Source organism: Aulostomus chinensis, chromosome 4 (genome assembly GCF_037954235.1).
Source record: "Aulostomus chinensis isolate RoL2024-O1b breed Wild chromosome 4, RoL_Achi_v1.0, whole genome shotgun sequence".
Taxonomy (NCBI): domain Eukaryota; kingdom Metazoa; phylum Chordata; class Actinopteri; order Syngnathiformes; family Aulostomidae; genus Aulostomus; species Aulostomus chinensis.
In genome coordinates, this window is record NC_141323.1 from 9,771,897 (window position 1) to 9,832,359 (window position 60,463).

The following is a 60,463-nucleotide window of genomic DNA, read 5'->3' on the forward strand; positions in this document are numbered from 1 at the left end:
TGGTTCACCCCCCCCCCCCCCCCCGGTCAGACGTGTTGTCTCTTCATGCACACCGCAGTAATCAGGCGTGTTCTCCTGCCATGAACACAATCACAAGAGTAGAACCTGCGCGACGTTCATCATCGACCGCAGCAGCATTCCGGCGCTGACAGCATCTCATACTTCTGATTGCAGCTCCGACAGCGAACTTCCTCTTTCATCTCGGACTAATCGAGGCCAGACAGTGGAAGCCATCAGCTGCTGAGCCACAGAGGAGCGCCCCACGCCGCCGTCCTGCATCCAGAGGGCCCTCATCCATTTTCTAGATGAGACTGGTGCTGTTTTCAGAAGCGCCGTAGACGATGGCTGCACTTCATGATTTGGCTCAATAAAGCAAGTAGCGTGCAAACAAAAGCAGCGCAAGAACCCAGAAATCCTGAGAAGCCGAGCCTCCAGTGCTCACCTGCGGCCCAAAGCCCCGGAACCGGCCCGAACTGCAGGTGGAGGTTTATGGAGCTCTGGAGGGAAAGAAAATACCTGAGGGCCCCCAGATGTGACTCCGCCCACACACTGGTCAATTCATCCCCTCGGACTAGAGCTTGTTCCCAAAATTGTGTTATTCCACATCAGATTGTGGGAACAAGTCTTCTCTGCTGAAGGAACTCTCTCCCTTATCTTGGGGCCACAAAATAAACTTCCTCTCTTTCTTCGGCTACTGCGGAACTCTGGAACGTGACCAGGTGAGAACCTTCCCACAGAGAAGATAAAGGGACACGAGTCCAAACGCAGAGAAATAAAGACAATCACACATCAAGGACAAGACAGCATTTATCTTTCTTTACAACAGACAGACAACAGAGGCGTTTACTTCATGGACTTTACACTCAGGAAACGTCCTGACAGCAGTGAGGAGGCTCCAACAAGACAAGCACATCCTGATCACATGACCGGCGGGGGAGCGCTGGCCAGGGGTTGATGGGACGCCTCGGTGACGGGATGAAACCAACATGTTTCGGGTCTGAAGCGGTTTTGTCTGTCAAAATTGTGGACCTTGAGGCGTGAAGAGGGTGTAAATACTCCTGATTGGTGGCCTCCCTCCTGGCGTGTGACACGTACTGTCAGCAAGTCCAGCCTCAGTGTGTGGCAGGCTGCCGCATGATTCAGGGGAATATTTCATCTGGACTCCTTCACATCTGGGACAAAAAAGCTTGTAAACATTCCTCAGGAATATACAGACTTGAGAATGTAAACTCGTTGGTTCTGCGCGAGCGGCCGTCAGTACCGGCGTGGGCGGACCTGGAGAACTCGTCTGCTGCAGTCAGAACGTGGCTGTTTCTTTTCTAGTCAGTCTTCATCACACAGGAATCACTGAGTTGCCTCTGGTTTGGCGTGATGGAGGCTCGTGGTCAGATGGTCTGGCCCTCAGAGACCCACTGGCAGGAGGACTTCAGAACCTTCCCTGATGCCACCAGGTGACGCTGCGACTCACCTGCCCCCATATTTAAAGGGCTCTGCCCCTCCAGCGCGTTTAGTGAAAGTCAGCCTGGTAATTTTATGTCATGCTGCTGACCGTCGAACGCCATCGGTCATGTGACCTCCCTGGTGGAGGGAAAAGTAAGAGTGAATTTGAGCGACTCAAGTGATCAGCTTCCTTTCTAGAGCTTAAACACCAAATGTTGCTGCACAGTCAAATTTTTCCACTCCGATTCGGACCAACAGAAACAAACTGAGGTGAGACGCCTCCTCACATGACATCACGCCGCTCCTCTGCAGATTAGCACTCATCCACGTTTCAGATAACCAGCTACTCAGACGTGTCTCAGGAAGCAGATGGGATGTTCTGGCAGCTTTTGGGCGTGAGGTTGAATGGCTCAGATAGCCGCGGGCCCTGCAGGCGGGACAGCAGTGTGGTCCGGCGGATGCTGCTGTCCGAATCCTGGTAACTGAACTTGTCCCTCAGGCCGCGGCAGCACGGCAGGCTGCCGACGAAGTCCGACAGCAGGTGCCCGCTGAAGATCATGTAGATCCAGGGGTTGCAGCAGCTGTTGAGGCTGGCCAGCAGGGCGGACAGTGTCACGGCGGTGTTCTCCGAGTCTGCAGGGAAACACAGATTTATGAGGCGTTAGTTGTCAACAACGAATCGCAGGTGTTTAGAGTTTCTGGGAGGGATTGGCGCCGTAGCGCTGAGTCACCGAGCTGCTGCTGAGAGATGTTCACTCTCGCCCCGGTTGGCGCCTGTAAAACTGGACCTTCATTCAGGGGTTATGACTGGACCTGCTGCTCCACGAATGCTTCAGGATCTCGTCAGCCATCTTTCAAGACTGAGCTACGGACCCAGGACCTGCTAATGGTCTCTGGAAGGGGGCGGAGCCATATGGAAACCCATGGGACACGCCCAGGAAATGACTTTTGTAGTCCAACAACAACTTAGCATTGCAGGAAAAATGTATTATTGTAGTTCAGCAGGAAGTTAGCATCTCCATGGTTCCTCCTCCTAAAGCCAGTGGGACTGTGACACTGGATTGTGGATGATTGCAACAAAACAGATTTGTGGTCAACAAACACGACTTTCATCATTTTCAAAATCAGTAGCTAGACTTTTTTTTCTTCTTTTTTACCTCTTTTGACCTTTTTGAGCTAAGAGGCAGCAGAACTCTGCGTTCCTGTAAGATGTAAGCGTCTGAAAGCAGCGCCGGGACCCCGGTGAGTCAGTGAAACCATGTCGGAATTCTTCAGGTGGGTGAGCAGGCGGCCTGGTGAGGCTCCCATTGTCGCCTCTGCATGAAAATCACACTACACTGACGGCAGGTCTGAGGTGTAATGAACCGCCGTCTGACGGGTCACGAGGTTGCCAACTGCAAACCTACTTTATCTGCCACGGTTGCACAATCTGAGCCGCCAGCAGACGCCGCGCGTTTATCACGACTCCGCTAAACTGGCGTCAGTCCACTTTCTTTAAAAACACTCCACAGCCATGTTTGTTCGTGTTTAATTCTAATTGAAAAAAAATCAAAATTTGCACTGCATTGAAAAGTGATGGCCGTCTTTGCACCGAGAGCTGAACAAAATGATGACAACAATCACAGGAACGAGTTGTTTCTCTGTTTGAGCTCCAGGTTTTATGTTCCCAAAGCATTTTGAAAGCGATGAGGTAAATGACATCATCTTGTAAAGTTACTGGAACATTCCTGGGAGGGGGCAGGGTTTCATTCAGGATGTTCTGGGACATTTAGAGGACATTTTAGAGGAGTAAGTCACTCCCTGGAGGTTCCCTGATAGAAACTTCCTGTTGTTAACTGAAAATTGTGTTGCAGGGAGGCTGTGCGTTCCCTCGATGTTCCTATGCACCATAGGAACATCGAGGGAACATCCACTACACTGTTCCTGAAACATTCCCGAAACATCCTGAATGTCTTCTAAAGAATACCCTCCTTTAAAGAACTTCCCAGAGAGGTCCTGAAGACCTCGAGAACAGTAATGATCCCCTAAACGTTCCGAGAACGTTCTACCACCAGATAACCTTTTAAAGGACTGCAGGAACGTGACAAGGTGACATCTTTTCAATGTTCTCAGAACATTCTGGGAATTTAAGAAATTGTAGCAGGGAAACTTTCTCCCGTTTCCATGTTTTAAAGGGAACCTGTTAATAGAACCATGGAGAACATTACATCCTGAAATATGTCATGTTGCAATGTGACCATTAAAGAACCCACATGTGGAACATTCTCCTAGAATCATTCCAGCAATTTCTGATCACCAAAAGAGGATATTTGAGGAACACCCTCCATGTTCTGGAAGGGTTCGGATGTTCTCCCCTCTGGAGAACCCTTAGAGAACCTTCTCAAGGCCTGCAGAAGGTGTCCTGATGGACTGTCTATAAATGTCTGGAATTAAATGAACTAAGGAGCCAGAAATCGGAGGTTCTGTTGAACCATTTCTACATTTACAATGTGTGACAGTGGAACTCCTCTGATAGCAGTGAGGACACTGTGTGTGTGTGTGTGTGTGTGTGTGTGTGTGTGTGTGTGTGTGTGTGAGAGAGAGAGAGAGAGAGAGAGAGAGAGAGAGAGAGAGAGAGAGAGAGAGAGAGAGAGGCTCTCAAGCCTGGTGGATGTCCAGAGTGGCTCACCGTCCCAGGAGAAGCTCTTGTCCCAAACTGACCACATCTGCACGGTGAAGAACGGGGCCCAGCACACCACGTACGCCAGCACGATCACGAACGTCATCTTCACCGTGCGTAATTTGGCGCGGGATATGGTGCTGACGCTGCTGACCGAGTTCCTCCCCAGGATGCCGTCCGTGTTCTTCCTCTGCGTCTTATATTTCAGGTTCCTCCAGATCGTGTGGCAGATGAAGCCGTAACAGAACACGAGCACGGCCACGGGCACGAGGAAGATGCCGGCCGTGATCCAGGTGATGTAGGCGCGCAGCCCCCACGGCTCCACGAAGTGTCCCCAGCAGTCGTAGACCCCCGAGCCGGGGTGCACCTCGCTGAGGGAGAAGATGAAGTACTGCGGGGTGCTGAGGACCAGGCTGCACGCCCACGTGGAGCCGATCATCATGTAGGCGCGCTGAGTGGGCTGCTGGAGCGTCTGCAGCGGGTGGCAGATGGCGATGTAGCGGTCCAGCGTCATCATCACCATCATGTAGGTGGAGGCGAACATGCCCAGAACCTGCAGGTGCTTCACGATACGGCACAGGAAGTCCGGGCCGTAGAAGCGGAAGGTGATCTCCCAGCAGAGCTGCGGCAGCACCTGGAAGAAGGCGACCACCAGGTCCGCCAGGCTCAGGTGCTTCATGAACAGGTGCATACGCGACGGTTTCCGCCGGGTCCGGTACATAGCCAGCAGCACGCTCAGGTTCCCCACCACGGCCGCAGCGAACGCCAGGCTCAGGACGGTGATCTCGATCTTGGCCACCTCCTCGTTGCGCCCGAACGGGTCGCTGTCGTTTCTCTCCCCGCTGGTGTTCCCGGCGGCGGCACCGACGTCCGGCTCGATGCTCCCGGTGCAGTTCGTGCCGGTGATGTTGCAGGAGGAGTACATGGTGTTCGGTTCTCCCGCGGGCGCGCGGAGGTGGCTGCCTTCCCCGTGCGTAACCGTCACCAGCGGGAACCGCGGCTGTCAGATCCCTCCCGGGTCCCTTAGCATAGACGGCGGGATTGCCCGGTGGCACGTGAGCAAGAGTGTCAACTTGTCAAGAAACAAACAAACAAACAAACGACAACAAATAAATAAAAAGAGGAACTGTCGCTCCACCTGTGGCGCACAACAACTGGGAGCTCCTCCGCTGCAGACCCAGCCTCCTTTATAGGCTCCTGCCCCCCTCCCCCCCCCCCCCACACACTCACACACACACACACTCACACACACACACACTCACACACACACACACTCACACACACTTATATCTTCGTGAGGACTTTCATTGACGTAATACATCCCTAGCCCCTCACCCTAAACATTACCAGCTTACCTGACTGCCTGATCCCTGACCCCTGACCCCAATTCTTACCAGAACCTGATTCTAACCTCGACCCAAAAAACAGGTTTTGACCTTTAAGCAGCCCTTTGAAGATGTGAGGAAGCAAAAATGTCCTCACTCGGTTGGTTAAATACATATGTGCAAGTACAAGAAAACACACACACGTACACACACACGTACACACACGTACACACACACACACACACACACACACACACACACACACACACACCTGTGTATCCCTGCAACCAGACAACAGCGAGAGAAAACTGGGTTTTATCTCTTGATAACAGGTCATGACCTCATCATGGAGGTGATATTGAGGTGCCACTGTTGTCGTGGTAACGAGGTGGTTGTTTAATCAACCCCAGCTGTTCTGACTGATTCATTTCATTGTTTGTTTGGTGCTTCATTTGCTCAAATCTCCCAAATAATTTGTTCACAATCAAAGAAAACAAGGAAAAACAGGAAAATTCCCATTTTGCCGCTTTTCTTCATTTTTTTCTTCTACTTTTTAAAATATGTACAGATTTATTTTTTCAAGTGTCAGTAATGTAGCTGATAAACAACTGCTGTTGTTAAGCTGGTTTACAGCTCCCTGCCTCTGTTCAGACCGTCTTGTTTTGTTCCTGGAACTTTGATTTTTCATGAAAACAGAGGAGGAGAAGGGAGGCAGGGAGCGCCGGTCGTTGGAGCTCAGCGAAGCCGCAGCGTGTTTGCACATGTTTGACATTTGCTGAGGTACTGGCACTCAGTTTTTATTGTAACCATGACAACAAATGTCATGTAGCCTTCGGGAAGCAACAGCTTCCCTGATGGCAAACGTCCTCAAGCGTGAGCGAGGGCCAAATCGCAACCACGTGTGACTTAGTAGAGTCTCAGAGTCTTCAGAGGTGCGCTGGCGTTGGCCCGGCACTGCTCAACTGCGAGCTCTTGAAGTGGCCCCGGTTCACGCCGCGGGACCTTCATCTCCAGGTTAAAGCTCCGGTACTTTCCTGACCTCGGCCTGGAGCTCCCACCTGAGCTCCCACCAGTCCTCGTCAAACCAGAGGACAGCCAGCGGTCAACCCTCCACCGCGTGTGATGCTGCTGCACAACAGCATCACGTGATGAGTGTTACTTCCTGTAGCCACCAGGTGGCGCTACAACTTAGATCCAGCGTGTAATGTCCCCAAGACTGTCATCAAAGATCCGACCGCGTGGATTCCAGTTACTACGGTTGTACGGAGGCCTGGAGTGGCCATAGAGGAATTTGAAAATGTATTTAATTTAAAAAAAAACAAAAAAACCTGTGGCCACGAGATACAATTTATTTTTCTTTTCTCCTTCCTTCCTTCCTTCCTTCTCTCCATGGCCTCTCCAGGGCTCCGCAGCTTCCTGTTCTTTGACCACACATCAAACATGGCTGCCTCGCCACGGTGACGTCGTTTCACCAAAACTCTCCTTACAGTGACCCATCAACAAGTTCTGAAGGTGGTTCTGCTACCACACTTCTGGCAGCCCAAAATTTTGGGGGTTGTCCTTTGGTCCAAGCTCCGCCTCCTTTGAAAAATTTGGTGGATGTCAGCCTCATTTTTTTATGTGATCCTGCTGACAGACTAACCAACGGCAGAGAAAACATTAGGCGGCGGTAATGAAATCAGCTGTAAGTGAATCAGCCGCAGACGAGCATCCTGGGAAACGTCTAATTAACATCTCATCAGCTTTGATGAGGGTTAATTTAAGCCTCCATCCATCCTGACAAGGACCGCCGCCCGCGACCACTCCTGTTGAGGGGGGGGACAAGTCCCCAGTCCCCATAATGCACCTGTGTGAGATCGAGGCCTCTGTGAAAGGTGTGTATGTGTGTGTGTGTGTGTGTGTGTGTGTGTGTGTCTTTTAGGGGTGTGGTGGGGGTTGTGAGTTCAAAAGTGTGCGGCCTCTTGGGAAGAAGCTGTGTTTGAGTGTGTTTGTTTTAGCTGGGCTGGTTCTCAGCCGCCTGATGGGGTTGGGGGTGAGCCGAGGGTGTCCAGGGTGTGAGTGGCCCCGGGACCCCCTGTGAAGGCAGCTGGAGCTGTCGTCCTTCAGGTGGGGGAGTGGACCCTCGCTCCTTCCCATTGTCAGGCTCGGTGGGGGTCTGTTGCGGTCCAGGGTCCTGATAAAGCGTGAGGTGTTACGGCTCCTGGTGAGGTCGTAGAATATCTGGAGACTTTCCTCTCCATCAATGCGCAGCTCTGTGTGACGCGCTCTTCCGTTGTCGCTGGCGACCGTGATTGTTGTCGTGGTCTCCCCCCTCTGTGCAGCCTCACTGCTGTTGGCTCCCGGCCCCATGATGGTCGCGTCCCATGTTGCAGAGCTCCCTTTGTGCTTTTCAACAAATGATGAAGGTGCTAACTGCCCACGGGACCTTGTGCTGTCCTCCCTGCTGCCATCTTGAACTCGCCACCTCACAAGGCCACAGCTTTATTTTAATGTTCAATCTATATGCAAGCAGCGCAAGGGAGGAGAGGATTTACGAGTCACAGAGGCTTCTCGTGTTGTTCATGTTGAGTAGGTGGGCAGACGCAGACCATTACATAATATGTTGTGTTTAAACCGCGGCTAATGGTGGCGGCTGTCAGAGGTTATGGATTTATTAGCCGGTGATTATGAAACCTGTCAGACCCGTGTTGTAGTGATACATAATGCAGGCGGATGCAGCTCGGATATCAGCACACGCAGGACTGGAGGCAGAGCACACGTTCACTACACGGCTTTACAAAATCAAATCAGAATATGTTTGTAGTCTAACAGGACCTGAGCGTGGCAGGGATGAGCAGCAACTTAGCAACTCCATGGGTTCTCAACTTTTGGTGCCCGATGGAAGTTTACCGACCCCTGCAGCTGATAAATGTGTTTACACATCAGCACCTTTGTGCTCTGAAACAGATTAGGAGGGCAGAGCTGAGCATCAGTTGCAGGTGAATCACTGGTATCGACCTGCAGAACTGAAGGACTCACAGAGGCAGGAAGACGGGAAATAAATCCAAGTACCCCCCCCCCTTCTTACTGTACTTTAATTAACTGCAAATTCTCCCCCTCTGTCTGCTGGGCCTCTCTATTATCTTTGCGTGCTGCTGTGGACAGTTTAGTAACGCAGTAATTCAGTACTACATCAACAAGAGTCCTCAGGCCCAAATTATTACCAGCAAAAGGCTCCGAGGAGCCAGAGAGGAAATACAGTAGCAGCAGGAGTGGGAACGGACAAGAATGGCGATGGACGTTCTGGCTCCACAGCAGAAATCCAAGAAACCAAAACAGAAATGCTGCAGTTTTACTTCAAGTAGAGGAGTAACAGTATCAGACCTGATCCAAGTATCAGGACCACTGAGCAGGACCCTGTGAAGGTCAAGGCCCCACCAGACCGGTGCCATTGACTGTTTTTAGAGAGTAACTCAAGAGCCTCAAATCAATGTCATTTTTCTCAGCTGTTGTCCTACAGGCCAGTCTTTGATCAGAATGAAATATTCTAAAAGCAGAGGCTTCCCTTTTCTCACAGTCGGAGCACAAAATATTCTGGGTTCCTGAAAGCTTAGTGAGCATGTGCAAAGTGCTGCTCGCCAGCGAGGAGAGCGCTCACGGCAGCTGAATTAGATGTGATGTTTACAGTTTGAAGGAAACTTGGTGTAGGTCTGGATTAAGGAGTGACATTTTGGTGCTGCGCTCTGACGGACGGGACGGCGGGGACGATGGAGGACACGCAGCTCTGGAGGCGACCAGCAGACACCAGCATTCCCTTCAGCTGTCTTTTTTTTAACTTTTCTAGCGTTAAACAAGTGTTTTTGTTCCCAAACCGAACTCTGCAGTCGAAGATGGGAGCTGTTTTTGATGTTCGTTAATTCAAAATCACTCCACTTCACGACGAGCTGCCCATCAATCCTCCGTCAAAATGTTGGGTGTTCAATCGGCATTCGACTACGTCCCAGACGAGGTTTCACAATCTCAAATGTACAGGCCACAGCTGGGTTTGAGGGAGTGGTTCCATTGGTCTAAACTCAGTGTCATGTTCCACTGTAACAGAGGACGCTGCTGTCAACCTTAGTCCCTCCCACATCGATGGAGCCGCAGGCACCTCAGGAACAACTCTGGACTCTATAAACGTCCAGGTGGAGGAAACTGCAGTGGACGGTGAAACTTCCTCAGCTGAGGGTGAGACAGACACTTGACGACGAGGGTTGATCAACCGTCCCAATCTTACGCGTCAGAGGACTCGAGGAGAGGCCGTGAGGAGCTTACTTTGACTGCTGGGACGTTCGCTCCTCCTGGGTCATATTTTTAGACGTGTTCTCTTCCAGCATGGAGGGGTTCATGAGTACATCACAGCTGGCATGCGAGTTATTTCAATGAGCTGCAGAGGGATAAAGGCGTCAGCATCGGAGATGTTTTTGACTCTGAGGCCTCTAAGCTCCTCGTGTGTTCTGTTTAAACTCGGGCTGTGTGTCTGGACCGAGTCTGTGGCGTCCAATCCGCCAGCAGCATGTTTGATTGGGCAGTTGGTGGCACCGAGGGGGCGATAAGTCTGATGAGCTGTTAAACAGTGAAATGTGTCAGAGTGATTTTTCCTGATTTCTGCTACATGCTAATCCACCTCGTGGGTTCCCCTCGTAATGAGAGCCTGACAGAAAGTTGAACTCTGCTAACGTTCTGCTGCAGCGCAGTCAGCTGGCAAACCATCGAGGCTCCGGGAATGTGTGACAGCTTCCTGCAACATGTAGCGAAATATTGTTGCTGATATTTCGAGGAGATTCCACTTCCGTGTCTGTAAGCTAAACCTGATGATAGCCCTCAGCCATTAGCTGAGCGAGAATGGGAACAGGGAAGCAGCCTGGTTAAGTCCAAGGTACCAGGAGCACACGGACGTCGTGGGACTCGTTTCGTCCTCATAGAGTAAATTTGATTTGACTCCCTCTCCTCTGCGCCTCGTCGAGGATCCGCTGAACCAAGTGTCATCCCCAGCAGGCAGTGAAACGAGTAATAAAACCCTCTGACGCGTTGGCGATGACCTGCGGCAGAACTGTGAGTATAAAGTTCGAGTTTTATATTGTGACTCATCTGGATAGACGTTTTATGATGGCGTTCAGTCTTGGGCTGTGTTTTTTTTAGTATCCTCCTCCTGACCAAAGGATGCTTCCTTCTGCTCTGACTGTGACGGGGAGATATCGGCGGGGTGGGCGTGGCCTCTTGGACCCTTACCGGTCATCGGCAGACTGTTGAGGGCGTTCACTCTGGGATATTTGCTGCATCTCACCAGCTCTTCTCCTGGGATCGTGGCTCCAGGATGACCCAACTAACTCATATTTCACTTTCTCATTTCCTGTCAGTTTCCTTCTTTTTCTGCTGGAAGGTTTGGAGTTACGGAGTTAGACTTAGTTTTAAAGCCCAGATTAGCACTTGCTTCTGCTCAGGCGAGGGTTTAGTTGGGATGTGATGCACGTCCTCTCCCAGGTGAAGGACAAACATCTATTTTGGTTGTTCCACCTCTCTGTTCTTTCCTCCTGCCTCCTTCATTGAGGCTCAGTGAATCAAATGCGGGAGGTCTGATAATGAGTCCGGGGTCATTACCGCGGTGACAAATTGATTTAGAGGAGGATGAAGACGAGGAGAGAGGATACCGGGGGAGGGAGACGCTGGCGATCAATCCATCTCAAACTGCAGCTCACTGGGTTTGCGTTCGTTTGAATGCTCTTTCTAGTTGCTCACGATCTCTTGATAAGTCCTGAAGGGGGGTGAAGCCGTGCAGCCGAGACCGGGACCTTCTCTTAGGCCTCTGGGCTCCGAAGCAACCAAAAACCTCTGTCTGTGTATGACGAGGGAGGTCGTCGTTCGTATTTTGGAATGTAATACGTGGTGATTGAGGGTGCAGCAGATTGCTGTCAAAAGTTCTTTCATGTTCCAGGAGTAGCAGGCAGTGACGGAGCCAGGCACGGCCTCAGAACGCAGGAAGAGCCAGCCGCGTATATGTAGCTCCGAGCTCATGGAGACTGAAGGCTAACAGAACTGTAACTGTCAAAAAACGTTCACAAACTCTCGAGGTCATCGTCCGCTATAATCCACCATGTTCTTGCCACACCTGGGTACTGAGACCACGTCCCCTTCAAGGTCCCCGTAAGCCCAAGTATCATTTCTGGGTTCTCACATGACCGAATGAGCCGTACCCAGACAGGAAACGGTTTGATTCATCTGAAGCCGACGAGGTAGAAAACCTGCCTGGTAGGGTTAGCACAGCCCTGACAGCCAGACGAACAACAACGAGCGAACGGCAGCGAACACTTAACCTCCTCAGGGAGGTGAAGATGGAGGAAAAGCAACCACAAAGATTGAAAACAGAGACTTGTTGGAGACAGTGGGTGATTTATAATCTTTGTACTTCTAATAAAACCAAGTACGAGAGGAATGTGTCCATTTTCTTCTTGTATTCTATACAATTTACAGTCTGCCCAGGAATTATAAACTCTGGCGGATGTATATTATCTGAGTCTGTCGACAGAAACGGGGCGTATTTACTCTGCTGCTGGTTTGACCTGATTTCCAGAGCTGGACACGGTGACACGGGGAGGCTGCGGAGGGCTTGAGTAGATTTCACACTGACATGCCTGTGCTGCCCCATGTAATCCCACTGTGGGAATACTGGGATGAGGGGGAAGGGGTGTTTGTTTTCAACCATCTGAGGAGGAGTTCGGTCACTTTTCTTGAACCACCTCACAGTCGTGGTTCAGCTGTCAACAAGCCAGCCACGACACTCACACAGACCTGCAAGCATGCAGAAAACAGATGAATGGATTTATGTCAGATCCCATCTCACCACAACTGAGCCCCTGCAGTCCGACACTGGCCGCTGCCGCTCTGGTGGCACTCCAGCTTTTACAGCGGATGGCTGGAGGCTGTCTGACCGTCCCTCTGTCCCGTTGTTGTTATTACACCTGACAGAACTTCAAAATTGGCTCAAATGTCCATCAGGTCTTAAAGAATTTCTGTGGTCAAAGTCACTGTAACCTCAAATAATCATCACTTCTCTGGAACGCCAGAATTTCTCCAGATTTGCCACAAACAACCATTTTACTGCTCACTTGTAATGAAGTGATTATTTCATTAAAAAAAAAAAAAAAACGTTAAAAAGCAGATGATGTGGGGGAGATACTACGTTTCTCAAGCTCACATGTTTTGGTGACCCAACAGTTGAACGATGACCGTTGAGGAAATGTGACTTTTAAGTGCTCTGATTTACTTTAAATAGTTCAATTTAAAAAAAACAACAAAAAAAAAAACCCCAAACAAACCTCCAAACATTCATTTTCCCAGCCTGCCAGCCTGGATCCTGCTTTTTCTCTGTATAAGTTATTTTAGTTGTGTGCTTATATGATGAATAATCCAGTGCCTGAGAGCAGCACCATGTTTACATCTAGAAGGCTGGGGGGTCATGTGGTCACATCCTGTTCTCCATATGTTGAAATCTAATGCCGTTATGCTGTCATTGACAAGTCTGACCTGATCTCACCCTCACCTAAGCTTAGTGATGTGTTCTCGCTTGGGGAGGGGAATTCAGTTTGAAGACTGTCGGCGGCCATACTGGATCTGGTTCCTGGCCTTGTATGGTGCACAGATTCATCATGTTTTCATCCCAGAGGACGAAGTAGAGCACGTTCTCTTCTTCATGCCTCTGAAGAGGTGTTGACCATAGCGGGGAACTGACACCGAGTCACTTGGGACGAAACTCCACCTGCAGAAACACAGCAGCAACACAGCCCACTAGCGCTGCATGCTAACTGCTGCTAGCCGCGCTGCATGCTAACTGCTGCTAGCCGCGCTGCAGCCTAGCTAGATGAGCTGCACTGACAGAATCTATGGGCTGATCTTTTCTCAGCAGGTTACTCCAACTTGCTGATTCTCTCACTCCCAGATCACTAAAGTTTGGTTCTGAAAGGGAATGAAAGCTCTGTTTGATTGTGACCAAACAAGCAGGCTTTTCTGCCTGACAGCAGGCGCAGATCCTGGATTGTTTGGATCTGCCCCAAAGGCCTTGCAGACCATAGATCATTTTAACAGGGTTCTAAGTCTGAGAGTTCCTCCAATGCACATTTAGCATGTTTGAGCGTGGGAGGCTAGCAGCACTAACGAGGGTCATAAAGCAGATTTAAAGCCAGACTTAGTTTTAATTACTGGGTTGTTGTGCTGTAGTGAGAGGGGATTTTCTCCCAGACACCAGGGGAACCTCTGGCTTTCTCAAGCTTATTTTTAGAGGCTCTGAATCCCCAACTGAGCACACAAACTATATGTTCACTATCTTTGAGGCTGTGTACTGATGTTAAATGACTAATTGAGCATTTAGATATCAAGCCTGCAGCAAACTGGCTCTAGAAAATATACATCCCACATACCACCCACACGCAAAAACCACTGGGTGGCAGCCCTGAACCTCTGAGCTGCTGTTTGTCTGATTGTTTCCAGGCAAAAGCAGCTTATCGCGTTTGTTTGAGCAGAGCAGCAATCGTCTCTCTCAGGTTTGTTTGTCCAGCGGTCGTGATGAGTCCTGCAAAAAAGAAAAAAATAATGCAGTGAGCTAATAAAACCCTTAGGGACAACGGAGAAACGTGCCTGGACCAATCATACATGATCTGAACTTTAAATCTACAGTCTCGGATTTGGATGTTTAACAGAAGGCACATAATGAAATGAAAACACTCAACGGTTATTGGTGGTCATAATAGCAGCTAACCTGGAGACAAAGTACAGCAGCAGACTAGCACTGAGGTAAGCTAATGCTAGCAGTAAGTTAGGCTCATGCTAACAGCCTGGCAAGCTAACGCAAGCAGTCTCCACTTGTGAGGAAAGTGAGCTTGATTAGCTTTTGGTTTTTCCTAAAATGAACTGTGGTATATCTCGTTGAACCTCTGCTTGGGACATTGGAGCCAGTCGCAGGGGGCTGTTTTGGACAGTGACCATCGCTAACAGCAGCTAGCAGCCCGGGCTCCTCGCTCTTTTCTGGCCTTGATGCTTGCTAGCTGTCATTGCTGATGGTCTGAGAACAGCCTTACAGAGGGGAATCATGCTGAGGTTTGCCACTGGCTCTAAAACCTGTAGTGGTTAAACATGTGATGATGTCAGATACAAGGTCCTGTGAGCGGCGACGGCTAACATCAACATAGCATGCTACGCCGCTCACCAGGAGAGGAAACCAGTTGGATCAGCTCATTGTAGGCTTATTCTAGATAAAAATTACCACAGATTTAAGGTTTGAACAACGACGTCATCAACTCCGAGAGGTTTCAAATGTAACAAATGTAATATTACAGCAACAGCAGCAGGATTTGTCTCATCTTTCCACAGGAGAAAACTTGAAGCTCCTCCTGAGGGATCTTCGTTGAGTCACTCGATGATTCCATGACCCTAGTAATCTAGTGATCACCCCTAGTAATCTAAGAACTATATTTACTGGAATGAGTGTGTTCTGAAAGTCAGCTGATGTGTCAGCATCTACAAACATTGTAGTGTATATGACAGGAGCACGGTGGCGTCTGCTACACCCGTGAGTCTCTCTCGCCGCCTCACTCGGTCCTTCCCGTTCTTTCTGTATGGTTCGATCGTGTTCATCAACAGCGTGAGTGGCTAAATATGCCTCAGACATTCATGCCGCCGGCTCCTGGCTTTGCTCCAAAGTCTGGGATCGTCATTAAGTGTTTAATGTCTACTTTGGTTGATCGGCTGGATCAGCTCTAATCCTCACAACCCCTCCTCGCGCTGCTCAACCTCTGATCTGGTGTGATCCGAGCGTAATCCCAGGTTTATTGCCATCGCTCTCTGTACTGCGTGCCAATGCGGCTCTGCATAGAACACGTGACATTTACCTGAACGTCTTTCACCAGCAGCCCTTGAGGGGACGCATCACTGGGTGTGCGTGTGTCGACAGTGGAGGCACGGCTGCTCGGACTCCCACATTTTCAGTGTATTTTTAAAGCCGTATCTACATGTTGTGCTGCATCACTGATATAATTACCAGTGATGAGATTACAGTAATTACGTTACTGATTGTTCTTCACATCTGACCAGTAGAACATTGTGACTGATGATGTAAATATTTGATGACGTAACAGCTGGTGTGGTACACTTTCTCGCAAAGCTAAATAACGACCGTATTATCCGTGAATCCTGCCATTTCCTGGAGCGTTTAACTGTGTTTCAGCTTCGGTAAAGGATTGGCGTTCACTTTCTACTGCAAGAAGAACCTTGCTAGTTAGCTTAGCACCAGGAATGCCAAACACCTGTAGTGCAGAACCTATTTCTGGAAACTTGTTGGGAGGATGGGGCGTGGAGTAAGCCCTTCGTTTTGGAGCTCATTCAAGTTATTTTGTTTTTTTAAATCACTTTTTAAAATGTCTTTGTTTTTAACAGGATATTTTTTAAACTAATGAGCCCATGTTGATGAAATTTAGTGGAAAGATACATAATGTTGTAAAGAACAAGGAAAGAGTGGTGACCTATCGTGTCAGCCTGGACCAGATCGTAGTGGTGGCATGCAGGGGTCTGTTCTAGGCCTAACCCTCCTGGTGGCTCCATTATCGTTAGTGCAATAGCGCTCTGTAGCGTGCTAGTAAGGAGTGTGCGTTGCTGTCACGATTAGTGTACGGCCAGAACCATGACCTTGACCTTTGACCACTTCAACCTTGAGTCCAAGCGAGGTTTCACATCAAATTTGATGAGACTCTTGACGAAGGAGACAGATGACCAACCCCAAACATTAAGCACGATGACGGAAACCCGCACAAAGTGAATATCCTTCACTTCGGTCCACTCCTCATCCGTTCCAGTCAATGTCGTTTTGTTGACTTTGCACATTCAGTTCTGACTTGACTTGGAATGCGCTCATCAGCTTCCTGATGCGAGTTCGATGAGAAAATTGACAGCACTCTCATTACATTCTTAACGGGACCAGCTATGTTCTGGAGTCTCCGCTGGTTGCCTGGCAACTGCTCAGAGTCAATTGACAGTCTGGCAGAAGAATCAGATCTAACGTGTTAATTGAGAGGCTTTGGTGAAAGTGCTACCTTGGACTAGAGCCAGAGGAGCTGGTCCCCAAATGTCCAGATTTGATTTCAAACTAAGCTAAGCTAACCGGAGGCTAGCCGTCGAGTCATCTTAAAGGTGACGACATCAGTTTCAACCTGCTCTTTCTGACTGAACGTGGCGCCACTGGCAGGCGACAGAACAGAAAACATCAAAACGTCGATTGAAACTACTGACGTCTCTGGATTGGAACACTGATAAAAACGTCGACTGATGTATTCTTCCTCCGGGAGAACAAACGAACACTGCAACACAGAGCAGACGGAGGCGAACGGCCTCAGTGGTGTCGCCATCGCAGCCGTCATCCCATCAGGGTTGGACTTGCCTCCTGTCTCCCTCTGGGGGACAGAGGAGAGAGGATTGGGCTTCTCTGGAACCTTCTCTTTGTCTGATTCTTCTAATCAATACCAGACTTTTACCACAGCAGTGGTGCTGGAGTGTGTGTGTGTGTGTGTGTGTGTGTGTGTGTGTGTGTGTGTGTGTGTGTGTGTGTGTGTGTGTGTGTTTGGTTTAAAGAGATGTGCATGAATCAAATTCCTCTGTTGGATTTCAGCTGTGATAAGAAGAAGAATCAGGCAGCAGTGCTGGTTAACATTTCAGTTTGTATGTTCAAATCACCCCCCCCCCCCCCCCCAGGTCATTGTACAGCTTTGACTTCTGCCGTTTATGGATGAATCTGGCGGTGAGGTCGAGGGATGGAATGTGGCGTAATCCTAGAGCCGCCTGCAGGTGGACGTGATGCGTACGTGGGAGCTTTGGTGAGAAACGTCAACAGCAGCATTGATCTTCCTTCAACACTTGACAGACGAATACGGAATGCAACGTTACGTCTCTGCCCGTGGGATTACAGAATAATCCCTCAGAAATGATCGCTCCTCAGGGTTTAGCAGGACTCATTTCAGGATGACAGAGATGATGGGAACATCTTCTGTCCTCCGCCAGGACGTTGCTCTCACCCTCATCAGTTTAGCTCCATCCTAGTTCGACTGCAGTACCTGCGACTGATATGGAGTCATCGTGACATGGAAGGTCATGGCCAAGTTGTATTTTTCATAGATTATGAACTCACAGGAGGCAGGCATGTTCATTCAAACGTTCCCATAGAACAGAGGAGACGGTCACAGGCTGGCTCTGTACTTCCACTCTGCTGTTAACGGCTGGTGCTGATTAGGAGTCTCGAGGTCACATGACATGGAAGCTGTTGAAAAAATAAAGATAGTATTCAAGTATAAAATATTCGCTGTAGAAAATCCCGTGAAAATATTCTTGTTAAGTGCATGTGGCAGTGAGAGCCTATGAACGGAGGCGTGTCCTCCACTCCCAGGCTGGCGCGACTGTTGCGCCTCTGACCATGTGGCTTCACTCATCCTTGTTGTTGTTGTTGTCATCACTCAGCCCTCCGCTGTGTTTAGTTCTCCTCCGTGTCTGCTGTAAATCTCACTGCTCTAAATAAAACAGAGTGTTTTGTCCGTCGACAGAGCCGACGTGTAGCCTGCTGTCATCGTTCACGGAGGGTTCCACGTAAACACACCCAGAGCGGTCGCGGCGCTGAGCTCTGAGCGTAAACTCAGGATAAGTGCAGCGAAGATCCACAACAGGACTTTGAAACTGTTTCACTCCCAAAAAACACCCACTTCCTGTTCTCTCTGCAGCACTTCCTCGTGTCCTTGCACCTTTTTTTAACTCTTCTTTTTTTTTTTTGCCGTGGCGTCGACGTCCTACCAACATCTCCGAAGTCACGTTCTCGTCTTCCTGCGTGGCTGAGATAGCGGCGGTTCTGCAGGCCACCGACCTGCACAGATTGGAGTCCTGGATGCTTTGAGGATTGAAGACAAAACAATGTGTGGGCTATACGTCCCAGGTCAAAGGTCGCAGGGCAGGAAGTGAAAGAGCAGATGTGTCATGTGACAGGTGGTCTGTGAGCAACAGACAGGCTGCTTCACGTCTCTGCTGCTGGGATTTGCAGATGTTGATGGCTGAAATTAAGACACCAGAATCACAGCGTCTGTTGAAAAAAATCCCGTCTCAGATGTCAAGCGCCAGCCTGCACAGCCAATGGCTGCTCAGCGTATGGCGGAACGTTTCGAGACCCTGAAGGTCTCTATCTGAGGCCTGAGGACCCTGGCTTATGTCGGTCTTTCCTGCACAGATAAGCTGGAACAACAGGAAGCTATACAACAAACAGGACCATTAAGGCTCCAGCATAGAAGAGGGACGTAACCTCCAGGTCTGCAGTGACGCCAAATGGCCCACAGGGGGCATCGCATCCAGAGATGAGTTCAACAAATGTGGTTCAGCCAGTCTGAGGAAAGGACAACTGTCAGGTAGTGTCTGTGCGACTGAGACGGCCAACCTGTCCACTAGGAGGTCAGTGATGTCACGGCAGTCACGTCCACATCTTTTCAGTCAATGTTGGCGGGTCCCCAGTGGGATGTAAACACAATGTAACACAACATGACATACCAACTACACACTAAAGAGCGCTGGTCGATAGCATCGGCTCCATCAGCGCTCTCAGGGTTACACACGGGTCCGCCCACGTTTCCTGGCCAGGACAACATGAGGAAACGGTCCAGACTGATTAAGGGAGTCCTGGACATTTGGGGAAATGTGCTGACTGACCTTCTCGTTGACAGACAGACATTTGAAAGTTAATGTACTTTTTAAACGTGTTGCAACTCTCATATAACCTCATTAGAATGATGGCAACATTTCTGAGGTCCATCAAGACGAACCTGGCCTTCTCTTGGGGCGGCAGGTTCATCCAGGCTTGGAGAAGTTAAAACGTTCCGTATTTGAGGGATTTTAGATGCCCATAGAAATGAAAGACATCCTGGATTGTAATTATTTAAAGGAACTTCAGTGGCCTCAGCATGTATTTGACTCGTGTGGAGGATGGAGTGGAGCTGCACCACCCTCCATGTTGCTGTTTTCAGTTGCAACATTCATTTTTCCACCTGTTTAACAAACGTATCCTCACGCACAGGTGGCTTCTGAAACGCTCTCCACCGATGAACAAAGTTGTGTTGGTTTTTATGTTCAAAAGACAGGAAATTGAGTGAAACTGGGGGGTGAAACCTGCAGCCCCGGAGGCGTGGTTCGTGTCAGCTTCGCCCACCCGTTCATTCGTTCATTCATGGTCACTTCTGCGGGTGTTGGGCGATGCTGAGGAGAGAGAGGGGCTCTGCTGTCACCTAGTGGTGCTGAACACACTCAGCTGAAGGACACACACTCGTGCTGCTGATTCTGTTCCATCAGTGCATTTTAACTGTGCGGGAGTGTAACTCCCACTCCTCACCCACGACCTGCTCTGCTACCTGAGGGCCCTGGGGGCAGAAATGAGCTGCGGTATTTTACTGTTTAAGAATAAAAACCTGCACGTTTTTGTCTACAACCTGCAAAACTGAAAATGTGGAATCCTGCAGATGCTCTGGATCACAACTGCAGAGCTTAGCTCGTCTGCATCACCTTGTGTTGTATTCCGTGTCGTGTTGTGCTGTGTTAGACACGTGGCACGTCTCACTAACTTGACATCTTGTTTGGAAAATGAAAATATAGATAAATGTTTTAAATTTTCATGAGCCAGTTCCTGTTGTTTTTTTAAAGGGAGGTTACGTTTCGAAACTAAAACCATTATTTTAGCAGATAATCACAGTGAGGGACGTCTATCGCAGTGAACCACTAGGGGGAGTCAAACAGCCATGAATGAATTTATTGACTCGGATTCAAACGTGTGAGGAACGTTCCTGGTGAGTCAGTTTGAGCTGCTGAGTTTCTCCAACAGTCAGTCAGTTCGAAAATTCTGACTCTGACGTCATTAACAGGTACACAAATACAGAGAGATCCCGAGGAGAATGTAGATCCACGCGTGGAATGTGCGGTTTGGAATGAGAAATTCAGAATTGGCCAAAAGGAACGGATAAGACGGGAGGGGTCAGGTCCTAGAAGACGTGGTGGGGAACAACCTGAACGTTGGTGAGACTTGATCGAACATGCAGTTGTTAATGCCAATGGAGCAAAGTTAAACTTCAGAGTCCCTTAGACGGAATTACGTGGTAATTATTCAATAAAATATCCACTGTCCCTCTTAGATAGAGGCTGAACTATTCAGCTTCCGGTGGCAGAGACATGAACTCACACTGAAGACTGGAGTTATAAAAGTTCATGAAAAAACAACAACAGTTAAATCAGAGGCCGCCGGAGGGGCCGTCCACCAGCACGCGCCTGTTCCTCCCTGCTGCCCTGTGACTGGTCGCCTCAGCTGTCAATCACGTGTCTGCTCCTGCCTCCAGCGCGGACACACCCATCCCTCACCGGCCTCTCGGTTACCGTTATCGGTATTATCCTCACGCACGTGGGGCGCCGCCGGTCCGCGCTTATTTGTGTGAAAGGTGACGGAGGAGGGTGGGGGGTGAAGATAACATCACGCAGCGAGTTTGTGTGTGTGTGTGTGTGTGTGTGTGTGTGTGTGTGTGTGTGTGTGTGTGTGTGTGTGTGTGTGTGTGGTCCACTGCATGTAGTGGGCGTGTGCTTTGCCGGTGCATGTGCACGCGGCTGCTTGCACGAGCTTAATAGCAAGAACAGACGCTTTGAAAAAAATGTTCATTGGTATCCACATTATGGCGGGTCCTCCTCCTCCTCCTCCTCTTCCTCCTCCTCCTTGCGTTGGGTCATTTCTCTGTGCGTGATTTGTCACGCGCGTGCCCCCCCCCCCCCCCCCCCCTCCTGCTCCTCAGCGTGGAGGTGCGGGGCCACTACTGACTGTGTTGTTGCGGCACTGGATGGATCTGGCGAGCATGTTTGCGGGTGAAGCAGCCTCGGGCGGTTCACACGGAGGGAAATAAACCGGGATTTTGCCTCTTTTTTTTCCGTGTCTACCTGCCGATCGGTCACCTCAGCTGTGACGACATGTCAAACTCAAACAAAAGCAAGAAGGACAAAGAAATCCTGGCTGATTATGAGAGCCAGGTGAAAGGTAAGATCATAGCAGCCGTGACCACACACCTGCCTCGGAAGTCCAGTGTGTGTGTCTGTGTGTGTGTGTGCGCGCGCTCGCGCGGGACCTCACCGGGAGGATTTGTGGGTTCATCCTGAGTGCTGCATGGCGCCTGGGGGTGTGTGTGTTGACTTGGGGAGTCTTTCCATTGGTATTCCTCGGAGGCTGTGACTGCAGCAGTGTGTGTGGTCCACAGATGTGACCTGATGCTGACAAACTCTATAAAAAAAAATGCCATGATTGTAGGACTCCTCCTCCTCTTCCTCCTTCACCTCCTTCCCACCACCACCACCATCATCTCTGGTGTCAATTTTACTCAAATTTTCTGAAGCAGTAAGATTCTGTGCACCTGCAAGGTTCAAAATGTCCGACCTTTACTGAGCGAGCACCTGTGAATACCAGAGGAGCCATAATTCCTCTGTCCATGGCCACATGGCTCCTCACACTTCCACTCATCACCTACGCCCACGCCACCTTTCTTCGCCTCTGACTATGAAGAGAAGGAGGAAATGTGTTTACTCTCATTTTGTTGCTCCATTCAGAAATCCTCCCTTCTCCATCCAATTCAGCATTTAATAGTGGCGAGTGTTGCAGCCCCCATGTGAGGGGAGGGGTGTGTGTCTTGTGTGCATGTGGTCTTTGCTCTGGCGCCCCGCCGGACCCTCGGGGCGGGGATGCCCTGCGTTGAAATGACCGCTCAGATGAAGCCGGTCCTGTCGCCTCCTGCTGAGAACCAAACGTATAGATCTGCTGTTGTAACTATGTGCTCTCCAAGTCTGCCCGGCTTCTCTGGCTCCTGATTGGTGGAAACAGGAGGTGGTGTGTAATGTATACACAAGAGGTGGTCTCTCCCTCTCCCTCTCTCTCCCATGAGGAGGTGCTGGCTGAGGTGAGGTGTTCCTGGAGGAAAGGTAGTGGGGAGATGATGCTCAGTGCTGACGATACATTTTTGTGATGCGGTGTAGTGAGCGCGCTCCTGGTATGGCAGCGTTACCTTGCAAAGGTGCGCCGCCTCCTCCATCTGAGAGCATCGTCTTAATGAGAAAAGACAATTGGAAAGGAGCTCTGCAGGGGAAGCGGAGGCAAGTGTTTCCTGCCGCAGCTCATTTTGCATCTGCATACAGGTGATTAATGACCTTTAGGGAGGAGCCATATTGTTTTACATGGAGGTGCAGAGATGAGTCCTACAACAGGTAAATGAGTTCCCTCCAGGTCCCTGGTCTCCAGGTGAGGGACATGAAACAAGGTGTGTGCTTCCAGTTGCTTGAGATGTCAGCAGGTTCAGTTCTACATCAGATCCACCAGTAAACACCAGACCGGTGGATGTTGGAGGTTCAGTTCTACATCAGATCCACCAGTAAACACCAGACCGGTGGATGTTGGAGGTTCAGTTCTACATCAGATCCACCAGTAAACACCAGACCGTTGGATGGTAGAGGTTCAGTTCTACATCAGATCCACCAGTAAACACCAGACTGGTGGATGGTGGAGGTTCAGTTCTACATCAGATCCACTAGTAACACCAGACCGTTGAATGGGGGAGGTTCAGTTCTACATCAGATCCACCAGTAAACACCAGACTGGTGGATGTTGGAGGTTCAGTTCTACATCAGATCCACCAGTAAACACCAGACCGGTGGATGGTGGAGGTTCAAGTCTACATCAGATCCACCAGTAAACACCAGACCCCTGGATGGTGGAGGTTCAGTTCTACATCAGATCCACCAGTAAACACCAGACCGGTGGATGGTGGAGGTTCAGGTCTACATCAGATCCACCAGTAAACACCAGACCGGTGGATGGTGGAGGTTCAGTTCTACATCAGATCCACCAGTAAACACCAGACTGGTGGATGGTGGAGGTTCAGTTCTACATCAGATCCACCAGTAAACACCAGACTGGTGGATGGTGGAGGTTCAGTTCTACATCAGATCCACCGGTAAACACCAGACTGGTGGATGGTGGAGGTTCAGTTCTACATCAGATCCACCGGTAAACACCAGACTGGTGGATGGTGGAGGTTCAGTTCTACATCAGATCCACCAGTAACACCAGACCGGTGGATGGTGGAGGTTCAGTTCTACATCAGATCCACCAGTAAACACCAGACCGGTGGATGGTGGAGGTTCAGGTCTACATCAGATCCACCAGTAACACCAGACTGGTGGATGTTGGAGTGGTGGAGTCTTAAAAACCTGGGTTGCTAACAAGAGTCTAGAGGAGCCTACAGAGGTCATGGAGGTCATTAAAGGTCATCAGAGGGAAACACAAGAAGCCTGAAGCTTAGTGGTGGTGACCTTGAAGTTATGTGACCCTGGTGTTGCTCCTTCATAGGCTAACGTTAGCTTAGCACTGCTAACCGTAGCATCCAGGCTTCCAGCATCATCAGAGGGTTCATTAGTGAAGATGATCCTGATGAACTGAACCTGGAAGATCATCAACTTTTGTTCACCAGAGCTGATTTACTGGTTCAATCACCACAATCACATGGAGCGACCCTATTGGCTGCTGGGGGAGGAGCCAGGAGATGACCACTTCCTGTTGGTGGAGGAACCAGGAGATGACCACTTCCTGTTGGTGGAGGAACCAGGAGATGACCACTTCCTGTTGGTGGAGGAACCAGGAGATGACCACTTCCTGTTGGTGGAGGAACCAGGAGATGACCACTTCCTGTTGGTGGAGGAACCAGGAGATGACCACTTGCTGTTGGTGGAGGAACCAGGAGATGACCACTTCCTGTTGGTGGAGGAACCAGGAGAAGACCACTTCCTGTTGGTGGAGGAACCAGGAGAAGACCACTTGCTGTTGGTGGAGGAACCAGGACATGACCTCTTCCTGTTGGTGGAGGAACCAGGAGATGACCACTTCCTGTTGGTGGAGGAACCAGGAGATGACCACTTCCTGTTGGTGGAGGAACCAGGCGATGATTGAAACATTATTTTTTAAAATACTATTAGAAACATGCATGAACGTTTTTCGTAGAGGTCCATGAAGTGGTTCTTGAATGAAGAATGCGAATGAAGAAATCTGGGACTGTTAGAGAAAGTCAGGGATCCACCTCTCAATCTGACGGGTTCCTTCTCGGCTCCACATGTAAATTAGCCCAGCGGTTTTTGCGTAATCCTGTTGATAGTAAACAATAATCATTTAATTGCGGGAGCTCAGACTCACTGAGGAGGGAAAGCGGAGCCGCTGTGGTCTCAGGATGCCGATCACATTCATGTTTCTGCCGTTAAATTTGTGTCCTGCTTTTATCCCGACAAATAGCAGGTTTATCTCAATAGAAGCGGCCCGACCTGTGCACCTAATCTGGCTAAAGTGGATTAACAGTGATTGGAATGCATCTCGGACTCTGTAGTTGAGGCTGATTCAGATTGAAGCTTTATGGCTGTTGTGATATTTTGACACTTCCTGGTCTTCCTCGCTGGTTTGACCTTCGATGGGGGACGGTCTGAGCGCTCCACCCCTCCAGCACAATGACCTCGGAGGGGTTGTCAGATTGAATCGTTGCAGCAGACGAGTGCTCTCTGCCGGGTATCTCGTCTGCATACTTCCCCTGGTGTCAGTGTTTTGTGCTGACTGTAGCTCCTCTGATCAAAGAGGCTGAGTCTTGTCTTTGGGGGCGGTACGAGGACACACAAGGAGGGTTTCTAAAAAGAGGCATTTCAGACATCAAAGGCGTCGGATATCCTTCCTTCACTACCAATTGACTGAGATCCAAGACGAGGAGTTTCATTGATATAATCTCGCCTCCTCGGTGAATCTGGGAATCCTCCTCCAGCTCCTCTGCGAAATGTAACCAGCTTTCTTCATCTGACACTCCTCTTCAGGGCTGCAGCTAATTATAAGTTTCATTATCAGTTAATCTGATTATGCGCCGGACTGATTTAGTGCCTGATTTGTAAATGGACAAAAAAATAGGCCTGTGGTACTAATCAAATTTATTTTCAATTACCGTTACAGCTTCAAATGATTTGAGTTCAAACCATTACGTTGATGTTCCTGTTATGTGGAATGACAGTGACAAAAAGAGAAAACGATAAGAGCGCCGCCGGGATGACGCGTTGTTGTATTCCAACAGGAAGCGCTTATGTCAGGGATGAGGTATTTTTGTAGTCCCACAGGAAGTTAGCATCTCCATAGTTCCCTCCACCAAAAGCGGAAGTCCTCGACACTTGGAGGCTTCCTAACGTGAACCAAACATTAAAAACAACTCTGATTCTATGAATGCAGGTAAAGAACATTTTGGAAAAATGTCTCCGGCTACGAGCATTAATTGCAGCTAAGCTAACGAGCAGCGAGCCATCCTGTGGGGGTCTGGTGCTCTGTAATACGCCAGAGACGAGGGAAGAGTGTCTAGTTTGATCTTTTTATCTGGATCTAAAAATGATGGACATTCAGTGTATTTCCCCAAAAGTTTCGACAAGTTCATGAAATTGCATCATGGTGTGATTTTACTGGTATTATTTGGAGAAAGAGTGGGGACCAGCATGTGTTTTAGTGAGTAAAGGTGGTGGTTATACCCAGCCTTGCTGATCGGGTCCCTTTATTTCCAGGCTTTAACCAATGCTAAGCTACCTGCAGCTAACGGACACAAGGGTGGTATGAACCCAAGTAGAAAATAACAAGCAGGTCCATCCATTTTCAATCGTAACATAGCGGGAAGCATCACTGGTGGTGTCATGGCTGCTCACAGCCCAACAGAGGCTTAACACCAATTTAGAGGAGTGATTATTAAATAGCTGAACATCTGAACACCCCAAACCATCCGAGACATCCCGCTACACCAACCAGCCAATCAGCGGCGAGCGTTTCTGCACCCAGGGGGCATCGAGTGACAGCCATCACAGCGGCAGAGACATTCATTCACAAGAAAGTGTTGCAGATCAACACACTTCATGTGTTCTCGACCACATTCACGTCTGGCTATGGAAATGCTTTTCACCGGTTGTTTGTGAAGATTGACTGTCGTATCAGGAGTGTAATAACTAGTTTAGTATGTAAGAGCAAACACAGGTAAAGGGCAAGAAAACTCAGAGCCCGGCCATCATACTTTTCTTGAGGTGGTGGAATTTTCCCCTTGAAGCTGCAGCACAGCAGGACTTCCTGTTGCTGCCGTCAATAAAACAACTGCAGATGAATAAGTGATGCTGCTGCCGTGCGCCTGGGCAGTTTAGCGCATTTGTCGGGGAATTCATTCTTAATTTAAACTCTCTTTAACTCTCAGAACCTCAACTGTGTGCCAGCACAGCAGGCTACAACGGCTCAGCTCGGGAGGGCCAGCTCTTCTCTGGCAGGAACCTTGACGGAATTATTCATGCAAAAATGTATTTTAAAAAAATGTGGCGTTTAGGCGCTGGCTTGTCATGAGAAATACCACTGTGGCGTCATTGTTCTGTTGCTCTTGTTTTAAGGCTGCATGTTCATAGTGTTCAGTCATTATGCGACTGAAGCTTCCTGCCAGTGACACCCGGCACGCCTCGATCTTCACGTCATCATTTGTGTCTGCTGAAGTCTGGCTCCTGGGTGTGAGACCCTGGGGATGATTCTCAGGGTTCTGGTTCCACCTGGGTTCACCACAGGTTCTGGTGTGTGTCTGTGATGGATGAAGTGAGGAGGGAGGGATGATGTCAGTGACGGTCCTCACTAGGGTGGAAGCACAAACATGCATGCATATCGATGCGGCAGATCCGAGCTCTCGTCCTCACCTTCCTCATCACATGGTTCACACAGTGCGTGGTTGCCAAGACAACAGGTAGTGGAGTGGATAGGCTCCCTGAGGGATTGGTCTGTGTGTGTGTGTGTGTGTGTGTGAGAGAGAGAGAGAGAGAGAGAGAGAGAGAGAGGTGGGGTTATTGTGTTTTCTGTAGCCGCTCTCTTTCCTCGCTGCTGCAGAGAGATGCAGCTCTGGAGCAGCACAGGCAGTGAAGCGAGCAGCCAGCCGCTACCATACTGACTGTAACACTGGGGCTGTGTGTGTGTGTGTGTGTGTGTGTGTGTGTGTGTGTGTGTGTGTGTGTGTGTGTGTGTGTGCGTGCGCGTGCGTGCAGAGTGTTTATGTAGCTGCTTTTTAATGCAGTCAGAGGTTGTTGTTCAAGGTGACCTCTTCGAGGAAGGTGGGCAGTCTTCCTCAGTAATTATGAGGGATTAATGAGACAGAGATGGAGTTAGCAGGCTCTCCCAGGTTTTCAGGGGCTTAGTTGCTGTCTGGGCTCCAGGCGGCGGCGGTGCTTCATGTTTTTACCGTTGTTCTAGCAGCAGCTTCACTGCCGAGCCAACCAGAGGCAGGCCTCCTTTTTCTTACTGCTCGCTGAAGGTGGCAGACTTTGATTTCAAACAGTACCAAAACATTATTCCATGTTATAAATATGCTAATTATGAAAATAGTACCTTTAAAAAAAAAAAACAGTCACCAGTCACTAAGGGCTAAACAGTCTCGGGAGCAATAAAGCAAAAAAACGGACCCAAAAACATCATCAAATACTGAACATTACCACTTAAGTTGGCTGGAAAGTTAAGATAACAACTTGATTAGTGAATCAAAATTCCAGTGAAAATGCAAACACCAGTACTGTCAGGATTTATGATCTGAAAAATGGAAATGCTTGTGGAAACGGAAAACTTCTGTATAAGATGTCAGGGTGATGCTTCACCCAAACGTGTATTTTGCCTCTCAAGTTCTCACTAGCAGGAGTCCTGAGCTCACTCAGATGTTTTTCCCTCCCGCATCACCTCTTAGTGACTCCAGAATGCGGGAAGATCCAGCCACGTATCTTTAGCCTGAGGCTAACAACAGCTGAACTGCTCAGAAACGTTGACAGTTCACCAACTCTCCAGGTGGTCTGGTGTGATTCAGGGATCCTCTCACGCTTTGACTTGAGACTTTAAAACAACTAGAACTCCTCCACTTCAGTGCTGCCGTGTCGGAGCGTGAGCGAGTTGGTTCAACGGATGGGATAGGATGTCTTTGTTTTTACTCAAATGTCCAACTTCCTGTTTGCGTTTGTGTGTAGATGTGCGGACCCAACTGGTCGAGCAGCAGCGCTGTCTGGAGCAGCAGACGGAGATGCGGGTCCAGCTGCTCCAGGACCTGCAGGACTTCTTCAGGAAGAAGGCAGAAATCGAAACCGAGTATTCCAGGAACCTGGAGAAGCTCGCCGAGAGGTTCATGGCCAAGACGCGCAGCACAAAAGACCATCAGCAATACAAGTGGGTGGAAATGAAACCATGTGTTCACCAAAGAGCTCAGCTCCTATGACAGCTTGATTTGTGGACTCATGTTCATACGGAGGCCATTCCCCTCTGATGTCACACTCGGGCTGTGACGCGAGTGTGCAGGTTTATTTTGTACAACTGTGTTTCTCATTGTATAAATATGGAGAATCCAACAAATTATTGTAATTCCATGACATCCTGGTTTGCCTGCAACAGAATAACAGAAATAAGAATTGATTGATAAAACCCAGAGGGACGCCACATATTGGATCATCCGTCAGCTACGTTAGCATTCTACCACTTCCCAGCTCACATTGCTGCTGGTTTTGTCCCTCGGTACAAAAGGAAAGAGTTCACGTTTTATCCCTGGAAGTGCTTGGAACACGTCTGTGTTGGATGTTACCTGAGTGAGAATGTGTAACGTAACATGAACTTACTTCTTTGATTTTAAATTATGTAATAAAACAACTAGCAATGCTAGCTAGGAAGCAGGTGGAATGCTAACATTAGCTGCTGGCTAACGGTAGCCAATTTGTTATCATATGTGGTTTGACCATTAAATTTGGCTCTCTAGTTCTCCGGGGGTTTATTGACATTGTTTTCTTCATTTACCAGAAAACAATGATATGGTGAAATGATCATCTGTAAGATTTTCTACATGAATACAAGTCTAAAACACATCAGTACGACATTATTGGAATGTGACATCAGAGTAATATGGCCGCCATGTGAAGATGGTCTACTGTATCAGAAGAGATTGTTAACACACAGTGTTGAATTGTCAGTAACGTGTGTGTTTGCGTCTCTCTTCCAGGAAGGATCAGAACCTGCTCTCGCCGGTGAACTGCTGGTACCTGCTGCTAAACCAGGTTGGTTCGTTAGCTCATAATCAGAAACATGAGCTCATCAGAAATCCTCCATCTCCTCTCCTCTCCTCATCTTTGTCTCTTTTGTCTAGGTGAGGAGGGAGAGTAAGGACCACGCCACCCTCAGCGACCTCTACCTGAACAATGTCATCACTCGCCTCACACACATCAGCGAGGACTCGGCACGCCTGCTGAAGAGGGTGAGATGAAATCTGAACGTTCCTTTGATCCAAAGCCTCTCAAGGCTCGATGTCTCTGTGTCTCACACTAAATGGAGCTTGTGTCTGCGGCGACCTCCCCACGCTGCCACCATGCACGCTGAGCGGAGGCTTCTGAATTCGTCCTCACGGATACAAAATGAAACCATGCGCCTCTTCTAGACTTTCCAGATGTCGTCAGACCAAATGGATCACGCTCTGATCTTGAAACGAGTCATTTCGCAGTGGTTGAGTGACGCTCAAAACAACCGATCCTCCGTTTTACTGCTGCAACAGCCTGCATACGGTTGTAATAACCCTCACTGCCAGCAGGGGGAGACAAATGTTCCTCATCCAAGCTTTAAGCTAAATTTCACAAGAGTGACTTAAAAGTGAAAGTAGCTGCTATGGAGTTAAACGTCCCTTTCTTACGTAACACTGAGTGTCAGCCTTCTTATGAGGACATTTCTTTATAAAATCACATCCTAAAATTTTACTTTTCAAAGTTTGAAAAATACCTCAGAGTACATATTTGCATATTTTATTGAAAAAGCTTGAATATATGTATTATGTTCAGGAAGAGAGTGAGTTGAACGCACAAGAAGGAGGAAGAGTGAGGCAGGTCGCTGTGGTGGGACTATGAAAAATTCATGTTAGTACACACATGATCAAGTTAGTTTGTGTGTTCTTTCCTCATCAGTGTACTGCAAAAGCGTAGAATTACGTATTAACAGAAAAATGAAATCAAGTAAGCAGTAAATGTACTGTTTTCTTTGCGTGGTGTGTTTTTCCACCGCAGCCCCTGTAAGGCGAAGAGTTGATTCTAATGAAAAGTAAAGTCAGTATTCCCCTGAGCTGCCGGGCTGCCTCAGAGTTTAGCAAATTAAACACACGCACACTCCTCCCCGCCTCTAAGTTTAGCTCAGTGTGTTCATTATTAATCTCTCTTCCGGCTCCTCTTTTATTCATGCTAACTAAAGTGCAGTGGCTGCCAGCAGCCATCAGCCCGCCATCACAGCCTCCCAAAACTCAGCTCGGGAGAGGAACGCCGGGAAGACACAGACGGCTGAGTGGCTATGACAACGCCGGCAGCCATGGCGACAGGCTCAGCTGATCTTTTCTCAGCAGGCGCTATGGGAACAGGATTCATCCATCCTGGGATTCCATAGTCATTTAGCATAATGCAATATTAATGCGGCACCGTGCTGTCACATAACTCCGTCCCCAAACCGGTCGACTGTTTAATGCATGAGACAGAAATTCAGTTTGAGGCCGAGCTCTGCTTGTTTCACCTATGAATCCATTTGTTTGTGTGGTCGGATCCATGCACGTGCCGCCTGATGGATCGCCGATGTTTCTGCTCACATTTTGTGAATGAACATTTGCATGACTTTACCTCCAGCTGATGGTATTTTCTCTCCACTGATAGAGTAAAGAGATCATCTTTCAGCTTCAGGAGGATCTCATGAAGCTTCTGAATGAACTTTACACCGTAAGTGCAACAAACTCTCTCTCTCTCTCTCTCTCTCTCTCCCTTTCTCTCTCTCTCTCTCTCTCTCTCTCTCTATATATATATATATCTATCTATCTATCTATATATATATAATAGCTTTAAAAAGCCAGAAACACCTTCAAAACAGATCACAATCTCACTGAAGGTCTTGCAGGAATACTCTGACTTTATGGGAGGTGGGCCTCTTGGCCATCACTGCCAGTAAAGAAGTTGGAGACCCAAGCTAGTTAGCTTAGCCCATTGGCTGGTGGTGGGTGGGAAGTGTTAGCATCAGCTAGCTCAGGTCCACGCTAGCTAGCTTAGCCTAGTAGGTGGTAGTGGGTGGGAAGTGTTAGCATCAGCTTGCTCAGGTCCAGGCTAGTTAGCTTAGCCCAACGGCTAGTAGTGGGTGGGAAGTGTTAGCATCAGCTAGCTCAGGTCCAGGCTAGTTAGCTTAGCTCAATGGCTGGTAGTGGGTGGGAAGTGTTAGCATCAGCTAGCTCAGGTCCAGGCTAGTTAGCTTAGCCAATGGCTGGTAATGGGTGGGAAGTGTTAGCATCAGCTAGCTCAGGTCCAGGCTAGTTAGCTTAGCCAATGGCTGGTAATGGGTGGGAAGTGTTAGCATCAGCTAGCTCAGGTCCAGGCTAGTTAGCTTAGCCAATGGCTGGTAATGGGTGGGAAGTGTTAGCATCAGCTAGCTCAGGTCCAGGCTAGTTAGCTTAGCCAATGGCTGGTAATGGGTGGGAAGTGTTAGCATCAGCTAGCTCAGGTCCCGGCTAGTTAGCTTAGCCCAATGGCTGGTAGTGGGTGGGAAGTGTTAGCATCAGCTAGCTCAGGTCCAGGATGCTGGTGTGTCCAGCAGGAATCCTCCTCCTCCTCATGATCAGTAGCAGCAGTCGCTCTTCTAGTCCTCAACAAACGTTTGGTTCTGTTGACCCAAGTTCCAATGGAGCTTTGGAGAAACATTTTCAAAATCCAGACCATGAAGATGGGTTTAGAAAAAAGCAAAAAACATCAAATAGTTTTGACTTGTACCGTCAGGCAGGAGAGATGTTTTTGTGTGCCAGGAAGTCGTCGTCAGACTTTATTTTCTGGGTCTGCTCGGAGCCTTGAAGGAGGGAACATGTCGGGGTTTATTTTCAATCAGGGTTGTGGTCTTGAAAGCGTTTCGTCTAAATAAGTAAACACTGGAAATCAGATTAGAGTGGCCTTGATGACCTTGAAGAATGAAAACACTCAACGCTGCTTTCTTCTGTTTATGCTCCATCGGCTGTGTTATTATGGGCTGCTGCTGCTGCTGCTGCTGTTACCAAGGTGATAAAGACATATCACATGTACCACGTGGAGACCATCAATGCGGAGACCAAGCTGCGGGAGGCAGAGCGTCAGGAGGGGCGCGTGAAGGGTGTGTCTGGGACAGGCGGAGGGGTGGAGCCTGTATTTGGCCTGCGGATAGAAGAACGCCACCAGAGACGCAACGCAGCCCGCAAGATGGAGAAGATGAGAGAGAAGGTACAAAGAGACGCCGGGGGGGGTCAAAGACTTTCAGACCTGGTTTGTTCAGTGCATCCTCCTGTCCCCTTCATGGTCGTCCCTGGAGGCAGCAGGAAAAAAAACAGGAGAGGATTGTCTTTGTTTGGTTGTTCCTCTTGACAGTAGCAACATCCCTCTGTCTGTTCGCAGTTTGAATCATAGCGCATTCTGACATCCTGGTCAACGCCGAGCAACACGCCATTCACACATTGAAGAAATTGTCATAATAGGAAAAAGGCCAAAAAAGACATGCTAGATGTCCATCACAGCGTCCTCAGGTGTCACACCTTCATGATCAGTCACGACAGGCTGACTTCTGTCGTCTGTCCTGGCTCTAGCGGTTCAGCTACATGTGTGCTAACATGTTAGCGCCCAAGTGTAAATTTGTCACAGTCCTTCCATCGAGAGTTGGTGTGTTATCGGACGTTAAATGTTGCATAAAGTGGGTTAACGAGTAGAGGACACGCGACGTGGCTGCAGCTTTCATGATATACGATGCTCCTGTTGACAGGCCATTGCTGGTTTATGAGTATCTGAGCAGCTGCCATGAACATTTAACACTTGTCATTATTCATGATTGGGACCTCCATGCTCACCGCGAGAGCAGGAGAGCCATGACAGACCTGCAGAGAGAAGGAACTGACTGGCGTCTTCAGACTTGTGACTTGGGCTTTGAGACTTGGCCCGCTAGAACAGACCTGCGAGCATCTCAAGGACGTCAGTGTGTTGATTTTGGGCCGGCTCTCAACAGTTGAGTCCATGTTGATGTGAGGCAAAGTTACATTTGAGCTGTTATCACAGCTTTAGAGGAATAAAGGATATTATTTGCAGCAGCGGAAGCTAGAAAGCTAGAAATACTCAGAACTCCATGCAGTTTGAAACAATTTTTTCCATCTGGTCATGTGTTTCTTCATCAGAGGAAGGCAAAGTACTCAGAGAATAAACTCAAGACCCTGAAAGCCAGGAACGAGTACCTGCTGACTCTGGAGGCCACCAACGCCTCCGTCTTTAAATACTACATCCACGACCTGCCTGACATCATTGACGTGAGTATGACCCCGTCTCTTCCTCACTTTAATACACGTCAATAGACCAAACTCTTAAAGGAAGAAATAATCATCATGCTAACGTGGGTTGTTCTACCTTGAAGACAACTCACCTTTTGTGTTTAGAAAGTACCTACCTACCTACCTATAAGGGAGCAAGTCGACTCATTTCATACAGACGCCGTAAATCTGAGCTTTTATTGTGTTTTTATTTTCCTGTTTCTATCTGATACAAAAGCAGAGAAGCAAAGGTTTTAGTGGATGTTGAAATGTCTAAAAAAAACTATTATAGCAGGTTATTTAAAAAAAAAATCCAGAGTTTTTTCTTGTTGTTTCAGGTCTAAATAATTTAAAATACATTCTTCATGAAGAGAAGTGTACAAAAGTATTGATAAATGCCACAAATGCTCCTTAATGGAGTTCTTCTTGGCACCACCATTGATCCCTGCGTGAAGCCCCATCTTTCTGTGTGTAGAGTTGTGAAGTCACAGAAGTGAAATCACATTTATTTGCCATCTCCATGGTTACGTGTCTCCCAGATGGAGCGTCTGTACAGCTCAGATCCACCAGAACCCCTCCTGGTCGACTCCTCCATACAAAAGACCCTCAGATGTTAAATAAGTTCTTCTTCTGTGAGACGTCGAAGGTTCAACAATCTGCATCTAAAATTCGGGCTCCCATGGAAGTTTTCTGACAGGAATCAATTCTGTGGCGCGAACAGCAGGTGTCAGTTCAGAACCAGTGCAAAACAAAACACTGCACTTCAGATTTGGGACCTGTTTTAGAGGAATTCAGCATGTGTGGTCCCGTGTGATGGGCTTCTGTCCTCCACACTAGCCTGGAACATGGCACACAACCATGATGTCATAGAGACCTCGACTCCCAGTGGATGTTTTTGCCAAATTTGAAGAAACTCCCTCAGAGGAACATGGATGGTAGGGACAGGTGGACCAGAGAGCATGAGGCCTCCAGCCTTGACTACATGACACAAGAACAAAGGTGTTTTGAGCTCTCACAACCCTTTTGTCTCCTCCGTCTCAGTGTTGTGACCTAGGGTACCACTCCAGTCTGAGCCGAGCACTGAGGACCTACCTGTCTGCCGAACTGAGCCTGGAAGCCTCCAGGAGGGCCGGCCTGGAGGTGCTGGAGGGGGCCGTGGAGGGCCTGGACCCCGCCCGCGACAGGCAGCGTCTGCTGGGCCTCTACCCCACCGCCTTCTGCCCCCCGCAGCGCTTCAGCTTCCAGGCCCACATGGGCGACGCGGTCAGTCCCCCAGCATCCAGACCTACCTGCCCTTTTTGTCTTAGGAATAAAGAAATGTTCCACCTCAGAGAATGTGATGTCACATCCTGTTATTATTTTACACCCTTGTGGCTAAATGCAATGGGGTAAGTTACTAATAATTAGATCATTTCTTATTTATAAGTATTTGTTGATTTCTTTTACTTTCTCTGCTTTGACACCAAGTATTATGTCCTTTTCTTCAAACAAGACTTTCGCTTCACTGAGCATAAATTCTGATGTGGGCAGGTGATTTCATGTTTCTCTTAGAAATGAGAATAGCTTTGAAGTTTATGATGACGAGAAAGATTGATGCTCAAATCTCAGAACAATGTACCACCACTGCAATACTTTAAACTTGTTTTAAACTGTCAAAACCTTTACGAAGTGCTTCACTTTCACTTCCTGTCAGGTGACCCAGATCGCCTCTCAGCCACAAGTCCAGGCGGAGCTCACGCTCCGCCTCACGCAGCTCCAGACCCGCCTGGCGTCGCTGAAGATAGAGAACGAAGAGGTGAGATGCACGAAAACGCCAAAGAATATTTATGGTGCCAACAATTTTTGGGGGAGATGGTGGAGGGGCGGAGTCTTTCACTTAGGGGCAGATTTAGCTCACTAGGTTGTCCTGGAATGTTGCCTGATCGATGCGAACATGGATGATTTAGAGGATTAGCATTCGGACATTTTCATTTCTCTACACTGGGTCATTTGCATAAAGAGAAGTTGCTGTCTCAAAGGTACTGAAGCACACATACGCAAAAAATCCTGTTAGCTCCAAACTAAGTACAAGTAAAATCAAGTGGTAAACATGCAATATGAGGGTAAACAAGGTAAATATGTCCTGCTCAGACCAGCTTATTACTTTCAAAGCATTCAAAACCAAAATCCAGTGGTTGCTCAGGCTAAGAGGCACATCAAAGTTTGGTGGTTCAACCTCTGGACACCATCAAGCTTCTCTCTAGTGGAACCGTACCATCATCGCATCGATTCACTGGACAAAAACTGGTTTTCCCCCAGTTAGAAACTTTGCAGACTGTGATGGTAATTTATACAGTTTTAATGGGGTGATAATGTAGCAGATGCACCCTCTAAAAATAAACTGGTGCCATGTGAGAGCGTGGCGGTGCCGCGGCGTCCTACGCGTTGTTGTGGTGTGCTCAGAGGGCAGCTGTTAACTCGCCCTGAAGGGCATAAAAATGCTGAACGAGTCGGGATTAATGAGCTGCATCTGCACAAGTCAGCAGCTCACAAATGCACACACACGGACACAAACACACAGCGACCACCATAAACAAATAGGAAAACAACTTTACAGCCATTAAACGCTGTAAATGCGAAGTTGAAGTTTATGGAACAGAACTTGATCACACTTCATCAGACCTGCAAAAAAAAAAAACCTCCCTAAAGTTCACCAACCCTTGTGCAGTAACGGCATTTATGCAGGGCCTCATGGTGGTGGAGAGAGCGATGTTGTCATCCTACTTTCAGCACCAACGCTGCGTCCCTGTGGCGGTGCAGACTGCAGGTATACATCATGAAAACCTGTCAAGCTCCAGCCTGGCACACAAAGCTAACTTTAGCGTCGCTATGTTGCCAAGTCACTTCTACGTCTATAAAGTAGCACAGGAATGAGTAATAAAACAGGTTAACAAGTTGCCGTTGTTTCGTGCCCAGTTTCCTCGTCTCCAAGGAGCCACGGAGAGGCTAACTTCCTGTTGGACTACAAATATACCTCATCTCTGACATGCTAACTTCCTGTTGGACTACAAATATACCTCATCTCTGACATGCTAACTTCCTGTTGGACTACAAATATACCTCATCTCTGACATGCTAACTTCCTGTTGGACTACAAATATACCTCATCTCTGACATGCTAACTTCCTGTAGGACTCCTCCCAGTGTTACTCCTGTAAAACCTGGTTGCCCCTGTTTTCTGCAGACGTTTGAGTCAGAGAACCATCACAGCATCATCAGGGATCTTAGGCCCCCCCACCCCAAATCTAATTAGCATCTGAGTATCGTTCCCCATCGGCCTGAAAAGTTGCCTCCCAAAGGTTTTTAGCGTTCTCGCTGAAGCTTGGTGGGATGATAATTAAACACTGGATGAATCCCTCAGACAATTCTGATCTGGTGGAAAAAGTTGAACAATAGGAGGAGATGTGCTGTGGTGTTTATAGATTGCAGCATCGCCGTGGTTTCCCTCCACCGAACGCCATCAATGAGATTCCTTAATGCAGCGAAACAAATCATTAAAATGTCCTCAGACCTGATTACAGACGCTTCAACAAAAACCCACTGACTCGGAGACGAGGGAACCAGACGCTCAACCATGCAAACTTGTGCCCTCTCGCCCTCCAGGTGAAGAAGACCTGGGGAGCCACTCTCACCACCCTGCAGGACATGACGGTGCTGGACGACTACGACGTGTCCCAGAGCTTCACCCACAGCCCGTCCTCCGAGTCGGTCAAGTCCAGCGTGTCGGACGGCTACTTGAACAAGCCCAGCCTGGCGAAGAAACGAGCCAACCAGCAGGAGACGGAGCTCTTTTACTTCACTGTGAGGAAACGACTGAGCCAGACGTTCATACAGGAAGTTGACGGCACAACACGTCATCTTTGTGTTTTTGTTTGTCAGAAATTCCGCGAGTATCTGGAGGGGAGTAACCTGATTTCTAAACTGCAAGCCAAACATGACATACTGAAGAAAGCTTTAGCGGAGGGTAAGACTCCCAGACTCTCTCTCTCTCTCTCTCTCTCTCTCTCTCGCTCGCTCTCTCTCTCCGTTCTGGACTAATGACAGTAACCAGCATTTCCTCCTGTCATCCTACAGGCTATAAAGCTGAACTGCTCACCACCAGGTAAAGTTGTTATTTCATGTGTCACACTGACTGTAAGTCTTACTTTCCTACCCTCCACTTTGGTTTAAGCTATGTGAACGTCTCTCTCTCTCTGTCTCTCTCTCTGTCTCTCTCTCTGTCTGTCTCTGTCTCTCTCTCGCTCTTTCTCTCTCTCTCCCTCTCTCCCTCTCTAGTCGTGGGCGGAAGAACTCCCATAGCAAGCACCAGGTAGTGTTGCCCTGCTTTCAGCCCTCTGGTTGTTTGTGTTTGTGGTAAAAAATGTGTGTTGAGTTGCCGTTGAGGTCTCAATTAGATTTTCCCTGGAATGTCCTTAAACTGATACTCTGCCCAAAGAGGGTGTTTACTTTCCAATACTCACAAATAGGTTTCTTGAGCTCACTAAGATGTTTCGTCCCTCCTGCATCACTTCTTTGTGACTCCTGAGAGTAGAAAGATCCAGCCACGTGTATTTAGCTTGAAGCTAACGGAGACTGACGGCTACCAACAACTACAGTGCCCAAAAGCGTTTGATTACAAACCCTCCAGGTCGTCGTCCTGTTAGAATTTGTTTGTTTTCACCTCAAATCAATTGTGGATTAGGGAGCAAACAGCTGGATAAAACAGACCTGGATTATCCTGGATTATCCTGGATGACGAGTTTTGGAGACTCTATTCACACGTGTGTTAAAATGATCATACGGGACCGAGGTCCATTTCAAAGTCAGTTCCCTGTCGAACACGGAACTAAAGCTTTTTGGTCTCAGGTGTCTTTGCTACTTCATTGTGTTGCGCTGATGATCAATGGATCAATGCCCTCATCAACCAGTCGCCCCTCAGCCCCTACAACTGACAGACAAACCTACACTGGTGATCACATGACCTCCTTGGCAGAAGTCATAAACAACAACGATGTACTTGATGTGTTTGCAGGATTCGACCAAAGCCATACCCTTGCTCGTGGAGAGCTGCATCCGCTTCATCAACCTACACGGTGAGTTCAGCTGGAAACCCTGGTGCTAAGAGGTAGTACACAGAGAGTACTGCACACAAGTGTGTATATGTACTGTATTTACTGTGGAGGAGAGAATGTGATGAATGTTCCCCTCCTGAGCGTTGATGCCTGAAGCATGTTTTTGAGAACCAGCTGGCATTGAACCTCCCTGACCTCCACGCTGGTCCCGTCCTCAACAGGTCTTCAGCACCAAGGAATATTCCGGGTGTCAGGATCTCAGGTGGAGGTCAACGACATCAAGAACTCCTTCGAGAGAGGTGAGAGCAGAGACGAGGACTCGGGTCTGAGGCTCAGTCAGAGACACGCCTGCACCGCCTGTCATAACTTTCGGCTCTAAAAGCTTTAAAGCACACGAACAGAGGATCTTTTTACATGCAACAGCTAAAATACAGGTTGGCAACCTTAATGTTGAGGTTCCTGCGTCCTTGCTGGACTCGCCATGATGACAAGAAGTGATGCCCCTTCCACCTGCTTGCTAGCGATAAACCTGGAGATAGACATGGTTGGAGGAAGTAGCATAACGGCTCAATTCAGAGTGGCTAAAACAGAGTGAGAGACTTGAAGATGCAGGTGGAGACTCGTGAGCATCTCTGGCTGAGGGGCTGAGTGGGAGGCGGCCTGGCGATGGGTCAGGACGCGGTTGACTGTCTCCGTCTCTCCTCCAGGTAACGACCCACTGATCGACGAGGAGAGCAACCATGACATTAACTCGGTGGCCGGCGTGTTGAAGCTTTACTTCAGGGGGTTGGAGAACCCTCTCTTCCCGAAGGACAGATTCAATGACCTCATTTCCTGCGTCCGTGAGTACCACCACGCGCTGGCCCGATGACTCGCCTTGTTCAGCACACACTCATGCGTTCTCTCTCAGTTTCTCCTGCCGCAGCCTCTCCTGTGGCGCCACCTCATATTTCCCGGGATGTGACATTGCGACACCTCGTGATGTCTGATGTGTTTTCTTGCTGCAGGGATAGAAAACCTGTACGAGAGAGCGCAGTGCATCCACAAGATCCTGCTGGGCGTTCCGCGGGCCACGCTGGTGGTGATGCGTTACCTGTTCGCCTTCCTCAACCAGTGAGTGTCCACAAAGCCAACCACTTCCTGCTAATGATCATTTCTTTCCATTTCCCCCTCAGTCCCACAAGGTTTTTCAGCTGAGGAGAGGCCTCTCCTGTCCTGAGTGCACTCTTAAAAGATGAAGAGATGATAAAAGCGAGCTCATTTCATCACCCCTGCCTCTCAAACAAATATAGACCGTGAGAGCGGCGAGGACCGTAGAGGCGGGTGTGATGGATCAGCTCAGAGCGTTTGCTAGCTCGCCTGCTCTGAAGTGGATTCAGCTTAAGTCTCATTAAAGCAGCTTCACTGGTGAGCAGGGTGCCGATTTTCAGGGGGGGCCAGCGTCTCCGTCCAGGACATCCACCTGACCAACCTCCTCAGCTGGCTTTGGAGGCTGGTAGTCCTGATGGTGGCGCTACTTAAACATTGCTAGCAGCTCAGCAATACACGCTGCACCTTTACAGAATCCACCCAGACGGCACCTGGAGTGAACCCGATTATTAAGGTGCTTTGAGCCGGAAGCTGATTTGTCTCACCTTGAGTTCTGGCGTGAGCAGAACTACAAACAGGCCGCTGCAAATTCTCGCCAAACACGTCTCTGGTGTTCATTAAAAAAACACATTTCACAGTTGATGGAGTCTGGAGAATTTCAGACTTTTATCTCAAAACCCGAATTTTGAACATTTTTGAGTGTGGTGTTCAGGGAGCACGCGTTTCCACATCGGTCCACATGGACGGCAGGCAGCTTTGCGATGTCTGGATGAACCTGCACGCGAGGCTTCTCCTGAAAACTGACTTGGACACTTTTGGGGTTCATCTCCGTGCTGCAGCTTTGATGTGAAGAAGTAGTGACCAGAATGTGTGCAGTCCAACGTTTCCTCAGCGGTGACGTGTGTCATTCCCAGTCTCTCCAAGTACAGCGATGAGAACATGATGGATGCCGGGAACTTGGCCATCGTTTTCGGCCCCACCCTCCTGCCCACCCCGGACACGCTGGACCAGGTGGCCTGTCAGGCGCATGTCAATGAGGTCATCAAAACCGTCATCCTGCACCACGACAACATCTTCCCGGACACCAAGGAGCTGCCGGGGCCGGTTTATGAGACGTGTATGACTGGAGACCAGTACTGGTGAGCCTCCCATCACCACTCATCACACTCAGCCGGGGGCATCTGCATGTAATCACTGTTACATGATCTACCGCCTGTGTCCACCATCCATGAACATATGATGATGTCACACGTGCGGTCATGAAATTCAGAAATTCAGCTTTTCCTCGAGCTGCTGGACTTACTGACCCAGACGTTTGTGGGATTTAGAGGGTTAAGCGCTCAATGGCGCGATACATCAGTGGGGTTGCTTGCAGTTTTTTGTCAAATAAAATATTAACAAACACTTTCCAGCCAGTCAGAGCTGAGACTCTGAGCTATGACCCAGCGAGCCTCTGATGGTCACATGACCAGTGTCCTGCTGGATTGTTTCCTGTCATAAACTCTGGCCACTCGTCCTCCCTCCAGCATCCGCGTCTCCGTCTGTACGTCCTCCTCCCTTTGTTCCCAGTGGACCAGTGTGTCTGTCTGATTGTGTTTCCTGCTCCTCCCTCCCTCCTGCAGCGAGAGTCCGTTCAGCGAGCCCGGAGCGTTGGAGGAGGCCGAGCCGGATGCCGGTACCGAGACCCAGACCAGCGACGAGGGTATGTGTGACCCCTGACCTTCACACACACACTCACCCAGCAGGCCTCCTCGCCACTCCACACTCCCGTCCCTTTCCTCTCCTGGTGGAGAGGGGTTTCCATGGCAACAGCAGCCATGGAGACAACCACATCCCTCACTCCCCTCCTCTCCTGTCTCCATGTGAATTAATAGAAAAGACCGTCTTTGAACACTCTTTAGGGAGCAAACCAGCTGACTGAGGTGAAGCTGCTGTCAGCTTCACCTCAGTCTCTCTCTCTCTCTCTCTCTCTCTCTCTCTCTCTCTCTCCATCTGTCAGAGGGCGAGGCAGTGGAGGCGGTGGCCAGGTTTGACTACGTGGGCCGGTCGGGCCGGGAGCTCTCCTTCAAGAAGGGAGCGTCTCTGCAGCTCTTCCAACGAGCGTCACATGACTGGTGGGAGGGGCGCCACAACGGCAACCACGGCCTGGTGCCTCATCAGTACATCGTGGTGAAGGACAGGCGAGTGCACGGCTCACCGGGAGAGCGCACGAGATTTCAGCAGCGCCGGTTCTTTGGGACAGACCCATCTGAACCGGCAGAGTTGAGCTGACAGATAACAAGCGTTTATAGAGAGGGGCCATAAGGAGAACTACAAAATATCATTTTGTTTAGTATTTAAAGTTTAGTTTCATTTAGTATTTAAAGTTTTGATACAGAGTTGTAAAATAATTTTTTGTTTTATTCATTTACATTTTTCATTTACATACGTACCTACAAAAAAACCTGTTCATGTCACATATTTGTGGAAGAGCTTCACGAAAAATAAGACAGCATGTAAGATGAGAAATATACAAGTATGTAGAAGAAGACAATGAACCTTTAAAAAGGGCGATTAAATGGAGAGAGAATAAAATAAAATCCATGCATGGATGGGAAGTGTTTCTGAATTGTAAGTAATTGTGAATACATTTTCATTTTGTTTTATTTATTAATGTAGTGCTTAATGTCTGGTATGTTTGTTTATGCTGTAACAAAAAGTGTTAATAATGTAATTAGCAACATTAGCTGAGAGTCTGGCACCAAAATGGACTAAATCAGAAAATCGAATTAGCGTAATAAATCCAAGAGGAGAGCAATACTTCTGTGGATGAAGGTTCTCTACTCAGAGGTGAACCAGCCAGATGAGCAGGAACATTCTTATCTTTAGATAATGGCACTGATGAGTCACTGTTCAGTGGAACTGATGCTGCAGCCTCGACGCTGAACTCTTCGATGAATTCATATCTAGTAAAACTAGCGCTCAGAGACAGACCTGGAAGCCTTTTACCTGTTATTGTAACCATAACAACCGATTGTTTTCTGTATATGAGCGCCTTGCTGATGTGGAGTGACGCCTCATGACCTGCTGCTGGATTACTGATGAACAGACTCGCTGATGGAGTCTTTGACCGCCGGCTATTGATCAGTTAATTGATGATTGGTGTGTTTGGTCAGTCCACCTCTCCGGTTCCCTCAGTGATTTGTCCTGATCTGTGCTGGCTGTATTTAGGGCGGACGCCATGTCAGATACACTCAGTCAGAAGGCGGACAGTGACGGCGGGAGCAGCAGCACCGATGACAAGAGGTCCACCAGAGAGCTGTGCTCGCCCACCGACGTCCGGCCGCCAGAGACCTATAACAGGTCTGTCAAGTAGACGTCTGGCATCATCACGAGGAGCTGCAGCGAGCGCTCCAACCAGCCTCCAGCTCCTTCTCTCACCTCTAAAAATACCTGACTTGTGTTATCACATGTTTGTCACGTGACTTGTTTCTCCATCTGCAGGCACCTTTCACTTCCACTCAGTCGCTCCTGACGATATAACACAATCTCTGAGCACTTTATCACTCATTTATTCATGTGGTTATCTAACCAGCCAATCGGGAGGCAGCAGAGCAGTGCATAAAATCATGTGGATGTTAAAGTGACTCTGCAACACACGGTACAGGAGAGAGCCTTTCGGTCTCCTGGGGAGCTGAGACCCTCGCTAGTTAGCTTAGCCCAATGGCTGATAGTGGGTGGGAATTATTAGCATCAGCTAGCTCAGGTCCAGGCTGGTTAGCTTAGCCCAATGGCTGGTGGTGGGTGGGAAGTGTTAGCATCAGCTAGCTCAGGTCCAGGCTGGTTAGCTTAGCCCAATGGCTGGTAGTGGGTGGGAAGTGTTAGCATCAGCTAGCTCAGGTCCAGGATGCTGGTGTGTCCAGCAGGAATCCTCCTCCTCCTCATCATCAGTAGCAGCAGTCGCTCTTCTAGTCCTCAACAAACCTTTGGTTCTGTTGACCCAAGTTCCAATGGAGCTTTGGAGGTGCTGCGTCAAATCACTGCTCCCAGTCAGGAAAGTAGTTCCGGCTACGTGTCTGATTCTACCACTTCAATGTCTCCTCATGTTAAACTGGTATTCATCACCAAGGTTACAACCCTCCTGATATTAATGCAGGCAGAGACGGAGCTACGCTAACACTTCCCACCCACTACCAGTCATTGTGCTAAGCTAACTAGCCTGGGTCTCAGAGAAGCCCCTGTTTTCTGCAGCTGAACATGCAGTTCATGTTTCTAATAATAGCAAAGGACCGGTTTAATTGTCCTTTTTAGGTCAAATGCAGATTTGAATCACAACACCAACCTTCACTGCAGCTGGAATCATCCCTCCGCCCTGTTTGTCTTCATCATCATTTGTTAAAGTACTCGAGTCTCTCTGAACTAGCGCTCCAACTCTCTGATCACAGTCACCGCCGGAAACGGACTGATGGTTTATTCCGCCGCCCCCTGGGCCGCTCCAATGACAGCCACTGCCACGGGAACGGAGGGGTGATGGAGCGAAGCTCGCCACCTGTGACGGGTCACTTCAGTCCCAGAGAACTGCTGCTGGGGCGGGGCCATGGCTTGACTCCACCTCTTGACAGCCCGGAACGCCGGCGCCGTTCAGCCGCCGCCGTAACCATGACAGTCAGCCGCCACGATTCATTGAGGAGGCCAGAAGACACGCCTATCCGGCGCTCCAGCAGTGGTCAGCACGGCTTCGGATCCAGAGGCCTGGATCCCGACACGCTGGCACAGGTACGCTAACACACAGGAAGAACTTTCCCATGTACACAGGTCACTAGAGTTCATCAGAACTTTAAAGTGATACTTCAGCCAAAAAGTTTAATGTGTCTAAGTTCTCACTAACAGGAGTCTTGAGCTCACAAAGTTGTTTTTCCCTCCTGCATCACTCCTTAGAGACTCTAGAGTGCAGAAAGAGCCAGCCAGGTACAACTGACAGCTAACAACGGCAAAAGAGTGAAAAAAACCTTCACTTTACAAACTCTCAAGGTCATCGGCCAGTTTAGTCCGCGACTTCTTGATTTGAGACCAAACGAGGGAGTGGTTGCAGCAGCGCGGTGTTGCGAGCCGACTTGTCTCACTGGAAGATCCGAGTACAAAACTTGCCTTTTCTGGCGTGTTAGCTGCTGCTAGCCAGCTAGCTTAGAGAGTACGGCTGTTTCACGTAGCGAGGGAGACCTTAAAGATGGCAGCACACCAAACCTGGACGGCTGGAGCTCATATCACGACCCTGCTTTGGTAAACTACATCATATTGAACAGAAGTGACCTTGTGTCCACTGAAGCCTTCATCTTATCCTCACGCCATCATCATCATCGTTGTCGTCATCATCATCATTGTCATCACCTGACCTCAGCCGTGGTCTTTGCTCCTGCAGGACATTGAGGAGACAGTGACAGTGGCCCTGGGGGAGCTGAGGCAGCTGGAGCGCCAGGGCTGCAGGCCGGCGCCCGACGTGGTTCTGGACACTCTAGAGCAGGTGAAGAACGGCCCCGTCGCCACCTGCTCCTCTGAGTCTCCCAGCCCCCACAGCACGCCCAGCACCCCAGGCACGCCAGGAACCCCCGGCACTCCAGGAACCCCTGGAACTCCAGGCACCCCGAGTCCCCTCAGTCCTTTGAGCCCCATCAGCCCCCTCCCCGGACCTCCGCCTGGACCTCCCAGACCGGCCAACCCTTCCCCTGACACCCTGAGCTCCTTCAAGCCTGTTGCAGCTCCCCGAATTGGGGCGCCACTGAGGCCCCCTGCCCTGAGGCCCAAACCAATGGTTCCACCTAAGAGCAGCACCCCGCCTCTGCCCCCGCCATTAGACAAATCCTGCACCATGTGAGCCAAACCAGGCCGATTCCAGGCTGAATCAGGCCTACCCAGGCCAAAACTGGGCCAGAAGAGGAGATCAGGGTACTGCTTAGTGTTTATAATCAACATGAGGGTAGAGACGGTAGGAAGACGAAAGGGTTTTAATGTAGTAATAAAATATAATATATGACTTGACCTATGATATGATATGCCATGATATTTCTGTGTTGTCAGGTTGGTGTGTACTCTCTTGGTGTGTAGGAGTTTACTTTCTCCATGTATCGAAGCATTTATCAACAGTTAGCTAAAAGAGCTGCTGATAGCGACGGGCCCGGCGTCCTGTCCTCGGCGCGAGATGCTAGTGGGGAGAGTAGTTCCAGTAAAAATGTAGTTCCAGTGACGTGAATGTTGGCTGTTCTGTCATGACGATAGGCCCGCGTTAGCTAGCTGGCGAGCTGATCACCAAGAGGCTGCTGTTTCCCTAAACCAGGGACTGGCCGGTTGCTGTTTCTGGGACGAGGACAAGGCAGAGTGAACCATTTTGTTTTTCAGCTGCTAAGCTCACTTACACCTCAAAAGACCTCCGGAAGTGGTGGTGACACACGTTATTTAACCTACGTCCGGCTATTTAATGAATGTTTCCAGTATTTAACGACTGTTCAGCCATCTATTGAATGTTCGGTGAGCTGTGGTGGCGACTCACTACACTTTTGAAAAACCTTCTTTTCTGTTGGGACGCCCAGACCGGAGCTTCAAACAGGGTGTGAGCGGTGGAGGGAGTTTGGACTGAACTTTTTCTGGGATGGGGTGGATGTTTGATTTATTTCAGTGTGTGCTCAAGGGTGTGTGTGTGTGTGTGTGTGTGTGTGTGAGAGTCCTGCTTGCCTGCCCTTGTTCTACTCCCTAGAAGCACTAGAATAGTGATAGAAGATAGATTATTCATGCCTGCCTTGAGTGCCAGAACACGCAAGCTGGGGGTAACGAGTGCAAAAAGCATGCCATTTTGTGTGTGTGTGTGTGTGTGTGTGTGTGTGTGTGTGTATGTGTGTGTGTGTTAAAACAAAGGTTTACCTGCTTGTTACACTGAAGTCACTAGTTAACCTTAAATTCACAGAAGCTAACAGGGTGGGGCTCCGCGCATAAACGCCCAAAAAACACTTGAACAGCACACTGAATGTGGCCTCAAACCAGGCTGATGCGAGTGTGGTGATTAAAAGATGCACATCTGTGTGTGTGAGTGTGTGTTTGTGTGTGTGCTTGTGTGTAAATGTGAAAGTGCCTTTTTTTTAATCTTTTTTGGGGGAATCCACTCACGCATGTCCTGAACGAAGAGCAGCAGCACTCCGAATGAAGTAATCATCAAGTGTTTAGTAGATCCCTGAATTATGACTTCTAGCATTAACCCATTGTGACATTGCACTTTGATGTATAGGATCGTGTACTTGGCATGTAGCATCAGAACATGGTGGTGCATTTTAATTCAAAAGGGAGGATTTCTTTGAATGTGTTTGATAAATAAAGGAAACGGTTTTCGTCTGTTAGTGTTGCTGTATTTGAAACTGGAGCTTCCTAAAGATGAGCTCATATAGCCAAATGGATTGTATTGATGTGTTGTATTTATATTATAAATAAACCTGAATAAATTAGCATTCAAGTCAATAACTGGTGGAGTTTTTCTTTGCAATGAAAAGTCGTCGCTGTAGGAGCTGGCTTGTGACGGCGCCCCATGTTTGCCCGCTGCAGCTGACAGAAAACCTCGATCAACCGTGAGTCGGCTCGCCGGGTCACCAAGGAGATGGACTCAAATTACTGATTCATTTCGGTGAGAGCAGCTCCCAGCTCAACACATTCACGTTTAAACGAGCATTGATACATTTTAAAAAGTATTCACGCAGAATAAAGTTCTACTAAATAGCAAAGTTTTTTTTTTTAAAAGACTACTTTCCGCCGGTTGGTTTTTGTGCTTATGTGATTGCAGACTGACATCAGGCTTCCTTCCTGTAACCAGTAGGTGGCGCTATGGCCTCAGTTCAGGAGAAATGCTAAGACCTTTCATTGATGATATTTTAAGAATCAGGACCTTGTGTGCTCATCTTTATTGAAACAGTATCACAGTCAATGGAAGCTATTAAAAGTAAACATGTTAAAATAATAATGATGCAAAATAATTAAAACGCTTTATAAATTAAACTTTTTATCTGCTCCCAGATGAAACTAGCAGGTATCGTGAGTCGAGAGAGGCCGGTTCAACCAGGCTGGTCCTTGGTCGGGACCTTTTTTTGGGGGGGGCAAAATCAAGAGTGAAGTAAAGAAGTGGAACCAGTCGTTGGACCCTAGAACTTCAGATTAAATGGGTTTGGCTAAATTGTTGTTCAAGGTTTGTCTTGCGGCTCAGCCCTTTGATCCAGGTTTGAGAGAACCGAACGGTTTGGAGTTCCGCAGCGAGCTGGAGATCTCCTGCAGGAAGGAGGCGATGTGCAGGTCCTTCTCTGACTTCCTGCCGTCAAAGATGACCACCAGGGTGAAGTGAGGCTCGGGCCTCGTCAGGTAGTAGGTACTTTGGACTTTATCGTCGTAGAAGTGCACCACCTTGTCCAGGGTGTTGAGCTCGGCGGCACGGTCCCCCATCATCATGATGACGTTAGGCCAGTGTGTGAGCGGACGCTCGCCCGACGGCAGGGACACGACGGCGGGGAACTGCTCCACGCCCTTTGGTGCTTCTCGGTAGGAGTGGGGGTGGTGGTAGCCGTGGCCCTGGAAGCTCTCTGAGCCGCGGTTGTCGAACACCAGAGACACGTTGCTGGCATCGTGTTTGCGGATGAAGGAGCAGATCTTGCCGTGGTAGTCTGGCGTGGTACGGGCGGTTAGAGCTCGCATGTCAGCCGGTGCCGTCTGCCGGCTCAGAGCTTCATGGAAGTAGAAGCTGAACTTGGCAAGCAGTGCCGCCTGGAAGCGCTGCAGCCACAGGTAGAGGTGCGGCGGCTGCACCGCCTTCTGGGACTGACCTCCAAACAGATGTTTACGCGTCTCTTTCTGCCGCTGGAACAGTTGCCCCCAGGACGTGAGTTTGGAGTTGGCGCCATGGAGGCTGAGCAGCGCGGGCAGGAAGTACCACTCTGACACTTGAGCCTGGCAGCGCAGCAGCTGGGTGACCACGTCCACCTCCATCTGGAAGCTCTCCTCTACACGGCCCAGGATGGGGTGGTGGAACCTGCAGGAGCCAGACTGAACATGTGAACAAGTCATCTCGTTACAGATACGATCACGTACATGGTGGTCTACCGCGACCACATGGTGGCCATCTTAGCTACGACCACAGGAACAAACGCATGACTTCCTGGTGACTACACACATATTTATTCTATTGTGCATCTCAACAGGGCAGGAGGACTCGCGACCCCGGCTTGGAAGTCTGGCGGAGGATGCACCTGCAGCCAGGCCTGGGGTGTTTCTGCTGGGCTACTTGGGAGCATTGCCTTCACCCTGCAGCGCAGCCAGATGAGTGACGTCACACTGAGAGCTGCAGCAGCGACGGCAGCTCAGCCGCCATGTTTGCTGCAGCTGCAGGATGCATCTCTGGGGAAAAGGCTGCTTCTGCTGGATTAAGCATGAGCTCCTCCTCCAGCCCCATTATGTCACTCCTGTCCTCCAGCACCTCACTAGTGTTTATCTCCCAGGTGTGAGACGCTGTAAATAGCTACACACTTGGAGCTGTACTTGTGCAGCACGGCCTCCAGCGTGGTCACCAGCTCCTCAGAGTTGATGCTCTTCTGGCTGCCCAGCGAGTGCATTTTCTCATACAGGTCAGCCATCTCCATGCGGGCCTGGGTGAAGTGGCAGAGCTGCTCTGACAGGTGTGACAGCAGGTCCTCCAGGTAGGAGGCGGAGCCTGGCTGGCTGTGGCGTCCCATTGTCACCACCTTCCTCAGCTCGTTGTAGAGGGAGGTGTAGATAGTCCGGATGGAGTCCTTGCGGCTGAAGAAGGACTGACCACCTGCAGAGACACAGAGTGGGGACGAGTCTTTCACCAGAAGGCAGAAAAATGTGCCACAGCGCCATCTGGTGGTGGAAGTAGAGAAAACCTCCATGATCAAAGCAGTGTTCCACCACTTCAGGGGGAAACTTTACAGGATGTTGAGGCATGAACACCACAACAAGCATGTTTATGGGCTTCACTGTAACATAAAGTTACCTGGCTGAGAGGGAACAGACTCATCAGGGTCATTCTGATATTTCCTGCATGTCCACGATAGAGGAGTGGAGGTGGACACACAGGGAAAGACATGCATGACATTGGGCTTTCTGCAGTTAGCCAATATTATGAATGACAGATGATAATGATATCTATAACAATATTTTTATATTTCACTTTGGTGCAAGCTGAATGAAACAAGTCGACGATGAGAACAAGCTGGGCAACACGGATATCAGATGCTGTCTTTTCAAATGGAATCAAACGTCTCAATAATTACGCTGAAAACAGTTGATTAGCTTATAACTTTTGTGTCTAGTTTGTAACTTTACGTTTCTCGAGGTTTTGTTACATATTAATTCTTGGTTTCAGTCAAAACATTCTAATTCTGCAAATGCGAAGTTTGCAGTTATTCAACTTCAAATGTAGTAGGATAAAAACAACAACAACAAAAACCTGCACAACCAAAATCTAAGAAACTCCGCGGACTACAGATGAAGTAGTATCAAAGTATATCAACTCCAGCCCTGGATTTTACCCATTTTCTGTCCCAGGAATGTCATGCTGTGGTACGCCTTCTCCGCGGCGGCCAGATGAGCCAGCGCGGCCAGCAGGGCTGCCCAGATGGCCCCGGCACTTTTGCTGATGTCCTTCTCCTTCTCCACGTAGTCTTTAGCCCGGTCGAACGAAAACATGCCGAGCTGCGTGAAGAAGCTCTCCAGGATAGCCCTCTCCCGGGGAACGGGCCGCAGCTCCTCCACCTCCGTCATGGCTCAGAGGGAGAACTAGCTTGCCGGATGCCGGGGAGTACCAACAGTTAGCTCGCCGTGCCGCTGCTACCATTCCTCCACTGAGGTCCACGTTTCTCTAAGGCTGGATGGTGTTTAAAAACTGAATATTATGTTGTCACATTCCTTAAATACGAGCTTAAAACATTAACATGTAAAAGAAACGGCACCTATGCGGCTCGTTAGCTTCACACCCAACGCCATTTGTGCCACCCCGGATGTAAACACTACGGATGCTCAAGAGGGCAAAAAAAGCGCTTTTAGTAGCAAACTAGGAAAGAAGGAAGAAGTAGGGTGCTGCACGGTGGAGCAGTGGTCCTTACTGTGGCCCCCCAGCAAGAAGGTTGTGGGTGGAGCCCCGGCTGCAGCACGGGGTCTTTCTGGGTGAGTCTCCATGTTCTCCCTGTTCCTGCTGGGTTCTCTCTGGTACTCCAGCTTCCTCCACAGTCCAAAGACATCAAGAGGGACCAGGTTAATCCAGACTCTAAATTGACCGTAGGCGTGGCTGGGAGAGCCAATGGTTGTCTGTCTCTATGTGTTGGCCCTGCCATGGACTGGTGACCTGTCCAGGGAGAACCCCGCCTCTTGCCTATAGATGCTGGGATAGGCTCCTCCTCCACCCCCCCACCCCCCGTGAACCTTAATGTAGGAAGACAATGGATGGAAGAAGTAGGAACATTTTTGGGCCGTAGAGACTGTAAGTTATTTTTTTAGCGTTATTCTGGGTAATACCAAGAAGTATTCGTGATATTTGTGGTCTGATCATGAGGCTGCTTGTAAAATGAGGTAATGACCTCTGAATAGTCATGTGACCACATCACCACATCTGCGTTCATCATATCTGAGCAGAATCAACCCCAGACTCATCCTCCGCTGGTGAACACGGCACAACAAACCTGTAAATCTACGTGAGACAAAGTCACAAAGCAAACGTCCCAACACAGACGACGACATCAGTGGCAAACGTTGCCCTGACAGCCTTGAGCCGCTCACCAGTCCCGCTCTGAGCAGCACGTTTCACAGATATGAGCGCTGTTGGAAGGACTTCATGAGACGATTCCAAGACCAAGACAACAACGCAGCAGGAGTCCTACCAACACCCACCGTAAAACCCCAAAATATGGGGAAAACCAACATGTGCAAGAACATAAGAAATTAGAGGGTTAGAGATGGAATGACAACAAAAGACAAAGCAAAAAAAACATTGTTTAACAATTGTTACAAGGAAATGCAGTCAAATGGGTTTAAAAGCCAAGTGTTGTCGTCTTCCGCTTATTCCTTACTAGTAAGTGTCGCAGGGGGTGGAGCCTATCCCAGCATCTGCGGGCGAGAGGCGGGGTTCACCCTGGACAGGTCACCAGTCCATGGCAGGGCCAACACATAGAGACAGACAACCATTGGCTCTCCCAGCCACGCCTACGGTCAATTTAGAGTCTGGATTAACCTGGTCCCTCTTGATGTCTTTGGACTGTGGAGGAAGCTGGAGTACCAGAGAGAACCCAGCAGGAACAGGGAGAACATGGAGACTCACCCAGAAAGACCCCGTGCTGCAGCCGGGGCTCCACCCACAACCTTCTTACTGGGGGGCCACAGGGAGGACCACTGCTCCACCCACAACCTTCTTGATGGGGGCCACAGGGAGGACCACTGCTCCACCGTGCAGCCCTTAAAAGCTAAGTGGTCAGAATCATTTTAAAGACAAATGATAAAAGCAAAACAACAAGCAATTAAAAACACTTAAATAATTATTAGACACAAAATGATTGATCAAACAAGGAGTAATATAAATGCAAAATCTTAACAGTACAATGAATGAAATAAGAACATTTAAAACATAAATACAATTGAACAGTAAAAAAAAAAAAAAAACAAAAGCATATAAACCATCGATAATCAAAAGCCAGCAGGCAGGAGCAGAAAAGCTAAAAGCCAGAGGTGTTGGTCCAATCCTCGAAATGAAAAATACACCTCCACAAGGCCTGCACACACACACACACACACACACACACACACACACACACACACACACACACACACACACACACTTGCACACACTCTCTCTCTGTCTCTCTCTCTCTCTCTCTCTCCTCAGGGGTGGATCTTTACTCTCCTTAAAAGTGTTAACTGCTTCAAATTGAGCACAAGACACTTTTATTCTCCTCTTCCTCCACCTCAGCCTGCTCGGTAAGTGACATCATCTCACTCCTGGCGTGTGCTGCTTCATGCTTTGCAGTGCTTGGAAGAAAATCCTCTGATTTTGTAAGATCTTACTTGTGCTGTTGTTTTTATCAATAATCAAAGGCTTGATGGCATTGGACACACTGCAAGGTTGAGGAAATCCTGTGTGTTGACAATTTCACATTCAGGAGCAGGTCTTTGTTCAGGGAGACCTCCATTCTCTCAGCGTGTGGGGAGAGAAAATAAGCACGTTACCACACTTACAATTGTCATGCTTCTTTTAATGTTTGCATATATTTTTCTGTGTTAAATAATGATGTGCAAATGTTGTCTGGGCTGAACTGCAAAAACAAAACTGTTTTGTAAGTTGCCAATTTACGAAATCTCAGATTTGTTCAGCAGTGAGTTTCACCATACGTCCCAGGAAGGCCTGGTCTACAGGGGGAGCCAGATCTCTACCACTTCAAATCCCCTTTGTGAACCTGGAGCCCAGAGCTGAGGTGGTTCTGTAGGAATCTTTGAAAAATAACTCAAGATGCAACCAGTATCGGTACCACTGCAGAGCGGACAAGAAATCACGACGTGGTGAAGTTTGTTGTGCTTTCTGAGTTCACTGTGCTCCAGTTGTGCTCCAGTTGTGCTCCAGTTGTGCTCCAGTTGTGCACCAGTTGTGCTCCAGTTGTGCTCCAGTTGTGCTCCAGTTGTGCACCAGTTGTGCTCCAGTTGTGCTCCAGTTGTGCTCCAGTTGTGCTCCAGTTGTGCTCCAGTATGACTCTTGGTTTATCGGTCGGCCCGCCAGGTGTGATTGTGAGAGAGTCAACAGAGGGAAGGTGGCAGCGTGCAGCGTATATCTGATATGATGCTGAAAATCAAGTGAGAAGACATTATTTCAGATCATTTTCAGCCAATCAGATACGCTCAGCCCAAAGAAACGCCATTTCACTTCCATCGCATACGATCCACATGGTGTCCAGATGTGGTCACACGTTGGCTGGATGGGGCTAAAATGTACCTTGCGAGCTCGAACAGAGTCGTTACCACCCAGAGCTGTCGTTGCTGTTAGGGTACATGATGAAAGCCACTTTACCCTACGTCCGGACGTCTGTCCCCCCCGCGCCAAGGCCCCATCCTCTGAGGACCTGAAGCTGCTCGGTTCCAGCGCGGCCGGCCCAAAACTTACAATGTGGCAATGAGTGATGACTTAGTTGCTGTCTTCTAAATCCCACCAGAGACACAGAAGCCATTCTGCTTGAGAGCGAAAGGACATTTGAGTTTTGTACTTAGAATTTGAATGGTGGTTTAACTGCACAGCGTCTCTATTGAAACTGTGGCAGATGGATGTCCTGCTGGCCGCCGCCTGCGTTCTATGAACACATCGATTCTGTTCAGTTTTTCCATGGAAATTCCTGAAATAAGATCAGGTGTTCAGACAAGTGAAGACCACTTTTCCCACTTATTTGGAATAAAACGTGTCAGTAAATATAACCCTTTATACTTCTTAAAAAGAGCGTAAGCTGACAAGTGTGACTACAAATTTTATCATGCAGAAAGCAGAAGTAGCCCAAAGCTAGTTGTGCGTCCATGGTGTCGTTCCTTCACAGGCTAATGTTAGCTTTGCGCTGCTAACCACTGCACTGACCCTGAAAAAACCCATCAAAGTGGCGTGAATCAGTGACGATGAGCTTGATGAACAAAAGCTGTGAGTCTCATCAACTTCTGATGAAGCGATTTGTGGCAATCAGAGTGAAAATCCTGTTGCGGAGACGGGAGCTACACCATCCCTGCAGAACTCCCATTAGAATGATGCCATGTCAGTGCTGCTTCCTAAAAGCTGGTGTCAGATCAGTTTGCAGCACAGTTACTGCTGTTTGTCCTCCTCCACATTTAGGTGATAAAAATCAGAAACCATAAGTGGAGCATTCAAAATGCAAAGCGCCGTCTCATCCGTGACGTGTCTTTATGAAACCCGCTGGTCCGTCACGTAGGCTCAGCAGCTTGTGGGTAGACTCCCCCCTCACTGCCATGGCGCTGACGTCATAGCCTTGTTTATTTGCTGCGGGTGTTCCCGGCAACCAAGAAACTCCCACCGTCCAGAGACACAGATTAATATGACTGGAAAGAAGAAGAATCTGCAGCATCCCATGAAAACACAAGCGCCATGTTGTGCTCATCCCCATCCCTCCGTTTTAGGTTGACATATTCTGACCTTTGAGCACTGAAGGCTGCGGTGACGAATCATCAGTGTCTCGATTTAAAAGGCAGTGCCATATCAGCTTGATAAGCCCCTGAACAAAATAAGTGTGGAAATCAGTTTCAGCCAGAATATTCCATGAAGGCAATCAGCAGTTCTTCTGAGAAAATGTTTTTGGAAGCGTGCGGCTGTCCCAGCATCTGTGGGAGCCGCAGGGATGATGGCACCTGCGGGCAAGCATGAGCTCGCCATGACAGCATGCAGATGTATGGCTGGGAGAATTCAGCGTCCCGAGGAAGAGATTGCTGTCATTTCAGCCTGATGACATTCAGGAGGGAGAAATGACCCTGAAGCCCTCACCTTGCCTGCATTTTTCCACATTTCTTGGTCATAAAATGAAATCTGCTCAATCTAAAAGCAAGAAATCTTCTTGTTTTTATTGAAAAACATGATACATTTTTACAAAGCGCTGGTGGAATATGTGAATATTAATTTAAGGGCTGATGAGAATAAGTGGTTGACGTTAGAAACAGAACGAACTTGTGCAAGGCGATTAGGCCTGGTCAAGTCTGCAGGCAATTCTGACATGTACGTCCAAACCTTTTTTGAATTCAGCCTTTATATTCCGGAATATTCGCCCTGAGCTACAGAATTTCTTTTTCAGAGTTCTGGCCAAGACAGCAGCATAAAAAGTTTCACATAAATAGAACAAAACCACATCTTAAAACATATTCCTGCAATAAAAAGGCAACTAAAAAAACCAACTTGAACTGAGAGGATTGTTTTGGCGGCGTTCAGGAGCAGGACGGGTAACTCCGACCAGGATGAAGGAACGAAGTCTTTCAGAGAAGGTCCTCCTCTGTGGACTTTTGATCAATGATGTCAGTTTTGCGGTTTCTGGACGTCTCCATCTTTCTACATGGGCTGCTAAACTGAAGGAGTTCACCTCAGTAATTAAGTGGTTGTTTTGCTTTGGAACGGCACAGAATTTTCTTTGACACAAATACAAGCTGATGTTTGTCCTTGGACCGCGGACGTGTCACCGGTGTAGCTTAGCCTCACGGTTGACGTTAGCCACTCGGATGGACTTCCATTACTCCGGTTTTGAGGGTCATGTGCAGGTCAACAACACATTTTGATGGGAATCCTGTTAAAAACAACCTACAAATGGGATTCGGATCCGGCCTCCAAAAATTCTGTTTCATGTGTCTGAAAAAAATCTGGACACAAACCTGATTCGCCAACAGTCACATCTGGGCTGCCAGTCCCCACGCGGCCGCCGGCGTGGCGTTCACCTCTTGGATGGCGCTGTTGGAGGGCCGTGAATGTCAGCACTGCCGGTTCCTGAATGTGCGTCACTGTGACTACTGACTGGCGAATAACTAAACTACCTGAGATGACTTTGTAATTCTCTCCGTCTGAAATTAACAACCTTTTGGTCCAGTATATCCGAGTACTTTGAAAATAACGGCACAACTTGAATTTTTCAAACAGACGGTGGACAGTGAGCTAGCTAAAACAAGCTAACAAGCTACGAGTGAGCTAAATGACGTGCGCTTGCTGGTCAGTTCTATGCAGATATTCCACGTGTCTTGGTGTTGAAATATTGACTAAATAACCCTCTCACCCCGTCTCCTGATACCTGTTGGTTTTTTTTGGGGGGGGTGGAGTCATGATTTGTTCCTCCTAATAGCAAACCGTGAATGTTTGAACGTCTCCTTTTATTCAGAGAGAACTCAAGCCAATCCCCGGACTTGTTTCATGAACTGGGCTCCAGGTTTGCTAACAGCGGTTAGCTCTGAGGTTCACTTCGGCTTTTATAAATGAGACCATTCAGCAGAGGCGTCTGAGCATCTGGTTTTGAGGCAGCTGCTCGAGCGTTTTCCTTCAGTCGGACGACAAAATGCTCAAGAAGCGTCGCGAGTTTAAAGGTGAAGGTCTGCAGAGAGAGACGGGCATAGCGCTGCGGATGTCAGCGTCGCCTCCTCAGGAACAAAGTGATATTACAAGACTGCAGATGGTCCCTTTAAGGGGGCCAGCGAGAGGGCTCCGACAGAGGCTGAGTGACTGAGAGGAGGGGAAGGAGGAAGAGGAGGAGATTCCATTTTCTGGGAAAATCCCAAACTTGTGAGATTCTTTTGCTTTTACATCCTTCTCCCTTAAAACGTATTTGACTCTGTGTTTAGTTTGTTTCTGTATGTTAGCTTAATCTGTCGCCCAATACTTGTACATTGATTTCATATTTCATATCTTATCATCAGCCTCAGATGAGATCAAAATCTCACAAATGCTTGACGGCTCCCAACCCTCTGCTCCGGGACAGTTAACCTTTGGAACTGTGTTTATTGTTATGATCCAGCATTCCTGTGCTATTTCCCTCTCTCTACCCAGTTCCGAGCTCCGCCCCTGTTGGTTGGTGATTGGCTGCTCCCTCTGTCAGTCTGTGAGATGTCTGAAAAAAACTTTTTTTTTGTTTATTTTTGTCAATTTTGTTTAATAATGATTTCACCTCCAAGTAGAACCCTGCACCCAGTAGACGTGACGCAAGTTAGACTTTCTGCTAAACTTTTGCAAAAAGCCTCATTGCAGCACCAGAAGCTAACGAGTCTCGTTGGACATGAACGGGATTGTTGCTGAGATGCTCAGCTTAAACCTTCGCTCAGTGCGGGGAAGTGATCTCCTGCACCAAATTTGATAGTGACTGGACGCGTTGTCACTGAGACACCATTGCTTGACCGATTTATTGGCACCACCTCGTGCTCAGTTGCAGCCAAATGTTGTCCAGAGCTTCAGCGGTGTTTGGAGACTAATATCCTAAAGTTTGGCGCTGATGTAACGTTCTGTTACTCAAATATTGCACCACTTCCTGTTTGTACTGTGTCACGCAGGAAGTTGTTCCTTTATGACCTCTGCATTTTTCTGTGGCATCAGAATTCCTCTGCTGTGTTTTTGTCGGAAGCAACCAAAGTCCATCAGCGCGAAGTGTCACGTGGCTGGAATGTACCATCTAGAGCAGGAAAAAGTAGGTTTTGCAGTTTTTGAAAAAAACCAGCTTGAGATGGGCATGGCCTATTTCAGGCGATTCAGCTGGATCCAGGTAGCGTGGATATAAGGGTTTCAATTTTGTGACGTTTTAGGCAGGAGTTAAGCTCATAAATGTGTGGACCTTGATTACAGTGCCACCTGGTGGTGGCCGTTGGCATGGTTTGCACCTGAGGCTGGTGTGGTGGTCGGCACCGGTCCTGAAAGTTTCACCTCCACAGTGGCTTTAGGCTGCAGCATCACTGTTACCACACAAAATACACGGAAACACACTTCTGCATTTGCTACGATGTCTCCAGCACCACTAGTACCTCCCCCGGCCTCCCCCGCTGGAAATGAAACATGCATTGAGCCTGTTACAAAATAATACATAAGTTAATTATCTTTGATTTTTGTTTTCTCACACAAGAGTGATGACAGGTCAGGCAGTCAGGAGGTCTCTACGGAACTCTGACAGGTCAGGCAGTCAGGAGGTCTCTACGGAACTCTGACAGGTCCAGGCAGTCAGGAGGTCTCTACGGAACTCTGACAGGTCCAGGCAGTCAGGAGGTCTCTACGGAACTCTGACAGGTCCAGGCAGTCAGGAGGTCTCTACGGAACTCTGACAGGTCCAGGCAGTCAGGAGGTCTCTACGGAACTCTGACAGGTCCAGGCAGTCAGGAGGTCTCTACGGAACTCTGACAGGTCCAGGCAGTCAGGAGGTCTCTACGGAACTCTGACAGGTCCAGGCAGTCAGGAAGTCTCTACGGAACTCTGACAGGTCCAGGCAGTCAGGAGGTCTCTACGGAACTCTGACAGGTCCAGGCAGTCAGGAGGTCTCTACGGAACTCTGACAGGTCCAGGCAGTCAGGAGGTCTCTACGGAACTCTGACAGGTCCAGGCAGCCGAAGCCTTCGCCGTGCGCGCAGCTCCGTGATTGTGTGGCTTTGTGAAATGTGTTGCAAGTTATGCTTGAATTTCACTGTATAAATAAAGTCTGTTGGCTGCGGCTAATCCAGCGAGTGTAACTGATCAATATAACCTTCCATTTAATGTTTTCCCACTGCACCTCGAACAGTGGGGGCTTTTTCAAATAAAGGCTTTCGAATTCATCAGACATGCTGTTGTTTAAGGATGCAAGAAAGGGGCTTGTGTTCGTGTGAAAGGGGCTGATGAGGTTTGAGAATGGAGTCTTTCTCTGCTTCCGTTCCCGTGTGATCACAAGCAGCATCCTCTTCACAGCTTTGGATGACGCAGGGCTCATCGGAATGGAGGGAGGTCTGTGATGGATGATGGGCTTCCTGAGACCTTCCAGGAAAGGAGGCGTCTTGATGTTCTCTCGTGGGATTTGGTAGAAAATGCTGGTTGAAGTTTTGTGTTTGCGTCATCACACCGAGGATGCTGCGTTTACCATGGCTGTCCCTCTGTCCCCGCTTGATTTAGTCTGATATCTTTTCCAGGGAAGAGTCAATAAGGCATTAGGAATTCTGAGAGCTTGAGATGTGGAGTGTTACAATTCTAAAAAAGGAAAAGTCGCGATAGGCAGCACGGGGGAGCAGTGGTCCTCACTGTGGCGTCATCAAGACATCAAGAGGGGACCAGGTTAATCCAGACTCTAAATTGACCGTAGGCGTGGCTGGGAGAGCCAATGGTTGTCTGTCTCTATGTGTTGGCCCTGCCATGGACTGGTGACCTGTCCAGGGGGAAGGCTGCTGGGATAGGCTCCACCCCCACCACCCTCAACAGGAGGAGAGGGAGAACATGGAGGGATGATGGAGGGATGATGGATGGATGGATGGATGATGAATGTAGGGATGGATGGATGGATGAATAGAGGGATGGATGGATGGAAAAGTTGGGTTGTTAGGTTACTTAATTCATGCCAACTGCGTCCAGTGAAGTGGGTTTAACTTGAAGTCCATTTCAAATGATGTTCATAAAAGAAAAAAACCCATAAAATATTTCTTGACTTTATTCTCCCTCTAAAAGAAAAAGGACTGGACCAGATTTGTGCCAATAAAGAGAAACATGACCAACACCAACTGATGCTGCCAGGAAACACAACATATCAAGATTCCCTATCCTTCCTCATCCTTGTTTGTGCAGTGTTTCCGTATGTTCCAGTTTTCCTTCCACAAAGTCCCACTCATTTCAACAATATTATAATGATAATAAAAACAAGAACAATTTTAATAATAATAATGGTTGTA

General features: G+C 48.7%; 3 protein-coding genes across 5 annotated transcripts; 1 reads left to right on the plus strand and 2 right to left on the minus strand.

Moving 5' to 3' along the window:
* Positions 1-1,695: 1,695 nt before the first annotated feature.
* On the minus strand, positions 1,696-5,186 carry LOC147262621 (arg8-vasotocin receptor-like). The gene is made up of 2 exons (XM_086201654.1): positions 4,109-5,186; positions 1,696-2,073 (listed from the first exon to the last, which is right to left on the minus strand). The coding sequence occupies exons 1-2, from the start codon at positions 5,022-5,024 to the stop codon at positions 1,799-1,801; spliced, it is 1,191 nt and encodes a 396-aa protein (XP_086057780.1). The 5' UTR covers positions 5,025-5,186; the 3' UTR covers positions 1,696-1,798.
* A 15,859-nt stretch (positions 5,187-21,045) lies between these two features.
* On the plus strand, positions 21,046-47,476 carry LOC147262622 (SLIT-ROBO Rho GTPase-activating protein 1-like). 3 transcript variants are annotated; one of them, XM_086201657.1, is made up of 23 exons: positions 21,046-21,514; positions 28,549-28,744; positions 29,565-29,619; positions 29,709-29,816; positions 31,243-31,305; positions 32,620-32,817; positions 33,756-33,884; positions 34,926-35,147; positions 35,578-35,679; positions 37,527-37,724; positions 37,803-37,887; positions 37,998-38,025; positions 38,199-38,235; positions 38,935-38,995; positions 39,196-39,273; positions 39,682-39,816; positions 39,982-40,087; positions 40,978-41,202; positions 41,686-41,765; positions 42,063-42,243; positions 43,274-43,405; positions 44,488-44,818; positions 45,462-47,476. In XM_086201657.1, exons 1-23 carry the CDS (start codon positions 21,448-21,450, stop codon positions 45,912-45,914), a joined length of 3,270 nt encoding a protein of 1,089 aa, XP_086057783.1. In that variant the 5' UTR covers positions 21,046-21,447; the 3' UTR covers positions 45,915-47,476. The 3 variants fall into 3 exon arrangements, with proteins under 3 accessions (XP_086057783.1, XP_086057784.1, XP_086057782.1); XM_086201658.1 differs by having other exon boundaries at positions 38,199-38,232; XM_086201656.1 differs by having other exon boundaries at positions 37,527-37,887; positions 38,199-38,232.
* A 484-nt stretch (positions 47,477-47,960) lies between these two features.
* On the minus strand, positions 47,961-51,302 carry kics2 (KICSTOR subunit 2). The gene is made up of 3 exons (XM_086202421.1): positions 50,614-51,302; positions 49,589-49,877; positions 47,961-49,094 (listed from the first exon to the last, which is right to left on the minus strand). The coding sequence occupies exons 1-3, from the start codon at positions 50,843-50,845 to the stop codon at positions 48,275-48,277; spliced, it is 1,341 nt and encodes a 446-aa protein (XP_086058547.1). The 5' UTR covers positions 50,846-51,302; the 3' UTR covers positions 47,961-48,274.
* Positions 51,303-60,463: the final 9,161 nt, after the last annotated feature.

Coding starts and splice junctions, on each gene's coding strand:
- LOC147262621 (XM_086201654.1), bottom strand. CDS start 5,024: ATGTACTCCTCCTGCAACATCACCGGCACGAACTGCACCGGGAGCATC. Junction 2,074..4,108: donor CAAGAGCTTCTCCTGGGACG/GTGAGCCACTCT, acceptor GTTTCCCTGCAG/ACTCGGAGAACACCGCCGTG.
- LOC147262622 (XM_086201656.1), top strand. CDS start 21,448: ATGTCAAACTCAAACAAAAGCAAGAAGGACAAAGAAATCCTGGCTGAT. Junction 39,274..39,681: donor CAAGAACTCCTTCGAGAGAG/GTGAGAGCAGAG, acceptor TCTCTCCTCCAG/GTAACGACCCACTGATCGAC. Junction 43,406..44,487: donor CCGCCAGAGACCTATAACAG/GTCTGTCAAGTA, acceptor CTCTGATCACAG/TCACCGCCGGAAACGGACTG.
- kics2 (XM_086202421.1), bottom strand. CDS start 50,845: ATGACGGAGGTGGAGGAGCTGCGGCCCGTTCCCCGGGAGAGGGCTATC. Junction 49,878..50,613: donor ATTCCTGGGACAGAAAATGG/GTAAAATCCAGG, acceptor GTGTCTCTGCAG/GTGGTCAGTCCTTCTTCAGC. Junction 49,095..49,588: donor CTGCACAAGTACAGCTCCAA/GTGTGTAGCTAT, acceptor TGGCTCCTGCAG/GTTCCACCACCCCATCCTGG.